We start from the raw sequence: 71,661 nt of genomic DNA, 5'->3' as shown, positions 1-71,661 counted from the left end.
AAGAGTAAAGAACGAAAGAAGAGGAAAAAGGGAGAAGTAAAGACTGCCTCTTGGCTCTAATGAATTCTTTTTAGCTGATGAGATGGACTCTGATCTCAATTCACACCGGCCGCCTGATCGATTGAACGCACATGTCCTAGCGTAATCGCTTTAGGGGAACCACTGTTGTTGTAGTACCGGGCTACTCACTGTTGTGGATTAGAACTCCTGTTGAAAGGGCGGGTCACTCCTTTTTTTTGAGGAGCCCACTGGTTTGGTTATTCATTCCCTATATCAAAGAAAGCAAAGTGAGAGTACGAATAAGACGGCTTTAAAGCATTTTCTTTTGGTAAAGGGTGTTTAAGTTTAAAGGAAAGAGTTTGAAATAGTTAAGCGTAGTGATCGGGAGTGAGATCAACAAACAGATTCCCATAGGTTTGAAAAGGGAATCAGTGTTACCCCGGGAAAAAGGGAGTTTCTAAGTGAACCCAAAAAGAGTGAAACCAAAAACGGATTCTGGATGGTTTCGGAAATGAAAGAAGTGCGTCCATTGGAAATGTGAGTGTCGAAGGTAAGTGCAATAGTAGTGGCTATAGTGCCTAAAGGGTTAATAAGCCAGCAGGAAGTGCAGCCAAAGTAGTGTAAACGAGAGGGAAAGTGTTCCAAAAGGCTTCCAAGGGATAGGTTTTATCGAGAGTTGAATTGATTCACGATCTTTCTTCACTCCCTAAACTACTTGAAAAGAGCAAGCCTATGTATATGCATTTTGAGACCTAACGAGGGCTTTTTTCAGCATTCCTTTAGCAAGGCTAGCGCTATAGGGCTGTGAACGTGAACCATTTGCAGTCGTAAGCAGGGCTACTTACTAAGGCATTTCATCAGCAAAGGAAGTAGTTGCGAGAAAAAATTTAAGCAAAGGCAAACCCCTTATTAAAATTTAATTAAAATTAAAGGCATCAATGCACTCACTCCTGGACAAAAGAGACAAAGAAGGAATGGCTTTCAGAAGAGTAACTTGGGGATGTCACGTGAAATAAAAACCTAAATCCATTTGCATTGTAGTAAGTGCCGGGATCAAAACGACTTAAAAAAGGATACCACCAAACTGAATCAACCTCAACTGATTGAACTCAAGCAATCGCAGCCTACTTTCTAGCCGCAAGTCTTCTTTCTCGCTTCTTTGGCGAGATAATACCCCGAGCCCTCACCGAGCTCGATTATTATAATTGCTTTCCCAAGAGAATAGAGGTTAAAGAGCGGCGGAGTGACTAGGAACGTCTCTCTCGATAGATCAAGTAGCCATTACGAGTACGAGAGAAGCAGAGGGATCCGAGGTACGATTGAGTTTCATCGTAGGAAGTACTACTTCTTTGTAAGAATCGCTAGATCCGGTTGCGGTGCGACTAACTCACATCATCCTCTTGATACCTTACTATTAAGCTATTTCGATGTGCTCAATTCGTATAAGGGGAAGGAAGAACTTTTGGGATAGAGTTTCTTGTTCAAGTAATCCCTATTCAAATTACTTGCTTGACTCTCATTTTCCTTTCTAGCGCGCTAAGTAAAGAGGCAGATCGAAACCAACCAAAAGGGTACCAGAAAGACATCCATGAGTGCTTTCACGAGATAAAGAAAGAAAATGTATGGGCTTTGATGAAAGAGCGAGAAGAGAAGGCTTCAAGCCTAGAAGTCAAAGTCGGCGAATCCGCTTTTAAAGTAAATAGAGCACGCAAGAAGCTGTCCAGAGTAGAGTTATGGGAAGGCGAGGTTAGTCCACTTACAGGTTACAGGTAAGCTCATGAATGCCTTATTAGAATTAGAGGGAATACCTCTTTCAAGTGAGTGAAGTTAGCTGAGGGGAATGCTCTAAGTAAGCAGTCCTGCCATTCAACAAGCCCATGCAAGACAAGAAGGATCTCATTGTCATGGAAGCCCTTTCTTTACCCCTTCATATAGTCTATGATAATGTTTTTCTGCCTAACTCTCATGGCTTTAGGAGGGGCCCATAAGCTAGCTCTCGCCTTCTTTCTTTCTCAATTTGAAATGAAATACAGGCTCATCAAACGGTGTCTTCATTCTTTTCTTATTCTCATGAATCACTTTTTTCAATCAAACTCTCGTTCTCTGCCCTCGGATCGGTCTATGCGAGAGAGCCTCATGGACTGACTCAACCTACCTGCCTAATGGCTGGCCCTGGGAATACCAACTTGAATTCTCCTTCAAAAAGCGAAAGAAGAGATTAAGAAATGAGAAAAGCAACTATTCTTTCTTACGAGAAGACTTAAGGTAGTTGATGTGTTAAGCATATAGCCAGCATTCTGTTTGAATATGAATTCTCATTGGGCTAATAGTTTTGTTAATTGAATACATTTGTTTAATTTAATATAAAAATTTTTTAGTTGATTGAATATACATTTATAATTATAACCTTTATTTTAAATTTAATCTTAAATTAACTTTCTATTATATAAGAGAATACTTTACTTATTCGGTGAGGAGGAATGAACTTTCTTGTCTGATGAAAGTCGCTTTCTTCGCTAGAGCATTAAGAATAAGACTTTGCTGCCTCGAGCCCAGGGACAAGCCTTTGTTTTCTTTTCCACACGGGATAATGGGAAAGGGACAATGCCATGAACATCCAACTCGCGAACCTGCTCTACCTCTCGCTACATATCATTCATTCCGCTCTAAACAGGGAAAATCTTCCTTTTCTCGTGTTTTTGGTTACTAAAGCAGTTTTACTTGTGAAATTTAAAAATGAAATGTCACTTTTTATGTCAACCCGGGAAAAAAGGGGGTGAAAAGGCCAATCAAGGTCAATTCCGGGCTCGGCTCCCGGGAAAAGCGACACAAACAGAAAGAATGAATGCTCGCGTAATTCCAATTGATGATTCGGAAATTGAATAGTCATTTTTGGCAAGAATGGGAGTTTGAAGTTGAGATTCCCGCCGTTGTCCACCCGTTCCCGTCGCTTTGGTCTTTTCATTCGTGTCCGGGAGATAGAGGTGGTTTTGCATAAACCCGACCAACATTGGCCCCATCGCTTTAGTCCTGGACAATCATTCGAAAAAGCGCGTTTTCTTTGGTTGCGATCCCGTTTCTCTTAATAAATGGACTTTTCACATTCATTTGAAAAGTCAAATTATTAAGGGGAATCCCTTTCACAAGCAAAATAGCCGGTTTATGCAAAACCAGTGTCTATCCCTCAGGGTTTAGTTGAAGCGTCTATTCCAGAGGAAGAAGCGGGGGCAGGAGCAAGTGGAGGCCTTAACATTAGAAAAGCAAGGAAACCGTGAACGAATGCCAATTCATGTGCTTCTCTTTCGGGGCTGGGGCTTGGGCCTCTTGACTTTACCTTTTGAATTTGAAGTGGACCAACCTCGTGACTGATTTTACCTAAGCGAATCAAACGAACCGTACTCCCCCTATCTTATAACAACTAACAACCGGCTCGTCCTTATTTAAGGAAAGCGACTTCGGAAGAAGGAAGAAGGAAGATTAGCGGCTACATTGGAAAAGAAAGCAAGCAAGAAAGTCAACAAGGGAAGCCAAGTAGCCTATGGCTGGCCTTACCACCTATTCTCAAGTATCAAGCTCGGGCCAAGAGCGGCGGGCGATGTTGGAGCATGTGTCTTTTTCTTCCTTTGGAGCGAGGTAGAAGATACGTTATGACATAGCTCACATTTCAGTTATAACAAGTAGAGGATAGGTACGAGGAAGCTCACTCGCATATTTAAGTAACAAGTAAAGGAGAGGAACGAGCGGAGGGCTTTCTAATAATAAGGCGAGTGTGTTGACGAGTGTACGTTAAGGAAACGAGTAGGATGTTGGCAAAAGGGCTAGCGCAGGAAAATCCTAGACTAGAATAGGGGAGCACGTCCCTTTATTTATTATAAAGTCAACTATTAACGTGAGTAAGATTAAGTGAATTTTTTATGTCAAAAGCAGAGCTTAGGGTGAAAAGCCAAAACAAAAGAGGACAACCCACAGAAAAGAAGTTAAGCTGCAATTGAAGCTGAAGCGAAATAAGTCCTGTTCCTGATGATGCGGTGGAAAGTAAGGGCCTTTACTTTATTAGCTACTCGCATAGCAAGCATATAAGTCGACAAGACAAGTAAGGAGCGAGCGAAAGCCCCTAAAAGAAGAATGCGAGTTGCCCCTATTCTTTAAGGAGCGAGCGGAATCCCCTTATGTATTACAAACGCGAGTTAGATGTGAGCGAAAGGACGGCATGCTAATCATTAAGATGGTTGGCTTCCTCTATAATGTGGAGCGAGAGAGAGAGAGTTGGATACGAAGCGCCCGTTCTTATAAAGGGCGTGTGGAGAGCATGTTAGCTGACGTAGAAATAGATAGAAGCTCTGCCCTAATAAAGACAGTTGCAGTTGAAGAAAGTTAAGCGCTAGAAAGGGCCTCTCCTTTAATATTAAGATGGGTGCGGGGCTTTGCAAGTCCAGTCTTCGACGAGGAAGTTGTCTAGCCCTCTTCACTAAATGTTCAAGTCTATTCCACACAATCTACCAATATATTCCCCCAATCCTGATATGCGCCAACACACTACCTCCAATAAGTACTATACTATCATATTATAAGAATAAAATAACATATAAATTTAATATCATATATCTCTATTTCGATAGTCACTGCTGTATTTAATGAAAATAAGAATATATATTTATCGTTGGTAACATATCTCAATTCTAAGTACTTGAAGTTGTCTTTTTAATCTCTGATGTTTATATTTTTATTCTAATTATTCTATATTTTTATTTTTAATATTAAATTAAGTTCATTTTGTATTTCTTTGATTGCACTTTTTTCTTAATAAAAAAAGAATTCAAAAGAGAAAGACTTTCAAATACACATTAATTTACCTGTTTTTCTTTTCTTTGCTGATTCCTCTCAATGAAATTTTCCATGTTGCACTAAGTTACTTACGGATGTATGCATGCGGTCCGGGAACACTTTGGGGTGAACACCCATCCGAACAAGTAGAGTCAATAGTTCAGGATTTAGGCCATAACATCTAGAAAAAAAAATCTTTAATCCAACAAGTGCTCTCCGAACCAAGCAAGATAGTTTCCTATCACTAGGCTCACCAACCAACCTGGACTTTGATTCTTATTATTCCTACTGGATACCAAAACCATAAGGATTGTTTCCAGCCATGAGTTCCCATATGACATAAGCGCTCTTGGGTGGGGTGGCCCATTCCATCCCCCTTTTTTTTATTTTGTTTGAAGCGGGCCAAATAAAGAATGAAATGCAGAAAAAGGGGAAGGTATTTAAAATATCTTTGGTTTGGTTTGGTTTAAGGGCTGCTCGCTCTACCGAAGTACCAAAGGCTTTCGAGGCTTACACCTCTTACACGACCTAAAAAAAGCTTTCAGTAGCGCCCTTACTCTAACAAGTAAGCAAGTAGAAATGACCTTAAAATCTAAGCCTTTTGAAGTGCCGTAGTTGTAGTGTGGCCACACCAACCCTTTCGTTCTTATCGCTCCGGGTTCCGATCTATATGACCTCCGGACGGTACAAAGTACACTTCTTCCGTAGAGGCATAACCTAACTCGTTCAACGGGGAGCCCTCTAATCTATGAATGGAAAGCTCTCCGCGCGTGGCGTGAAAAGGTTATAAGAGAATTTTAACCCCCCCTTAGGTTACCATGCCCACGAGGATCCCTACGTACTTGTCCATCCAGACAACCGAGATCTTCCGTATTATTTAAACTTAGGTGCGTGGGAACAGCTCAAACAAAGAAAAGTCTGGTCTGAATTCAGGCACGGCCCGCCCGTCTCGTCGCTAGGTCGGGGAATGGCGCCAGCGAGGGCGCCGCTATGCCCCTTAATCAATCGAATGGTCCTTCGACCGCTATTAGATAGTAGATAGATTCCGGCGGCCGGCATAGATCTCATGAGACCCGCCCACTATTACTACGAAAAAGAGCCCCGCCCTTTTCCTTCGCTACTAGGAGAGTAAGCAACTTCTATTAGCGCCGGACCTTGAGTCGAATTGATCGTGTCATGTGCAACGTCCATCAATGATGGTTCATTAATGTCCATTGATTTAGACTCCTTCCCTCTTCCCAACTACGAAAAAGATCGAGAGGCGCGAAGAGCAAACCAAGAACGGAAACGGAAGTCTTTTTACTCCCCAGTCTCTCTTAAATAAAGCTCGCCAAGGCGACAGGGGCAGGTCGGCCGGGTCTTTCCCTGTTGTTCTGTTTCCGCCACGATAAAGACGCACGGAAGAAGTATGCCCAGCGCGCAGAAGATCCGTTGAGAGTTTCTGTTGTCTCGGTAGTGGCATTGAGCTAGTAAGCGATCTTTTCCCCTATTGTATTGAATCAATAAAAAAAGAGGTCAGCGCTACGGCCTCCTATTGTTTTATCCAATATTGCACATAGACAATGGACGAGCCCCGACTTCCATAGGTCCTTGGTTTGACCTCACCTCCTTAACAGGGGTAGGGGTCACCTTGCTTTCGAAAGCGGAGCGGGGCCAATTTCTCGTACTTGCTTAGTCTGTCCTCCTTTCGTCGAGTGCTCTTCCCGGTTCACTGGGCTGTTAGCCTACCAAGCACTTACTGCTGCTCCCGGCGCCCGCTCCTATATTAAAAGCACGGGGCGGAGCGCTCGTTATCCTTCATCGTTCTCTCTGCAGGGGCCCCCTCCCATTGCTCTAGCCATAAGCAATGGCAGCTCCAGCTCGCAACCACAGGGGCTTGCTTATAGAAAGAAGATAGGCCAGAGTGGGTTCATTTGTTTTGGGCAGCCTCTATTCAAATTACGTTAGGGGATCTCTCGCTTTTGCCAGATCTAGAGAGATACTACGAGTCCTCCGTCCCAGATTCTATCGCCGCGGCCATCTGGTTCACCGGTACTACCAAAAAGTCTCATGCTTACGTTACTCTTATTGATGGTTTTATTATCTTGGACCACGAAGACTCCGGTCGTGCTTCTGGTTTATATTCTCATCATCATATTGATGATAAATCTCCTCGTGCTCTGCCATAAGAACTTGGAGTCTGTATCATGGTGAAGGTAAGGTAACGCTGTGATTCTTGCTCAAAAAACAGACCGAAGGCGTTCGAGTTATTGGCTCGTTCGATCCGGGCAAGCATTCATGAGTCGCTCGTTCAACTGTCCCTCGGAGACACGGTCGAGAAATGCCATTACCAGGGTAACCTCCGTCCTTTCTTTATCTCGGTCTCACCCAACAAGATATGGCTCAGCCAAAAAATGTGAGCGCCCTGTTCTAATTTAAAGGCGAGCCTTACTTTAAAAGTCAAGCTTTGGCTCCCTAAAGACTAAAGGATCAAAAAAGGGGGGGACTTCCGCAACGGGCTATGCCACCCAAACCAAGCGAGGGAAGTCGCATCCGTCCCATCGCAAGCACCTACAATGTCATGATTACATTGGTTTACCCTTTTTTCTTTGGTAGTTTAACGGACGGTCGCCCCTCCAACAAGAAAGGGTATAAATATGAAAATTTCTCTGCCATTTGGATCGGAGAATTTATGGAGGAAGTCGGGTTTTAAATTTCCAGAAACCACACGATTATATAGCCAAAGGGAATAGGCCGCGCCTAAAATCATCCCAAGCGCTGCTAATGTGGCTACTAAGCTATTTCTTTGGAAAGCTCCTACTAAGATGAGAAATTCCCGATAAAGCCGCTAGTACCAGGTAAACTCATATTGGCTAAAGTGAAAAAGAAGAAAATGGTAGAGAAATTCGGCATGGTGCTCACTAAACCCCCATAATATCTAACAAGTCGAGTCTTATGTCGGTCATATAGAACACCAACACATAGAAAAAGGGCTGAAGAAACCAGTCCATGACTTAACATCGGTAGAATGCTACCTCCAATTCCCGTATGTTCGGACTAAACATACCAATAGTCACAAAATTCATATGGGCTCGAGGAGTAAGCAATGATCTTCTTAAGATCGATCTGTCTTAAAGTGGTCAAGGAAGTATATATTATAGCAATCGCGCTTAGAGTATAAATGAAGGGAGTGAAACAAAGTGTCGCCGGGAAACATGGGTATTGAAAATCTTAAAAACCCGTAAGTTCCCAATTTTAAAAGAATTCCTGCCAAGATAACGGATCCTGCCGTGGGTGCCTCTACATGAGCTTCGGGTAACCAAATATGAACTGGTACCATAGGAACTTTGACAGCGAAAGAGGCGAAAAAAGCAATCCATAAAAAGATTTGGCGCCGCTCACTAAATTCTGTGGTTAATAAGATTTGTAAATCGGTGGTTCCTGTTTGGAGAAGAATCAAGAGAATAGCTAATAGCATAAAAACAGATCCAAGTAAAGTATAAAGGAAAAACGATATCTTTGCCTTGATCTTTCTTTGTCTCGAACCCCGAGACCCTATAATAATGGTAGAGTAAGGGGTGGCCCCAAAGCGGAATTGACCGGCCTAAGAGTTTCCATCTGTGGTTGGTCGAAGCTCCGAGGTAGCCACTCCCTTCTCGGGGAACCGTACGTGAGACTTCCGCATCATACGGCTCCGTCCCGAGCTTTCGTCGTCGGCCCTTGTCATTAGACCACTCTCTATGCATGTATTTTCAGCCTGGACTCTCGAATCTTTTGCTTTTCGGGTAGTGGGCGAACAATCTTGCTTGCGTTGCGGGGATGCCCGCTCGTATGGCCGACCCTTGATCCTAACCCGCCCGAAAGAACCGCTCACTAGCTAGCCGGACTAGTGAGGGGCCCCATTTTTAGACATACTAAAAACCATGCCTTTCGAACCGTGCTTTTAGAGATGAGGCCCGTCTTCAAAATAAAAAAAGAAAGAGACTCGTTGGGAAGAAAGATGGAGTGCGGCCTGTAGAGCACATGTAACGCCCCTTTTCTTAGTAAGGCGGGTTGCTCACGCAGGCGGATCTCTCTCTCTAGATATCTATGGATCTCTAGAGAGGAGAGAGATGTAAAAGTAATAGCCTTATGTTATGGCCGCTCCCCGACTTACGGCCTTTACGCTACTACTACTCTTTGTCTTTGTGATGTGAGCGGTTCAAATTGGTTTGATCTTTCTCAATCATCCTGGCCGGAACTTGTACGCAGCACTTGTTAAAGGTTTAGAACTCTTTTTTTTTTTCTGAATCTTAAGGACAGGACCTTACCCTATTCTCGAACCCTCCGCGGAGCTCTACCCCCGCCCGCATTTCCTTTTTTTTTTTTTTTTTAGGGGGTCGCAGATTGGTGATTGATGAGCTCCACCGCGCCAACAGTCTTTCTTCGAATTTGATCGAACGGGTCGAGCCTCTCCTCCCGTTTGTTTTAGCAACTTATCCTAAGGTCTCCTCGCCAAGAGCTCCCCGGTGACGACAGAGGAACCAACCCGCCTCTTGTGGCGGGGCGGCTTTTTTGTTTCACAATAAGACGGACGATTATCCCTACCCTCGGTAGCTTACGAGTTTACGTCCATCCCTGGTTGGGTACAGTTTCCTTTCGATTTCTTCCTTGTAGCCGTTACCGATTCGCGCAAGTGTGTCCACACCCTCCAAACTTACTTGACGAGGAATCCATTCTCGCGAACAAACACAACTCCTACACACACCTAGGAGCACCCCTTCCTGCATATTCATACAAGACCCGAGTAGGCGAGTCGAGGTCCTACAAGGTACCCACTACTCGCAGTACCCTCCCCTATTTACGAAGGGAAAAAGATGTGTCGTCGGGTTCGGTTCTTCTTAGTTAAGTTGGGCGGGTTCGACCAGAAATGCTATGCTTACGCACAAGACTACCCCTCTTCCCGAAAGCTTCGCGGAGACTACTTTACGACGCCAAGATCTTTACAAAGCGACCGCCCGTAGGGGGTTTATCGCACAAGGCCCCCGCAGAGGAAAAGCTTTATCCTAGCGAATAGAAGATGCTCAACTCCGCACAACATAGGGATTAGCACGCTTTCGGAAAGAACATAGAATAGTAGAAGATCCAAAGCATGCGAGAACACGGCGATCATTAGAAATTCACGAATTAGAGATTGTAATATACTCTTTCCCATAACTTCTCATACCAGACCAACCCACTAAAATGCAAATAGGGATCAAAAATGTGGTCAATATCACGAAGAATAAAGAGATACCGTCTATACCCAAATAAAAATTTATGTTTTCATAAGGAAGCCATCGAAGGCTTTCGACAAATTGAGATTTGGCCGTAGAAGGATCAAATTGTATCCGAAGAACAGGAGAATACAAAAAAGTAATAAGAGAAGCGCACAGACCAATCAATCGTATCGATCGTATTCTTGAATTTGGAATGAAAAGAAGAGTAATGCTTCCTAGCACGGGACACAGAATAAGACCACTTAGATCAAAATAGCATTCACAGAAATGTTCTAACATAGAGCAAAATCTAACATTGAAAAGATTAGTTGACAACAGTAAAAAGATGAGCGCCTAATTCCAATACAATAAAGGTCTATCGGTTCAAGTCGGTGAACGCCGTGATTGATGAGTAGGTAGGTAAGTTAGGTGTACCTCTCGCCCAGTGGAAAGCTAGTTTCCTTCCCCCTGAATGAAGAAGTAGTGGGGCCTCCTGCGCCCCCTGAGGTGCCTTTTTTTTTTTTTAATTTATACCAATTCTTAAGGGAAGATGCCTCTTTCAGTCAAAGACGGTTTAGAAACTTAGCATGTCAACGGGACGTATCTAGCTATGGTTCTTTGTCCAATATTACCTAAATCTCGTCGTTAGTACTATGAGCGTTAGCGGAGGTAGTTAAAAAAAAGTTAATTTACATAATTAAAATTTTTTTATTATTTAGTTATTATAATATTAAGATAATTAATTTCATTTCATTATATTAATTGTAATCGGTAAGAATGCCATTTGACTAGTAAATGCACACTTTCTAACACAAGCTGTAGTCTGTCTGCTTGCCTCAACTTTCTAACACAAAATGCAGCTTGTCTTCTTGACTTGACTTTTGTCCTTCTCTTCTCTGTCTTACGCCCATCATTCTCAATCGAAAGCCCAGACATGCAATAGCATAGAACCTCAGAGCGGCTTATGCCTACCACCAACGATTTAGGAGGCCTTCAGTTGCTTGCTATCGATGTTAGTTTCCTATCGAGAAATCAAAGGCAAGAAGTCTACTTTCATATGACAACAGTCAAGGTAGTTCAGTCGACGTCTTAAGCATATTCACTCAATCTCTATCTATTGCGATGAGCATGTCTCTATTATATATGTAATTCTTTGTTGGTGATCACATTCTTAAAATGGGGAGTTTTCAAATGAAAAGGAAGTGAACCCGGCAAAATAAAACTAAAATTGCCCAAAAGCGCTTTTTTACTTTGGAAACGGTGACGGTGATTGCTGGATGCGGGGAATCCCCTTTCTCTGGGGAAGGGCTTCACCATAAACAACAGCTTGATTGGCTTAATTTGCTTGATTTGCCTCAACCCCTTTCTCTTCTGTTGCAACCTCAACTGCCCTGCCGACTATGTCTTCTTCTTCATCAGCTAATGCCTCTGATTGAGTTCTTTCGGAATAGCCTAAGATAGTCTCTAACTCTTTTATTGTTTACCCAATTAGTGCTTATGAACTTAACCCAAGGAATCAATCGTTTCACTTCTTTTTCTTTATAGAATGACTTGTGAGCGTCTTTGCCTTAATAAGCGGGCAAAAGAATTTTGCTTTTTATGCCAACCCCAAGCTTTTTGGGGATGAACCCCATCTCCACTCATAATCCCAATTCGAAAGTGAACTTTCTCACTAAACCTGTGCTGTGATTTTTCGACTAAAAACGCTAATCAGCTAAAAAGGGCATTATTGGCCCAAATAATAGCATTCACCATAAACAACAACAAGAACTTCATTGGCATGATTGTCCTCAACCGCAACCGCATAGGTTGGTTCAATTACAATTCCTTCTTTCTTACCACAACACTGATTCTAAAAAGATATTCATGTCATTGCACTTTAAAAAAAAAATCCAACTTTATTCTTTCTTGCCCCTGGCTACGTGTCCAAAGGTCACCCGCCGCCCGCCACCAGTGGAAAGAAGCTAGCCTCCTATGTTGCTGCTTGCTTACTTACTTAGCCCTTGTTCTCTAAGAAGGAGGGCCTGTCTATCTTAGTGAACTTCCCCCAGCATACTTATCCGCATTCAGTGCTCAAGGCCCAAGAAATTTCCTATATTCTAAAATCGAGAGCCATCATATATAGCAATTGAGCATCCATTTTCTTCTTAGTATGACCCTGGCATCTGATTAAAGTATATTCATAAATGCTCTTTTTTAAAATTGAGGGAAGAAACTTCTTTCCCTAATTTTAATAGGAAATATCTTATGAAAGAATCTCCGGATAAGGGACTGGGCTGGGCCCTTTTCCTCTCTTCTTTTCTGGGCTAATGACCCTATCAAGAAAATAGGTCATATCGTGAGAATCTTTCCAAGTATGGTCGGCTAATTAGACTGATGGCTAATATGAGATAAAGAAGCAAGCCCCTCAGATCAAGCATTGGCTTTCTTGTCTGAGCCAGTAGAATGAATCTTCGTCAACTTTAGAATGAATCCTCTGCCTTAAACTTAAAGAAAAATCTCGTGTGATTGATGCTCGCTCGTTCGTACAATATTAGGGAATTTTATTCAAGGGTCGATTGACTCGGTAAAATTAAAAAGTGTGTGCAGCTTTTGCCCTATTCTAATTGTAAAATCGTAAAATTACCGATATTGACACCGATATCGTTAGCTTTAATTGGCCAGAATGGATCCTTTCACCATAAAGCACGTGATACGATTTCATGGCTTGCTTGGAAAAGATAGGTAGAACGTACTTGCACACTTCTTGAGTAAACTGCTTCAACAGACAAGGGAAAGCTAAAGTCAAGTAAAGAAAAAGAAGCTGCTTACTGACATACTCCCCCTTTTTGCTTGCTTATCACTTAATAGCTTAATAGAATAGAAAGAATTTATTAGTTATCTAGTTCCCCAGGGCCTTAGGTAGGGACTGAACTTCCTTCTAACTCTCCCCCTTCCTTTTTTTATTTTTCTCAGCAACGCCTAAAGTCTTTTGCTTTGTGATGAAAGGCCCGCGATGTAACGAATTACACCACGCAGGGGGTTGGTTGTTCAAGATTCTGGGGATAAGGACAGGGCGCAGCCACAAGAAAGGATGAACCTTGTAGGCCACCAAACATCATTACTGAAGAGGGAGTAGGCGAGCAAGCCTAAGAGTCAGAGTAGGGAGAATCTTAGTCGAAACATGCCTATCCATCTGGCCAGCCATATCATCAGACTTCCAGACACGCCCTAACCGTACGAGTTCCTCATTCACGGGCCGAAGATTCCAAAAGGTAGTCACAAGAGGCGCCTTCTCCTATAATCTTTCAAGAGTGAGACCAGGATCGATCACAAGAGACTTCGCACGCAATACCATTGAAGGTCTTTGAGCCAGCTCATTGAAGGTCCACCGTTGGACTAAGCAAGCCCCATTCCTATAGAGTATGCTCAGCCATACCCAGATGCTCATAGAATTCACTAGGAGCAAGTTTAAGATCAGTAGGGCGCAATTCAGATAAGAGAGAGTGGACCAACCAACCAGGGATATAAGGATTTTGAGGAAGGCCACGTCCAAGCCACCAACCACTCATCAAATGACAACTTAGACAGACATCTTAAGAAAAAAAGATTGCAAGCTTTCGTCGAATCGCATATAGCGTCTTGTCTTCAGTATATAGCTCGCCTTCTTTCTTGCTTGTCAATGTTTGAGAGAGAATAAAGAGCAGAAGACCAACTCGCTTAGGGAAAGAGAGACTTAGCTTTCCTTATAGCTATACATAAAAGCAAAAGACGAGGAGCATGTCCTTATGTTATGACCCTATGATTTTCTGTATACTAATACATATAGGCTATTTATAGATCGAAGATGAATGAACTTAGAGATTAGAGCTGTGTCTGTGTATTCCACATGCACGACATGATGCCACCTATTAAGATGGAGTTTTAAAGATAGACTTGGGAGATGAGGGGCTATCCATAACATAAGAAAGATGTGCTTTCGTTCCTATCTTCTTATAAGGGATAATAAACCTCACTTAATAGTCTTTAGGGATCCCTGCTAACAGTTAAAAGAGGCATAGGGTGGAAGCTGTTTAAACGGGCTTTGCAAAGAAGTTAATTCTTCTATTCTGACTTGACCGAATTCCCAAAGTAAAAGACTTAATTTCATATGCAAGCACTCGGCAAATGCACGAATTGTTGTGGAATAGAAGGTAGGTTGTTCACCTACTGGTACTGGCTGGAGGATAAGTTTCCCCTTTCTCCAGTTGGTTTGTTTACAGATCGAACTTTGCTGAACATTTATCTTTCCTGTGCCTGTCTTCTTTCCCTAACACCAGACCAATTTAAAACGAAACGCAGTTTGTCTTTGTATTTTATTTTTCCCTTTCTTTTCTTCCGAGGTTGCAGTCCAGACTATACTATTTCAGATTCAAGCATGCTTCCGGACCTGGCTTGGCTCACCATCAAACACAAAGGCGTCATCAACCTACTGGAACTTCAATCCCATCAGGGTGAGCCCGTGGTTCTGAGAATTCAACAGGAACTCTGTCTTCGTCTGGTGCTTCCGATCTTTCTTAGTCCGGTCCAGCGGTAGTTGAATGAAGTCAGTCCTTTTCCGGATCCGCTCCCGCGCCCCGCTTCTTCCTCTGTTACGAAGTGGAATGCCCTCATAATTATAATGCGACTTGGCTGGTCAGGACTACGAAACAAACGGCGTTAGCGAGCATTTGTTAAAGAAGCGAGTGAGCTAAAGGAAAATGGGCAGATTAGGCCACTCATTCAGTAACATAAGTAAAGGCATTAAATCCCTATAGGTGCCCCACCTCTTAAAATGACTAAAATACCCCAAAATATGGAGAGAGTGTAGGAGCTTTCTTTTATTATAATAGGGCGAGTTTGTTAGTAGATAGAAAGAATGCAAATGAAAATCGAGATTATGGCTGGAAAGCCCGTTTTAATCAAAAAACACGGTAAAATGAAACAAAAAGAATTCATATTTCAGGAAAGAAGTGAACTGGCTTAGTCCACTTTGTCTTATGGAAATGCTTCATCTTGTTCTGGTTCATCAGGAAATGGTTCGACTGCTTCTGGTCAGGATGTAGCAATTTCTGCTTGGGACGAACCCCGCGACTCATACTAATACGATATCGATTTAGATCGGTACAATCGGCATTTATGCTACTGAAATGGTAACATATTGATCGTTTTGGTGAACGTGTTAATATGTAAAATGTTCCCATCATGCTACTATTTGTGAATGAAGTTAACTGAAGTAGACTGTAAACAGCGGAAGCACGTGTGGAAAATATGACCGGGAAGGTTCGTAATAAGAAGAAGGTGACATTTGTTGAACCAACGCCAACGAAGGCACATAGTAAGAAGAAGGTGACATTTGTTGAACCAACGAAGGCAGATAGTAAGAAGAAGGTGACATCAGTTACCTTCCCACTCCCGGAGGACTTATTAAGTGATGATGAACTCAAGCAAAAATACCCTGATGTAAGTTTCTCCGTTTTATGGTAACATATGATCAGATCAGGCTTATGGTAACATGTCATCGGAATGGTAACATATTTTAGTGCGATAGTAACATATGATCAGTTAAATGGTGGTGGCATTGTGACACTAAAATGGTAACATATTTCTAGGTAGCACCGACACGGACACTGACACGACACGGACACGCGATACGGCATCTCATGAAATTTAGAACACGGGACACGTCATTTAAATTTAATAAAATATATATTTTATATTTATTTATGTGCAATTTTATTTTTGAAAAAGTATTTGAATATTAAAACTTGACGCTAATTATAACTCATTCTCATTTCCAAAACCAAAAACTAACTCATAATCAACTATTTCGACATCTCATTACTAGTCTAAAGAACATCATTTACTGCTAATTCAACTTATTTCCCCACCAAATTCAATCATATAACAATTCACGCCATTTACCTTAAATTCAACTTGATTCCGTTTGAAGGTGTGTCCAAATACCATGGACACGGCTCAAAATACCATGGACACGTGTCGGACACCTAGGTAGCACCAAAACGGACACGGACACGGACACGACACGGACACGTGATACGGCATCCCGTGAAATTTAGGACACGGGACACGCTAATTAAATTTAATAAAATATATATTTTATGGTTATAAATAACGTATGATTTTAGTTTTGTAATGTATTTGATATTAAATTTAAATATTTGAGGGTTTAATTTGACCTTGACTATAACTATTTATCATTTTCCACCCAAACTCATCTTCTAATCAATCTCTTTTGACATTTTATTCCTTGTTCTAAACTATAACATGTTTAGGCGTGTGTCCGACGAGTGTCGGGTGTCCAGGTGTCCGACACGGTGTCGGACACGGGACGACTAGTTAGGAGGAGTGTCCGTGCTACCTAGTCGGACACGTGCCCAAATAAAAGATGAAAGTTAGACACGGCTTTACAAGTGTCCGACACGTTTTGACGTGTGTCCGACGAGTGTCGTGTCCGACACGGGAACGCCGATTAGGAGGAGTGTCCGTGCAACCTAGACATATTTAAGTGAAATGTAATATGTGATTAGTACTTGCATCTTTTTCGCCACTTTGGTGTAGGTCCGCCTTCAAAAATGGATGACAACAAAAAGGAACTTGGAGTTGGTTTCAAGATTGCATGCCAATATGGCACAAGAGTTGGAAGTCCTTGGGGAGGGGACTCAAGACTCTATTTTCGTGACCGACTTCAATGCCCTTGGTAAGAGTCTTGAGGAGCTCATCGCAATTCACATGGTTGTGCCACCCTCTCTGGATGACATCCTTTGTGAGAAGGATGTAGGGGGATCCAAGGCTGCTGTCGCTGATAAACAAAGGATAGCCGCGACAATCACCAAGCGTTACACCCGTGCTGCTTTCAAAAAAGGTGTTGCAGTGGATGGTGCTGGTACAGCAACAGTGGATGGTGGTGCTGCGAAACCGACAGTGAAGAAATAATGCTGAGGCAGTTAGATGATGGTAGTTTGTCTGGACATTTTAGGTTTTGTTGGAATTGGACTATTGGTTGTTGTGTAACAGTGTAAGGCGTTTGGTGTACTTGGTTTGTTGGGTAAGATACCTGCAGCTGCAAGCCTGCAAGTGCCTGCTAATGACTAATGAATATTTTGTTCCCTTATAAAATCAAATTTAAAATAAATTTGCTTTAAGAAAAATAACAGGCACAAATAAATTAACAATTATAGTAAAATATAACCATAAATGCTAAAATAAAATTTCATTAAGGACAAAAATATTTGCAAAATACTAAAATTGAACAATAAAAAGAATTAAACGAGCCTGAATGAGCTTCCGATCAGAGCTCTATTAAGCTCGAATTTGGTCATGCTCGGCTCGAAATCGGCTCGGGATCAATTTTGACCGATTTCGAGCTGAGCTTTGACAGAGTTGATTCCAAGGGCTCTACGGGCCAGCTCAGATCATTTACAGCCCTAGATACGGTGTTTGAATTCAATATATCTTGCCACATTTTCAGAGAATTGATCAATATGTTAGAGCATTCCTAAATGGTAACATATTGAGGAAGGATGTGAACATTATTAGAAAAATAGAGCTATAGGTAATGAACTTTGTTTAACATGTTCACATCCTTGCTTCAATATTGAAAATGCAAGCGTAATGTTAACAGAGGAAAGACAGTTACCCTTTGTTGATTGATCAGACGTTTTCCAAGCTGTAACAAATCAATTCACAGTCGGAGAAGATGATCAAATCATATTATGGAGTTACAGTTACAAAGCAAAACTCAAGTGTGCAGTGTGCTCAACATTAAACAATGCAAAAGATGACCGGAATAGAATGACCAAACAGCAGTGCAGCACGCACATAGAGAGAGGTATTGTAACAAAACAAGTGCTGGTCAGTCAAAATACAGCTATCTGCGAATCAATTCACAGTCGGAGGTTAAGATGATCAAATCATGTTACAAATCACAAAGCAAAACTGAAGTCTGCTCAAACATTAAACAATGCAAACGATAACGGGAATATAATGTCCAAACAGCAGTGCAGCACATAGGTTTTGTAACAAAATAAGTTAAGGTCCATCAAAGGCAAGCTGCATCTGAATTCTGAAGAGGTTAACGTTTAGTCGTTTACCAATACAGTCTGAATCGAACTTCAAGGTCCCATGACAATAATAAGGAGGAGCAATCAGTGCCTTCAATTTCCATGCGTTTTAAGGGATGCTTCCAATATTTTACCTTCTTCTGCAGTACTTCCAAGAAAGTCTGCAAAAACAGCACCATTTAAATAAATAAATAATAGTACGATATTAGTCGTGTAGCTAGAAAATTTCGGCGTGTGTGACTTAGATGATATCCGACAAAATATTCCGGATACTAATGGTGTAAACTCCAAAATAGTAATCTTTCACCACAACGCTGCCAAAAAAATAAATAAAAGAAACTGGACAAAATCATATAAACTTTACGGAGTATAAAAATAAGATTTAAGTTCTAATGAAGAGCAGCATACCTTGATGACAGAGTTTTCAAATGAAAAAGTAACCGATAAAGATAAAATATCAGGGCGGCAACACCATAGAAGGCCATCTATGAGAGCTCTACATGAAAACTCACTGGGAATGGAATTGTCACATGATACACACAGCTTCAGCTCTTGGACATCAATCGCATCAGAAGGGGGACGACCACTGAAATACCTAAGTTGGTCCTTGTCTAATTCAATCTTTACATTAAACATAAGGATAAATCAGCGAAAAGATATTTACTTATAGTCCAGACTCCAGCATAGCAAGTAGATGAGTGCTAAAACTTTGAAACAATGCTTATATTTTATAAACCACATCAGACTCTGAAGCGTAAACAGGGAATCATGGCAAATACGAGTCAGTTTTGTTTTTTGTTTTTATCATTTCTGAAGCTAATTGTCAGCAATCAACCACATCAGACTCTGAAGCATAAAAAGGGAATCATGGCAAATACGAGTCAGTTTTGTTTTTTGTTTTTATCACTGTTTTCTGAAGCTAATTGTTAGCAATCAATGTACCCCATTTCCCTCTCACTAAAATTTAATCGGAATTCTGCAAGGGTTGCTATGCTGGACTATATGGCATTCAAGGTTGTGTCGAAATCATGGGCATTTCCCTCCAATTGGGTTGTTAGAATTGATACATTTGTGTTACTACATGACGAATAAAATAGGATAGCATTTGCGCCATTTGATCGTTCCCGAAAAATTACAACAAAAAAAAAAAAAAAAAAAAAGCAATAATACCTCAGGCATCCCAATTTCATCACTGACAGAGATGGATAAAACCTTGCAGCATTTTGATTTGCCGAGGAGCTGTTTGATGGAATAAAATGCTCGAGTATCAAGATCAGTGACGGTTAGATAAAAATAGGCATTGTAACTGTTATGGCTGTTGATCACAGATGAAAGTCGCCAGCCACCATTAAAGCAAAAAGTGTCCAGCTTCGGAGCTTCCATCGTAACCCTAGACAAGTTAACACAATCATGTATGCTCAAATCTTTAAGCGTTTGACTTGCAATTCTAATACACTTCTGCATACTACAGCTGAAAAATGCTATGTTTACTATTGATGGGAGTTCAGACACTAATTTGTCAAAAATGTCATTCTTGATAAAGGTGTTATAAATGCGTAACTCCCTCAAATTTTTCTTTGAAGAAGGCGTAAGAATAACCGGCCAAGGAAAATAGCAACCAATGTAGGTACATCGCTGTAAGCTTGATGTATCCACCGAGATTGTCCCACCTATAGGTACAGTTTCAGCTACATGGAAGGACTCCAGCCTACTGCAACAAGGAATAGAAATATTTGAAAGGCCAGAGCACCTCTCAAGCTTCAAAATTTTCAAGGGACACGACATAATAATATCTCGTAGCATTTGTTGGTCTACATCGACTCTTGACAAATTCAAAGATTGAAGTGAGACAAGCTTGGCATCTTCAATATATGGCAATCTAACTCCAAACAATTTCATACTCATCAATGATTTTGCGGAGAACAAAATCGCAGGCAGTGTATACAAGGGAGGATCCTCCCATTTATCTGGATCTGGAATAACAGAGAGCGACAATTCCTCAACTTGGTTTCGCAAAGCGATTCCAACCCATCTATCAATCCTCCCGGTCATCTCTGGGTCAATTTTTGGATATTTAAGCTTAAACTTCCTAATAGAAAGATTCTTCTCGGAATATCGTCGCATTGTGGATTCAATGAAATTCATAAATCTCTTAACAGTTTCGTCACTGTAAGGATCGTTAATAGTGCCCACAAAATCCCCATCAATCTTAGGAACAAAATATTGAGGTTTAAACTCAAGAATTAAGCCAGTAGACCAAACATGAGCCCATCTTTTCGACAAAATGGTCGTTCGACACGCTTCTTCGGTACCCAGAAAAGAAATGATATGGTGGATGATAGAATCAGGCAAATATGACAATCTATCCATGTGGTTTAACTGCCCATATGCTGCTTTCTTTCCATGGACCACCATTTTCACTGAGGAATTTCGTCGAACAGGTGGTGTGCAACTCCCAAACCCTAATTGATTTGATATTTGATTGCCTTCCTATTTGAAAACTGGCGTTTTGCGAGAAAAATGTTAGTAAAAATTACAGGCAATGGGCGAATAATCAGGATTTCCCGCCAAAACTGAGAAGATGATCAGATGACATTTCCCGCCAAAAATGTGTGTGGAGTGTTTTGTTTTTTCTTGTTCATAGAAGTGATAGAACCAACATTTTGTAAGTTGTGCTAGAAGTGAGAGGACTAGTAAGGCTCCGTTTGACAAAGCGATTTCAGTCATTGATTTGGCCAAAAGAAATTTTATTTGACCAAAATTTAGTCTTATTTCTTTGTAAGCGTTTGTGCAAAGTATTTATTTAACCAAATGTTTATCGAAATGAAATGCTACCTAGAGTAGCATTTGAGATTTCAGGTACCTGATTTGGTTTAATTTTCCGTTTTTACCCTTTAAATCTATAATGTTAAATAATTATCATATCCTTTTACGTCATTTCATCAGAATCAGTTACCTTTGTAGTTAGTTTGTCAAACATCTTTTTATATAATCAGTTACCTTATCAGTTTCTAATTTTCAGCTACCTTATCAGTTATCTTTTCAGGTTTTAGGTACCTTTTCAGTTTTCACCTACCTTTTCAGGTTTCAGCTACATTTTCAGTTAGTTTTACCAAACAGAGCCTAATATTGGGTCATTCGGTGTCACTTAATAATACAATATACTCGTCTTAATTATTTGTTTACATTTGATTAAAACCGTCAATACGAAAATTAAGAAAAGTAAAGAAATAAATTGGTAGGAGTGATATATAAAAACTAGGTCATCACAAATTCTCAATTAAGACGGTGCTATTTGTATTAAGCTTAAGACGAATCATATATCGTAACACTTGTGTATATAATACAAATATACTATTGTTTTTCCTTATACATTTCTTATATACGGAGTACATAATTTGTGTGTATTTAACTCGTCTAAAGACTAAAATGAATAATATCATTTTAAGGGAGACTTACTCTAATGTAATGTTGTTCTTGCATGCAATAGTGTGACTCATTTCGCTCTTTTATTTATGTTCACGATTAATTCAATCACATACGAAGTAATGTAATTGTTTCCCCTTTCAATTTCTCCCAATTTTCTTCGTAACATTGGCTTTCAATGTTTCATCGATTAGCTGCCAAAAAAAAAATGTTTCATCGATTAATTAATTTACTTTTTACTAATTTGAAGAAAATTATTTTGATTTGTTTGGTTTTTTTTTTTGAAAAAAACTACCTTAACCCTTTCATTTTTTTTTTTTTTGCATGAGAGACGTAAGACCTTCCTGTGCACAGCAATCTTAAGCTCCATCCAACCTTCCGGTGGTTATAACGACGATCGGACAAAGATCTCCTTAGTCCGACTGTCTAATTATTCCCCCAAAAGCCCTTCCTGTGCATATCAATCTCAACATCATCAATCTGGTTAGCTAAAAAGAAGGGATGAGACGGTAACTCCTGACTTCTATTAAAGACTCGACTATTCCGTCATCTCCAAAGCCACCAAATTGTGACAGTAGAAACAGAGGGCCACATCTCAATCTCCAAACTTGGTTTTCCTGATAAATTATATTCAAACCCAATCTTTCACATTCATTTCACCTACACTCGCAATTCTCTTAGAAAATGGAAAGTAGTCTCTTCAGCATTATCACATACATTACATCTTGGATCGTCTGTGAAGCCCCGCTTTGCCCTATTGGAGTTGGACATGATACGGACCATATGGTCATGCATTACTAACCAGAGGAATAATCTCATTTTTTGGGGTGCCCAAGTCTTCCAAGGTAGTTTCCAAGTACTATCATTTGATGATTCCACTATTCCCCAATTCCCTATCTAGCAGAATTGCAGAGTTCACCGGAAAAAAAAGCCGGAAGAAGTAGGACCCCGGAAAAAGGCGTCACATTTATCTTCATCAGGGCCTGTAAGACATCAGTAGGCAGATAATCCGCAAAAACATGTCAATCTCACATCTCCCGTTGCAATAGCTGAACCTGAGAACCCTAGCCCAAACCGAATTTGGTTCCGTCAAAAGGCGCCATCCTAATTTAGCCATGAAAGCTGCATTAGCTTGCCTCATTGAACCTTAAGCCTAGACCTCCCAGCCTCTTCTCCTTTGTAACATTCTCCCATGAGATGAGGCTGACCCCAACAGCACGTGCTTCCCGATTTCTGCTCCATAAGATTTTTCGAGATTTCCTGTCTAGGTCTTCAGAATGTCCTTGGTAATCCGGCAGTGCATTGCAAAGGCCATAATTAAGCTTGCGTCACATGGGCTGGTATTTCTTGAGAAAAAACAACCCTAGACTTAGCTGCACCCACCTTCCAACCAGAAGCTTTGCAGAAAGCTTCTATACATTCTTTGATCAACATGATCAACATAAATTTGAAATTGGTCTGACAAGTAACAACAAATTCATTCATTGCTTACAGTCGATTTAATAGCATCAGACTCTAGTAAGATCGTTGAAAAGCTTATCATCTCCCTGTCGAATATTATATATTTCAATTAGTTTGTGACCATTTTATGATAAAATGTAACCATTATCTCATAAATAAGAATTTGTGGATGGTAACTTTTTATCATAAAATGTTTACATTTCCTCCGTCACAAGGGAACAAGGGAGACCAAATGTTTGTCATTTTAGCGGAGAGATACTTAAACATTTCTCAAGCCATCACAAACCATACAGTAGGATGTAAGATGATCACGTCATATTACTCAGCAAAACTCGATTTTGTTCAATAAGAAAATACAGCAAAATATAGCTGAAATAATGACCAAGAACTATTTTTAACACAAAATAAGAGTTGTCATTCAAATACGGAGTAAAAAAGATATCAAATGTTTTTAACTGCCACCCTTTTTCTAGTCCATAAAGTTCAAGCTAGATTTGAATTCAGTAGTAGTTAGTACAGTTTACCAATAGAGTCGTAGACGAAGATCAAGGTCATAATTAGAAAATAAGAGGGAGCAATTAGTGCCTTCAATTTCCATGCGTTTCAAGGGATGCTTCCAATATTTTACCTGGTTCTCAAGTATTTCGAGCAAAGTCTGCAAAAACAGAACCATTCAAATAATGCGACATTAGTAGATTGGTGGTGTAGCAGAATATGTAATGGTAAAAGTTTACATGAATTGACAATCAATTTAAACGGAGACAATGTAATGGGACGATGGGCTACAAAAGTATCTCATGTAGACCAAGAAGCTATTAGCAAATGTAGAGCATGATGTGCAAATATGCAGAAAACTGACGAAGTATGTCGTATCATGGAAACTGTGACAGAATGTATAATGTACTTAGCACTAATGAAAGTCAGCATACCCTGATAATATTGTTATCATATGGTATGGTAACGGATAAAGATAGAATATCAGGGCGGCAACACCATAGCAGGCCGTCTATGAGAGCTTTACATGTTGACTCTCCAAGGACGGAAGTGGGAGTGGAGCAAGATACAGACAGCTTCAGCTCTTGGACATAACAAGGTTCATCACGATATTGACGAATCTTGCTAAGTCGGTCCATGTCAACTTCAATCTTTACATTCAACACAAGGATCAATTAGTAACAATATATTCACTTTACTGTCAAAAAAAAAATACACACACTTATAGTACAGTACCGAAAGGAGAAGCGTGCCAAAACTATCGAGTTTACACCACAGTACGACACTAAACCCTTGAACTTAATCAGATTTTAAAGTTTAGGATACACCAGTTTCATGTTTAGAATTATAAACCTCAAACCTGTCTCCGTAACTCCCACTGTCAAAAAATAATTTTTTTTTCCCGTCTCCTCCTTGATCTCAACCCAAAATGGAAAAACTGACTTGACACAGTTTGACCCCAACCTGAACCTTTCTTGGTCAGCAATTTAGCTTGATCAGCAATTTTCCAACCTAACTTTACCGCATTCTAAATGACTCGAAAACACCTCAAACAACTTATTTGTAACAAGAACATTAATATTCGCATTAAAGCAACACGAAAGATCCAACCGAACTCACTTCAATCCTAATAACCTGAACCTGAGCTGGCCCTGAGACGAAATGAGCCAAGCCAATTGGCACATAAACTCTCCAGTCTCCACTCTATGTACTTACAGGGGAAAAAACACCCGCAGCATAAAATGCTCGAAACAATAATCATAAACCACACCAAACTCCGAACCTTAGACAAGTAACAATGGCAATTAAGACCTCTTGTTTATCACTGTTTTCTAAAGCTAACCATTTACAATAAAAGTACCCCATTGTTCCTCTAATTAAAATGATAACTGAACTCTGCTGGTGAATATCCATGGCATTCATGGCTGTGTATAGAACTCAAAAGATTTATGATTTTCGTGTTAGTACATGACAAATAAAACAGGATAACATGTGATCATTCTCAAACAAAAATCACAATTGATTAGCTATTGATTAGAAATACCTCAGGTACGTCATGTGCTTCATTGAGAATGATGGACAAAACCTTGCAGCACTTCGATTTTCTGAGGAGGTTCTTGATTCTGACCAACGCTCGATTATCAAGTTTAGCTATATTTAGATGAAGATAAGCATTGTATTTGCTTTGACTGTTGATTACAGATGAAAGCTGCAAGTCACCATTATAGCAAAAAATGTCCAGCTCTGGAGCATCAACCACAACATTAATCAAGTCATAACAATCATGTACTCCCAACTCTTTTAGTGTTTGACTTGCAATTCTAATATTCATTGGCATGGTACATCCGTAAAATGCCATGTTTTCCATTGACGGAAGTTCAGACACTAATTTCTCAAAAATATCATCCATGATCACGACACCAGAAATGTGTAAATTCCTCAAATTTTTCTTTGAAGCAGGCGTAAGAAGAAGTGGCCAAGGATCATCTTCATTGTAACCAAAATAGGTACAACGCTGAATACTCGATGTATCCACCAAGACTTTCCCACCTATAGGTATACTTCGAGTTACATTAAGCGATTCCAGTCTACTGCAACAAGGAATTGAAATATTTTGAGGGCCAGAACAACTCTCAAGCCTCAAAATTTTCAAGGGACATGACATAATAATGTCTTGTAGCATGTTTTCGTCTATATTGACCTCGGTCATATCTAAAGATTGCAGAGAACTAAGCTTCAAATTTTCAAAATGTGGCACTCTAACCCTACAAAATGTCAAATTTATCAATGATTTTGCTAAGAATAAAATCGCGGGCAGTCCATAAGATGGAGAGCCTTCGGGAATAACAGAGAGTGACAAAACCTCAACTTGGTTTTGCAAAGCGATTCCAAGCCATCCATCAATCCTCCCAGACATCTCCTGATCAACAGTGGGATATTCAAGTCTAAGCTTCCTTATAGATAGATTTTTCTCGGAATATCGTCTCATTGTGATTTCTATGAAATTCACAAGCCTCCCAATAGTTTCCGTATCGTATGGACCTTTTACACCACTCACATACCCATCCACAAAAACTCCATTTTTCTTAGCAGCAAAAAACTGAGGCCTAAAATCAAGAATTAAGCCAGTAGACCAAATATGAACCCATCTTTTCGACAAAATGGTCGTTCGACACGCCTCTTCGGTACCCAGAAAAGAAATGATATGATGGATGATAGAATCCGGCAAATCTGATAATCTATCCTTAGTATCTAACTGCCCAAATGTTGCTTTCTTTCTATCGACCACCATTTTCACAGAGAAATTTCGTCGAACAGGTGGTGGGCAATGCACAGAACCTAATTATGATATCTCTAATATGAAAATTAGGGTTTTTGTGAGAAAAATGAGGATGAAATTGCTGCCCATCTAAGAGTTATGAGAATCGCCAAAATTCTGGGAGAAATTCAGAGAAAAATTCCCGCCAAAAGCATGACTGTTGTGGCACGGTCGTCGGTCGGGTTTGTGTTTTGTGGCATAAAGTCAAATGAAATCGTAGTCAATTTATCGTCGTATATCCCGTCTTAAATGTGATGGATAAGACCACATAAATTCATAAAACAAAAAGTGAATCCATTTTTGAAATGGGTGGTGCTAATTCATGTACGGATTTTACTTATTCATGGACGTAAATGACCATAATACCCCTTTTATTTTAATGATATTATTTTCATACCCTCAAACTCTCTCTCATCTCCATTCTTCTGTCAATACAAAACAAAGGAACATGAACAAGTGAAACATGAAGCAGTAAACACGCAAGATTTGTTTTCATGAAATTGATCTACAACCCTTTCACACCCTAGCCACCATCAGCAGGCAGCAACCACCACGCCACTGCCGGCATCCACACACCACCCCTCACCGACGGCCACCGTTCTTTAACCCAACGCCGGCCACCAGCGTTGCTACAAACCAACGACGGACGCGACGCCAATGATCTATCCCATAACCTGCCACCAGCGTCACCGCTACAAGCCTACAACAGCCAATGGACGCCGTGACGTGGCGACGACCGCCATCCCTCCCCCAACGCCGGCGACGTTTTAAACAAACCCTAATTTAATTATTGTAAATCAATTCGTTAATTTGATGATATAATTAATACAATTACGAATTAGAATTATACTTAATCGATACGAGAATTAACATCCATAATTGTGTAATTTGACGGATTTGATAAATTTGATTAATTTTGTGAGGGGGAATTAGAGAGAATTTTTTTTTTTTTTTTTCGTTTCTAGGCAAAGGGCATGCGATGGAAAAATAATGAAAAAAAGTCCATGAATGAGTAAAACTCGTACATGAATGAGCAACTACGTTTTGAAATAATGGTCAAAAATAAAATATTTGTTATTTTGGGTTGGTTTTGAAAATACTCCCTCCTATTCATTCATTTTGTCCCTCTTTCCTTATCGAAGTTAGTCGGATTTTTGTCCCTCTTTCCTTTTTTGGTAACTTTTGTGTGGTCCAAATTTAATTACAAGGGGTAGAGTGGAATAGAGTGTTTTGTGTGGTCCAAAATCATTTTCTTAATTTTTGTGCAAAATAGAAGGGGGATGTTGGAGTATAAATCTACTTGTGAGTCCCACATCGGTGAAAAAGAGAGAGATTGTCTATCTTATAAGGTTTAGGGGTGTTTTTCCCATCGCCAATTGGTTTTGGGAGATAAGAGCATTCTTGGGCTTGTGAGTTAGACTTCTCTCCTCCACCGCGGGTAAGGCCAGGCCCATCTCGTGTTTATTATGGTATCAGAGCCCAAGGCAAAAAAAAAGACCTGGGTCTCGTGTTTAAAAAATGAGCCTTTATGTGCACCGACCCGCCGTGAGGATGTCCAGTCCCTCCGGTTTAAGCCAAAGATGAGGAAGTCCGGTCCCTCGGGTCGAGTGAGCACTGTGACGGCTGTGAGGATGTCCAGTCCCTCCAGACCGATCTTTAAGTGGGCTCACAAGTGAAGGGGTGTGTTGGAGTATAAATCCACTTGTGAGTCCCACATCGGTGAAAAAAAGAGAGATTGTCTATCTTATAAGGTTTAGGGGTGTTTCTCCCATCGCCAATTGGTTTTGGGAGATAAGAGCATTCTTGGGCTTGTGAGTTAGACTTCTCTCCTCCACCGCGGGTAAGGCCAGGCCCATCTCGTGTTTATTAGGAGACAAAATGAATGAATAAGAGGGAGTATTTGTCAAAATGTTGTCCACGTAGGCTCGAGATTTCTGGACCTAAAACACGCCACTACCAATGGCGTGTTTATAATGAGTAGGGAAAGAAATTTCATTAAAAAATGGACTAAAACAAACACGCCATTGGGAATGGCGGGTTTGGGAGGGGAAACACGCCACCCCCTATGGCGTGTCTTATGTAAATTTTTTTTTTTTTTTTAAGTTCAATCAGTTGAGGAAAAAAAATTGTTGTAAAGACACGCCACTGCTAGTGGCGTGTTTCCTTCACAAAACACGCCATTAGTAGTGGCGTGTTTCAGGTCTAGAAATCCCGAGCCTACGTGGACACCATTTTGTCAAATATTTTCAAAACCGACCCAAAACGACAAATATTTTATTTTTGACCATTATTTCAAAAATGGACTCACAAAAAGTATGTTATTTTTTTTTTTTTGTGACGAGCGAAGCTGCAGCCGTTATCTTTGGTGCACACTGGATAAACTCTCGGGTGTACGTGATACTAGATTACCGGGTAAGTCACCGGAGAGTGACAGACTCGAAATCTATTAGGCATGAACTCATGCCAAGTATGCTAGTCCACAAGATTCTACAAGATAGTGTCCTATATATTCTAATCTGGTAAACTACTTCTCTCTCCCTTACTTCCGTCTTATTGTCGCCTCTTATAATATTAGTTCTTCACAAACTGGTTTGACTCGGTTTCTATGGCGCTAAAATACGAGGATTGATTTTTATCGACGACGTTTTTCAAAAAAAAAATGATAACTACATTTGCACTCACACGTCACTTTCTCTCTCTAAAAAATTTCCTCTCAAATTCTACTAAAAATCAACTAAATTAAAAAAAAACCAAGAGCAATAATTAACAAGATTAATTAACATGACGGATCCTGATCACCGGTACTTAAACAACTTAATCGATTCATTATTTGGTTAATTTTTATTTATTTTTTGCGCACAGTTAAATCTATTCGATAATTGATTTACGTCACGTATTGACTTAGTAATTGCAAACATTGCGATTTTTCTGCGTAAATCTGAAATTTGTACCCCAAGGTTGATCCATGGACCAAACTTTGAGATCTAACGTTCAGCCATGGACCAAATTTTGGAAACCAACGTTTTTAAAAATTCTCCATGGCCAAACGTGGGATTCCAACGTTTGGACCAGTAAGTGGATTATACATCTGATGTAGTACATCAGATGATATAATTTTTGAGCATTAAGATAAAGTTTTTGAGTTTTAATCTAAAATTTTTGAGTTTTATTATAAAGTTTTTGAGTTTTTTACTTAAACTTCAATCTCAAAAAGTTACATTAGAACTCAAAAAAATTACATATAAGCTCAAAAAAAATTGATTTTTGAAATCATAAAACTAAAATGTAATTTATAAACTCTATAGTACTCGGAAAAAATACACAAAAACTCAAAAAATCATTAAATATGATGTAGTACATCTGATGTACAATCCTTTTTCTCCGTTTGGACCATGGCTAACGTTGATTTCCCACGTTTGGACCATGGCAAACTTTGGTTTCCAACGTTTGGTTCATGTATGGTCGATTGTTGAATCTCAAGATTTAGTCCATGAGCTAGTTCATTTTTTTTTAAAACCGCGTTTAATACGTTTACTAGTTTAGATCCCACGTAATGAACACGCAGTATTTATAGACTTATTAATATAAACCTAGTGCAACATATGCACGGTACTTATAGAGTTTTACTTTTTAGTATATTATTTATAAAATTTAAATTGACAATTCTTATTTTTCATGTTTCTCCTTAATCTATTTTGAATAGAGAAATAAATAAAAAATTTAAATCGTAAGAAGTAATAAAATGAGAGTTTTTTTTTATTTTTTTACCGAGAAATTAATGATGTTAATTTACAAATATTTACTAATAATATATTTTTTAGCCGCAACTTCTTATCATAAAAAGTCAATAAATTTTTATCAATAAGTTTTTAAAAAAAGAATTTTCTTATCCTAAAAAGATCGGAGATAAATTTGTGCAAAATATGAAATATTAGATGTTATAAATATTTAAACACAAAAGATTATATCCATTTATAACTTATCATGCTTATACATATATTATATGCTAAAAATACCAAGCACTATTCTAGAACATATGTTTTAGGCGGGAAAAATTGGAGTTTTGTCTATTCATTTAGTAAATAGGGGATTTGCCGAATTTTTAAAATTATTTAAGTTTTCTAGTCGATGTGCGTTAATTTCTATTATTTTTTAATTGGTTTAATGTAGATGAGAGATCGAAATGTAGTTGGTTTTTTGTAGAATTTGAGAGAAAATTGTTTAGAGAGAGAAAAGAATGTAAATATGCAAAGGTATTATCGTCTTTTGGAATAAAAACGTCAACAATATTTACTAAAACATCGACGATGTTTACAAATCAAGTAAAATACTTATTTGAAGCTGCTGGGAAGGCCTTTATCAAAGCTTCTGCTCCTCGCCAGTATTTTATTGTTGGTGTAGCTGGAATAATGGTCGGCAAAACTCTAATGTAAGTAAAATATTTCTCCCTGTCTTATGTTTTACCGTCTAAAAGACATGATAATTTTATTTTCCGAGCTCAAATTTTTACAAAAATTTATGAGAGACGGTTTCTTTTTAAATTCTGGAAAACCGAATATTTATCGTACTTATTTGCGTGCTTTTGGCTGTGACTCAAGATGATATATTTATCGTACTTCTTTTATCTTATCGTAAATAGTTATTTGTCACCCTTTTTATTATTACTTTTGGTACCATATTTATACCAAATTATAAACGGTCTTCTAATAAATTTATTGAAAGACCGTATACTTTGTGTATGACCCGTATTTAAGAAACCGCGAAAATTGTAGTAGAAGTATTCGACTAATAGCAGACGAACGAACTGAATTTTGAATAGCACAGTTAGATGAACGGATTAATTCAGCACAGGAAAGATGGTTCATATTTACCCTTTGATCCGACATTTTTCAAGCTATCACAAATCAATTCAGCATTACGTTAAGCCGTTTAGATGATCAGATCATATTACATAACAAAACCCAAGTCTGTTTAATAAAGCAAAATATAGCTCAAGTAATAGTTAAAAGGAACATAGGCTATCTATCTTATATAACTCGGTGGCACCCTTTTCTGGTCCATCAAAGTGCAAGCTGCATTTGAAGTCGAAGTAGTTACCATTTACCAATACAGTTTTAGTCGAAGATCAAAGTGCCCTGAAGAAGGAGAGCCATTAGCGGTAGCTCCTTCAATTTCCATACGTTTCAACGGATGCTTCCAATATTTCACCTTCTGCTGCAGTATTTCCAGCACAGTCTGCAATACCCATCAACATTCAAATTGTGCGACATTAGCCAGTAGGAGATAATATATCCAAATCATGATAATCCGGGCAAGAACCTTTAGAATGAGATAATATATCCAAATCAGTAATATTCCAGCATAGCCGTATTTGGTCTTGTCATACGTTTCCATACGTTCAAGAACCTCTAATCCACCTAAACCCATGTGGCTCCAATCAAACTTTCCTACTTTAAGAGCGGCTTATGCAGAACTACAGAAGGACCTAAGTTGGCATGAGCCAAATGCCTTTGTGATCCTTTCACTCAAGCTTGTTTCTAATAAAACATAATCGTAAGAATATGGAGTAATTCTAGTAGACGGAGAACCTATTAGAAAATGCTCAGCATGATGTCGATGATATGAGTAACCTAAACCCATGTGGCCTCAATCAAACGTCATATAAAGAAAGTAGGCATACCTGGTTGACATTATTATTAAATATGAAAGTAGCCCGTAAAGATAGAATATCAGGGCGGCAACACCATAGCAGTCCGTCTATGAGAGCTCTACATGTTGACTCTCCAAGCATGGTAGTGGAGGTTGAGCACGATAGAGACAGCTTCAGCTCTTCGACATAACAAGGTAATCCATTACCAATCTTGCTAAGTTGGTCCATGTCAACATCAATCTTTACATTCAACACAAGGATCAATTAGTAACAATATGTTTCACTTATATATAGTACTCTCTCTGTCCCGATCATTTGTTATCCTTTTCCATTTTGGGTGTCTCAGTCATTTGTTGTCTTTCTATTTTAGGATTGCATTTCATGAGTAATTTGATCTTATAATTGGCCCTCTTCCCATTCCTTGGTCTTTGTGTCAAAAGCAAATGACAACAATTGACCGGGACGGAGTGAGTAGTATAGTACAGTACAGAAAGGAGAAGAGTGGTACTGAAATAAAGTTTAAACAAAAAAATGACAATTAATTAGCAATACCTGAGGTATATGATGTGCATCATCATTGAGAATGATGGACAAAATCTTGCAGCAATTAAATTTCTTGAGGAGTTTCTTGATTCTGACCAAATCTCGATTATTAACATTAGCGGTATAGCCGATATTTAGATGAAGATAAGCATTGTAATTGCTTTGACTGTTGATCACGGACGAAAGTCGTAAGCCACCATCATAGCAAAAAGTTTCCAGCTCCGGAGCATCAATCACAACATTAATCAACCCAAAACAATCATATACTCCTAACTGCTTAAGCGTTTGACTTACAATTTTAATTTTCATTGGCATGGTACAACAATAAAATGACAGGTCCTCTATTGACGGAATTTCAGACACTAATTTGCTAAAAATATCGTCCTTGATAACGACACCAAAAATGCGTAAATCCCTCAAATTTTTCTTTGAAGCAGGTGTAAGAATAATTGACCAAGGATTCTCTTCATGATAACCAAAATAGGTACAACGCTGCAAACTCGATGTATTCACCAAGAGTTCCCCACCTATAGGTATACTTTGAATTACATCGAGCGATTCTAGTCTACTGCAACAAGGAATTGAAATATTTTCAAGGCCGGAGCACCTGTCAAGCCTCAAATTTTTCAAGGGACATGACATGATAATATTTTGTAGCATCTTTTCGTCTACATCTACCTTTTTCATATCCAAACATTGTAGCGAAATAAGCTTCATATTTTCAAAATAAGGCACTCTAACCCTAGAAAGTCTCACACTTATCAATGATTTTGCCAAGAAAAAAAACGCGGGCAATAGATAAGACGGAGAAGCCTTGGGAATAACAGAGAGCAACAATTTCTCAACTTGGTTTTGCAAAGCGATTCCGACCCATCTATCAATCGTCTCAGTCATGTTTGGATCAATAGTTGGATAATCAAGTCTAAACATCCTTATAGAAAGATTCTTCTCGGAATATCGTCTCATTGTCGATTCAATGAAATTAATAAGTCTCCCAACAGTTTCCTCACTGTAAGGACGGTTACTACCTCCATCTTTCTTAGGAACAAAAAATCGGGGCCTAAATTCCAGAATTAAGCCAGTGGACCAAATATGAGACCATCTTTTCGACAAAATGGTCGTTCGACACGCCCCTTTGGTACCCAGAAAAGAAATTATATGATGGAGGATTGAATCAGGCAAATCTGATAATCTATCCATGTAATTCAACTGCCCATATGCTGCTTTCTTTCCATCAACCACCATTTTCACTGAGGAATTTCGTCGAACAGGTGGCGTGCAACCCCTAAAACCTAATTGTTACCACGTATAACTGTACTCAGAAAAAGCCAAAAAGGGGTTATTATTCTGACTGATGAATGACTAATGAAATAAGGGGATGAAATTGTTGCCTACTGAATAGTTATGAGATGTTCCCGCCAAATTTTGGTAGGAGTTTAGCGAAAAGTTCCCGCCAAATTTCTTCTTAGTTGACATTTTTTACTCGAAGCTAAAATGAACTAAAATGGAATTGAGATGACACTTATTTAAAGGGTCGCGCTAAAGATTGTCGACAATTAACATATCTTTACAATATTGCCCCATTAATCCCCCTTTGTCTCCCTCTCTAATCTTTCTAAAACAAAAAAGATGGTTTTTTGGAAAAAAATCGTAATTTAATTTACGAACTTTTCGATTAAAACGGTTTTAAACATATTGACTAATGACGGTAATAATGATCAAGATAGTAACGATGTTCAAGAGATATGTTTACGTTTCAAATTTATGATTTGACGAACGGATTATCGATTATCGGTCCACCCACCCAAAACTAATTTAAGACGGAAATTAATAAAAAAAAATTGATGAAGAATTTTTTTGTCCAGACGTAGGTCTATAAAATATGAGCAATATCTTATATAATCACACAAATTCGAGCCGCTCACGAGCTTTTCGAGCCGAGCCAGCGTTTGCTCGGCTTGACTCGTTAAGCTCTCAAGCCGAGTCCGAGCTCAAGCCGATCTCACACGAGCCGAGTTTTGACCAAGCTTTTGCCGAGCCGATCTCGAGTTGCTCGCGAGTTGTCTCGTCTCATTAACAACTAACCCGACCCAATTGCCCAACCTGATTCAAACTTTTCCAACCTGAAATTGGTCAGCCCGAACTAACCTAACCCAATTGACCTGTTTACTAGGTCTAACGATAACCAACTAACCCGACCCAATTGACCCCTCTCTAAATTGTAGGGGAAAATGAATCACGTTTAATTTCCTACTTGTCAAACTTAATTTCTCATCTCTCAAAATGAAAACGTGTGTGTTTCCAAAATTGGTTAATTTCATCTTCATACATTACTCGCCTCATTTTGTGGAGTATTAATCAGCAGTCGCTGATCGGCATTACGCGTTTCGCCTTCAGGTAAAACTCCGTTCTGCTACGTAACTCAGTTGAAATTCCACATTTGAGCTATTGCACACCACCTGTTCGACGAAATTCCTCACTGAAAATGAAACCCGATTGCAAGAAAACGAAAACTGGGCAGTTGAATAATGTGGACAGGTTCTCGTACATCATATCATTTCTTTTCTGGGTACGAGGGAGGCGTATAGAACTTGTATCTTGTCAAAAAGATGGGCTCATATTTCGGCTACAAACCCAATTCTTGAGTTTCATTATTATTGTAAGGCGAAGAATTCACCCGCAAGGTATTGGCCCTCTAAGGAAGTATCTGCAAAATTATTAGGATATATGGATACAAGATTGCAAAGATACTCTATAAAAAACCTGCGTGTAAGGACGCTCATACTTAGATTTCCGGATTCTGATCAAGTGTTGGGTTGCGATGTTAAAGAAACAGACTTATCTAGCAAAGTTGATGAGTGGCTTCGGATAGCTGTGCGCAATCAGGTTGAAATACTTGATCTTGATGGTCCTAGTAACTATCAATTGCCTGACATTTTACTCTCTGCAAAATCTCTAAGACGACTTGATTGTTCTGATGTCGAAATACCATACTACAACAAAGCCGTAAATCTTGAATCTCTTCAGACTTTGGTGTTGTTTAATGTCGTTGTAGAGGAACGTATGCTAAATCATATCATTAGTTCGTCCCGATTGTTGAAATGTTTGTCGGTGGAGGATTGCTTCGGCTTCGACACTATGGTCATTCCCTCTTCTAGTCAACTGAAGAAGCTTACTTTAGCTGAAACTTCTTTACCTGAAAATAGGACATTCATTATTGAGACTTCGAGTATTACGGATTTTCAGTTCACAGAGTTCGAGTTTAATGATCAATGGCCGGTTATGTCAAAGCTTGGTTCATTGAAAAATTTGAGGGAACTGACTCTCTTCTTCTGGTATTACAGACGAGGATCTTGGCAAACTACTACCTGAATTAGCCTCATTAAAGATTTTGCGGTTATCCGAGTGTTATACGCTGAAAACTTTCAAGATTTCAAATACTCGGCTAAAGGAGATCTACTTTACTGATTGCCGTGCTTTGTTAGATGTTATTATTGATGCTCCACGTTTGACGAACTTCGAATGTGTAGGGGAATTTGACCCTCATCGTGCTATCACCATCAGTAGTCGAGCTCGTTGTGATATCTCTATTGACACTAGACCTGATTGCCTTGATACTGGAGGATTTTTCAAATTGAAAACGCTAATGACAGGACTAGGCCGCTGCAACTCTCTGAAAATTTCGCTAATTGACTGTTCTGATGAGGTATATTATAATTTCTTAGAGTATGGATGAATTTCTATACTAATTAAACTAACAAATTTATTATTGCTGTATACTATGAAGTCTGTAAGTGATGATATCAAATTTGATGAAGAAGAGCTCAGAGATGTTAATCCTGGACCCCCACGCAATATCAGCGCGCTGAAGCTAATCCTCTGTAAAGGGATACTCTCAAGATCATCTATTTCAGCTTTTTTGAATGGTTTATTCTGGACATGCCACCCTCGTATTATTTCTTTTCGAATTCAGTTAGACGACCCTAATTTGATGATCGAGGTATGTTCATGTCTTTGCTTTCTTATCTTTTTGAATAGAATTAGGGGTTAGTTATTCTCTATACTATTTAGTTGAACGTTTATCTTATCCTGCTTCTGAGATAGCATACCATTCAAATATATCTTCTAAAATAAATGATACTCCGTATTTACCAAAGCGGCAAAGCTCTAAGCAGGAATTAGTTCATGTTACTTATTCCAACTTGGACATTTGCGATTTGCATGCTTCGACTTTGAGCTATGTGTCGCGGTCAGTGACTTTGAACCGGAACATTAAGTTTACCATATATGTGTGTTGTATCTATATTGATTTGCTGACAGCTCTTTCTGCTACAAAGTATAAGCATTTTTATTTAAGGTTTCGAAGTTTTTAGTTAAAACTTCCGATTTTTTTTCGAGATTACCCTATACAGCTATACTATTACCCCCCCACACACCCCACCACCATGCTGCCTTTAATTTACGGCTCTGCCACTACACCTAAGTTTAATAAACAGGAGCCACCTCAGTGAATGACTCCACCAGTGATACTGGTAAATATTCAGTAGTGACCTGATAATACACCTAAAACAAACCGAAACCTAAAATAACCTAACCCAACTATTCCTTTCCCAAAGTGCATAACTACCCTGACACAAATGTGCCTATGTACTTGCTCTAATCCCAATGACAAAATAAAAACACAGTTTCTGGTTTAACTAGTTTTTATCGCAAGATTAAGAAGGGAAGATTAAACCACGGCATTTAAATGTTGTATCGGTCTTTTTTCCAATAATGTTGAAGAAGTATCTCAAGATTCAAATTCGTATAAATTTTATCAAAACGTTGCAAGGTCTGTCACCGCGTCTCATGATTCAAGATTTGCCATAAACAATGTTTTTATTTTTTTTAAATTTTTATGTATCTATCTAATTACGTATTTTTGAACCCAGTTTGGTGGTTTAGCAGATGTTTTTTCAAAGTGTTTCTCTCATTTATTTAACTCATTGAATTGGTTGTGTGTGTTTGCAGCATTTGAAGAGTGAACTAGAAAATATGGCAAATTGTCAGAGTCATCCTTTAAAACGGGTTGAAGGTGCTAATTGCTCGAATTTACTTAAATCAAAGGATGTCGATGTTCAGTTGAAATTGCATTGGTGAACAGGTGGTGTGCTGATTTCGAAGCAGGATATTACAGCTTCATCATAAATACTAAGTAGTATATTTGAAATTAGGATCAAACTCTTTTTTCACTGTGTTAGTTTTAGTTTTATTTCATTAACTCTGTTACTCCATACTACGAATAAGTTTGAAGTATTGTAACTTCAAACTTATATATGCATGGTAATAAATATCTTGACCGCGCGTGTATTGTAACTTGTTTGTTTGTAGATATTATTATTTCCAATTCACTTTCCTATTTTAATTGTAATTTGTACACTTTCCTTCTTCTAGAGTTTTTGTATCCTTAGGTTATTGTATTGTCTCTACTGTATAACAAAACCGTATTTTATATTTGTGCTCAGCCCTAATTGGCTTTACTATATATGTACGGATGTACCTCCTTATTCATTAATCTCGAGTTTTAGATCGAAGTTTTACACTCAGAGAATATGATGACCGATTGCAATAACCCAAAACATGGGGATAGGCTCTCAGATTTACCAGATTTTATCATACATCATATAATTTCTTATTTGGATACGGAAGAGGTGTATAGAACTAGCGTCTTGTCTAAAAGATGGAATAAAGTCTTCACTAGGTGCCCAATTCTTGATTTTTATCATTGTCAATTTTCTAATGAAACTGCTTCAAGACTTTTGGAATATATAGATACTAGAATGCAAAGATTTTCGAAAGAAAAACTGCGTATAACGAAGTTCAGACTTCCATATGAAGCTACTGAATTACCACTGTTGGGTTGCAAAGTTGACGAGTGGCTTGAAATAGCCCTGCGTAACCGAGTTGCGGAAATTGTACTTCAAGGTCCTGCTGATTACAAATTACCCCGTACTCTGTTTTGTGCTAAGTCGTTAAGAGATCTTGATATTGCTAATTTAAAGATACCCTACTATGAATCTCTGGATCTCGTGTCTCTCGAGTCTTTGAGTTTAAGTAATGTCGTTTTAGAGGAGCGTATGCTATTTCATATTGTTAGTTCCCGTCTGAACCTGAAAGACTTGCGTCTCTCAAATTGCTCTGGCATAAAAAATATAGTGATTCCACGTCATAGTAAACTGGAGGATCTCTATATTGATGGAGACGTACCTGAAGACGGGAAAGTCATTCTCGAGACTTCTAGTCTTAGGTCTTTTGATTACAATACCAAGGGCGTGAACCCTTGGCCGATTATCTCAAATCATGGTTTATTGAGAAATTTGAGGCATCTAAGTGTAACTGATGTTTCTATTACAAGTGAGGATCTTGCTAAACTACTACCAGAACTCATCTCGCTAGAGAAATTGAAGTTTATTGGCTATCCCAATCTGACGAGTATCAAAATATCGCATACCCAACTAAAACAAATTTGCTTATATGAATGCGACGATTTGTTAAATGTTGTGATTGATGCTCCAAGCTTGAAGAAGTTCATATTTGATGGCGAACTAGACCCGCGCTTATCTATCACCATTCATAGTCAAGCTAATTGTACCATCCATGTTGATACAATGGCTTGGTATTTTGATTCAGACGGATTTTTCATATTAAAGAAGCTCTTGAAAGGACTAAACAGCTGCAATGTTTTGAAAATCATGTCGCACAACGAACCAATTGAGGTATGGGAAATTCCGTATAATTAATTGTTGAGTAGGTCTTCGGTCTTTTAATAAGCTTTATTGAGAGATCATTGTACAATTTTAAGAAAAAGTGGTACTAAAGGTAATAAAATAGGTACAAATCATGAATTCATGATTAATGATAAAATGGGTACATTTATTATGTAAATAGGTACGAAATTACTATCTTACGATCAACAACAAAAAAGGTACGAAATACAAATAAAAGGGTACGAAAGATTGGTCTCTCAATAACTAAGCGAGAGAGCGTCTCTCCCAAGTTTTAGTGTTAATTGTTTATATTAGACTATGAGTTGATGTTTTCATTAACTTTGCTTACAAACTCTTATGATTGTGTTCTTCAAGTTTGATGATGATATTGAATTTGATGAAGAAGAAGAAGAAGGCGGAAATGCTGAACTTGGACCCCCTTGTGATATCGGAGAGCTAAAGCTAGACCTCTACTCATATACGAAACTTTCAAGCTCCTCGCTTTCAACTTTTTTAAATGGTTTATTCTGGACTTGCCATCCTCCTATAATTTCTTTGCGAGTTCATTCTTGTTGTCATAAATTGACACTTGAGGTAGGTTCATGTTTTTGCTATGCCTCCTGTTATTTTCAATCGAATTATAATTGATTTTTCTTTAGAAAATGCAAATGTGTATCCATTTGTAAGTTCACAGAGTAACCATGGTAAGATCTCACCTTCAGAATGGTAACAAATTAACTTCTAATCCGAGTTTATTAGACATTGATCAATGAAGGAAACTTGGGTCAATATATATGCTTGGTAACAGGTTTTATATTCAGCTCTGTATTCGGCTGTATTTCTTTTATTGGTATCACAATTTGTTGTTGTTTTGCAGACTTTGTTGAATAACCTGGTTAATATGGTCAACTGTTTGAGAAATCCTTTGAAACGGATTGAAGTTGGAGAGACTAATAATCACTCTCGGTACCTCGAAGTACAGTTGAGACTATGTTGGTGAAGAATTACAATCTCGAGTTGATGGCGCTGCAAGTTTTGTTTATAGAACCAAAATTTGATCACCAAACTGTCTAAAAGACCTGTTGAGAGGACTACAAATAATTTTATTTTTTGAGCTCAAATTTTTACAAAAATTTGTGAGAGACGGCTTCTTATTAAACTAGTTTTCTTGCCCGTGCGTTGCACGGATATTAAAATAATATGTGATAAATTTCACAATAAAATGGAATATAGACATATAGTACATCGTTCATGTCTAAGATTTTATGTATGCCGCATGACCAATAAATAATTCCCGTTAACATAATATTTACATAAGAATAAAAGAGTGTTTGATTAATAAAATACTTTTTTTAGGAAAATAAAACCAATATGAAGTTTATATATATGATACTTGAACTGATAGTTTTTAGAATTTATTCATCAGTAGCTGTTTATTTTTCAATTGGTCAAGAAAAACAATAATATTCTACTCTGCATAATTAACTCAACGATGCAAAAAATCTCCTTCTTTCGACTAACAACCATAATTTAATCATTGCTGGATCAAATTGTAATTATGTAAAAACATTTAGAGGCCGTTTGCGGTAAAACTATAGAAGTACGTTTGAATGTGAAGTTGTGAACCAAATTCCGACGCAATACTACATGGCTAGGGCTGCTTATGAACACACACACCTCTTCTCTATAACAATAGTCTTGGCCTCCATCTTCTCATTTGAAACAAAATCATTCACGCAAACCTCTATTTTTCTTCCCTATTCACACACATGATCTAAAACAATCTCATCCCTTGAAAGATCGATCCTTGTCTCCGAAACTTATCTCAAATTTATCCAACCAAGTGAAAAACTAAACCCCTACTTCTAGAAAAATCCACCATCCAATGTAAACTAACCCTTGCTCTCGACAATGTTGTTTTTTTAAGAAAATAAAACCAATATGGAGTTTATATATATGATACTTGGACTGAGAGTTTTTAAAATTTGTTCATTAATACCTGTTTGTTTTTCAATTGGTCAATGAAAACAATAATTATTGTTGGGTCAAATGGTAGTTATGTAAAAACATATACAGGTAGTTAAATGTTATATATCCCGGTCAAACTATAGACGTACCTTTGAATGTGAACCAAATTCCAACGCAATACTACATGGTTAGGGCTACTTATGACACCCCCTATAACAATAGTCTTGCCCCCCATCTTCTCTTTTGAAGCAAAATCCTTCACGCAGACCCCTATTTTTCTTCCCTATTCACATACATGATTTAAAACAATCTCATCCCTTGAAAGATCGATCCTTGTCTTCGAAACTGCTCTCAAATTTATCCAACCAAATGAAAAACTAAACCCCTACTTCTAGAAAAATCTACAATTAAATGGAAACTAACCCTTGCTCTCGACAATGTTGTTAGAATTAAGATTTAATTTAATTTGGATTGATGGGGTCAAGATTAAGTTTATCAATATGATCTTTTGAGGTTTCTTGTTATCATTCATGTTACCTATATGTTTTAATGCAAACGATATTTTGCAGATAAATAACCTTATTTATTATCACTATCCTCGTTAAACTCATCACCCTTCCACAAATGCACTCTCCCTCCACCCCACTAATTTACTCGCAAAATAAAACACCAGCCACTGTGGTTAGTTCTTACTACTTGAAACAACCAACAATCCACTACCACTATCACTACCTTTCTGTTACGTTTTACATTTAAGAAGTCATAAATCACATTCACCTCCATAAAACACCAATTTACTCCGGATGATATATATGGATCCTCGTCTCCCTTATCGAAGACAATTTATTTCTCCTTCAACTAAGATCAAAAGTTTAAGAAGTAATCTTCCCTCTTATCTCTCTCCATTTCCCTTCCTAGTCTTTTTCTCATCCCCTCCCCTACCTTCATTCCAAATACTCAAACAAAGTGTTTGGGTACTATGTTTGTAAATTGAATAAGTTTGAATATTAAATATATACACGAACTTTGCTATTTATTTCATTTTGCATATATAAATCTTAGTACCTTCATCTCATTTTTATTGTCACTTTTTTCTTCAAATTTTATTATCTCATAATTATTATCCCCTTTCTAGATCTAGTAAGGAAAAACTTTAGTCAACCAACTCGTCGCAATCAACCTCATTCCCACTCGAAATAACCTTTAGCCCACTACTTAATCCCTTCGGTTCACACATAAAACGGTCTAAAATGCAAAGCTTTTATCTCTCTCTTGAAAAGTCCATCTAACTAACAGAAAACTATTTGCTACTTTCTGAACTTCATCATTTTTACATCCCGTAAAGATTAAGTTGAACATGACAAAAAAATGCATAAACTTAGGTTTTGTTTGATAACGACAGATTGAACAATTTTTTTTTAGCATTTTGAGAGTTTTTACACTATTTAAATAACAAATGTGTTATTTTGAGTGTTGATCATCGACATATTGAAATAGTAGATTGTGTTGTAATTTTCTGTTTTACATTATGACCTTTAATTAGTATATTATAAGAAAATAAAAATTGAGTTTTTTTTTTATATCTGAGAAAATAAAAGATCAAACTTTATCTTTAGCATATTTATAATTAATATTCTTCACTTAAAATATATAAATTTAAGCAAGTTCAAATAAGTTAGCTAAAAGTTATAAATCACAAATTGTACGAAACAGTATAATCATTTTTTTATTAATATGAAATAAATGTCTTAAACTTCATGAGAATATTAATGCGGTAAGGAACTATAGAAGATTTGGCAAGTATGTGACCCCCTTTTAGGTTTAATTTTTTTTATTTTTTTTTTATATTTTTGCCTAAAGGTGGTTAAAGTATCGTATTATGCATGACGAATATGTCTTACCCTTCCCCAATTCGTATCTCTCTCTAAATTATAGTGATGATGTGCTCAATTTACATAAAAATGAAAAAAATATATAGCATTAACAATAATTAGTTTGCTCCATATAATTGAATAGTACCGTTTTTTATGCTTGTAAATTTATCAGAAGAAAAGCTTGAGAGAGACGGTCTTCACTATGTTAGGGAAAGACTACTCTTACCCTTTTATTTGGTTTTCATGACTTTTTTTTTTTTTTTTAATAATGTTGATCGTTGCTTGAATTGAATCTTAACCTTATACATATTTCTATAATAAGTGTATCTAATATACCTTCAAGCCTCATTCAAATCTATTTTATTACTCGTGGTACCATTTTTACTTTAAATTGTAAAACAATCGCACAATAAAGTTTTTCAAAACATTTACTCATTTGTCATAATATTATATTTCGATTCGCAAATTAGCAGCAACTTTCTTTATCTTTTAATACTCCTTGAAAAATAGATATCAAACTTTGTACTTATCAATAATTTGTGAATATCTTATTTAAATTTTGATTAATATACTTTTATATAATGACAAATGAATGTAAATAATATAATAATAAATTATCAATAGAAGTTGAAGTGTATTGTGAGGGAAGTAACTTTAAAATTAGTAGGAGAAATACATACTCCCTCCAATTCTATGTATTCTTCCCTTTGTTTGTGGGCACGAGAATTAAGGAGAAAAATAAAATAAGAGTAAAAAGTTAGGTGGGGTTTGGTAGTAGGAGAGAGGGATGAATAATTATGAGTTAAATAAGAAATGGTGGGGCCAAAATATTAAGGAAAGTAATAAGATATGAGTAAAAGAGTTGGGTGGGGTTTGGTGATAGGAGAGAGAAATGAATAAAATAAGAGTAAAAGTTTCCAAAATAAGAAAGGGGAAGAAAACCTGAATAATCCGTTTTAGGAAATAGGGAAGAATATATAGAATAGGAGGGAGTATGATATTTGAAAAATAAACTTCGTATTATGTATAATTAAATATGACATTAGCAATAACAAAAGACGTAGGGGCATATTTCAGCGTTCATTTTACTTTTTACATGAGTAAATTCCATGTAGTACGTATTAGGAGAAATACATATGATATTTGAAAAATAAACTTCGTATTATGTATAATTAAATATGACATTAGCAATAACAAAAGACGTAGGGGCATATTTCAGCGTTCATTTTACTTTTTACATGAGTAAATTCCATGTAGTACGTATTATGCATGCACATTTGTCACAACCCAGTTCGCTCTAGGGCCTTTTAGCCTAATAATACCTCATTTTTTTTAATCGAAAGTTGTTATAAAATTGGATATTATAAATAAATCAAAGGTTTTTTTTCCTTCTAATTTAATAAAAAGTGAACAAATACTAATAAATATTTTTTTAATATTAATAAATTGCAGATAATTAATTTATTTCCCGTTTCTAATAATAAAATTGTAAAATAATTAATTACTTCTCCTTTCTAATAGGAAAATCATATTCCTAATTATAATAGAAAAAATTTAAATGATTATTATCTCCTAATTCTAATAGTATAATTAGAAAAAAAAAAGGCTTAATAAATTGTTAATTTATTTCCTATTTCTAATAGGAAAATTGTAAAATAATTAATTAATTCTCATTTCTAATAGGAAAATTATATTCCTAATTATAATAGAAAAATTATAAATAATTAATTATCTCCTAATTCTAATGCTAATAGTATAATTAGGAAAAAAAAGCCTCCTTTAGTTATATATATTGATATTGATTGATTGATTGATTCTGGAAAACTGAATATTTATCGTACTTATTTGCGTGCTTTTGGTATCCCTTTTATTGGCTGTGAGCCTGTGACTCATGACACTTATATTTATGGTACTTCTTTTATCTTATTGTAAATAGTTATTTGTCACCATTTTTGTTAGGATTAATTGATAAAAATACTCTGAACTATTCGGATACTGCTCAAAATACTCTAAATTCTGTTTTAACTCCTAATAAAACCAACAATTATACCCATTTGCTCATACTATAATAGGTCGACCGTCGACCTAATAAACAGGTCACCATTCTTTTTAAACCATTTTCACCTATCTTTTCTTTTTCCTGTAAATTTTTTTACCTTTTTTTTCTTACTTTTTCACCTAATCTCCATTAATACCTCAGTTGTTCTTCAAGATGCCATTGATGAACCTCACCATTATTCTTCATTGATCACTTCTTTCACCTTATATTGCTCGCGAACAATCTTGTGGTTGATCTTTTTCTTTTTTCGCACAAGATTAATCTCATTAAAACACACAAATTGCATAAAACTCACAAATTAGGGTACGCAGCTTCATCATCCGCAGCAGTCCGATTCAAAAACTTATTATTACTCGATCCTGCTGTGTAACGATATCGTTTCGGTTGGTAATTAAGAATATGAGAGCGAAGATCAATAAATTCCTCTTAATCGCCAAGAATGTCACGTGATTCGATTTTGCGGAATTTGAGCTCCAGATTTTTGCAGATTGAGGATGAGATTCTGGAGTCAATATGAAATTAACTATGTATATCTGCATTAAATTTTAATTGAGAGATGAAATTGGGGATTTTGTATACCTTAATTGGTGAAGTAAAGAGGTTGCAGGTTTGGATTCTTCGAAAAGGTGTGTAATTGTTAGGTTTATTGGTAGTTAAAACATAGTTTAGAGTATTTTGAGCAGTTAGAGTATTTCTATCAATTAATCCTTTTTATTACTAATACACTCTTTTATATTACTCCATAATATACCCATTTTATTATGGGTAATGCTAAATACAACTCAGTTATATTTAAGCATTAAATACCTTCTAATTTGGGTATTGATTTAGGAATTAAGAACTAAATTACACATTAACCAATACAATTAATGCATATACTAGTTTTTGAACCCGTGCACTGCACGGGTTAATGCATATACTAGTTTTTGAACCCGTGCACTGCACGGGTGATAAAGAAAAGTTTTATTGAAGGTTAAAACTTGCGTAATTTTTAGATTTAGTAAATAACTAAATTTTAGAAATACTTTGTCTAGCCATACATCTTTGATGGGTTTATGTTGGATTAGTTTTATTCGAAGTATTCTGCTTTTTTTTCTCGACTTATTTTACTTATGAGAGGTGAAATCGAAAAAGTGAATATAAAATTATTTAGATTTCATAACATGTTTATTTACGCAATAAACAGTGAAATTTACTCATTGTTTTACATTTTTTTTTATCATATTACCTCTCTTATTTTCACCTCTTAATTTCTTACCTTCTCTCTTATTTCCTCTCCCACCCATCATCGCCCGAATATCACTAACCGACTAACTCGAGATCTACCAGCAGACCCTCCACTACAGTGGTGACCACATCTAAGAGCTCGGACCACGACGTCTCACTCAACCCCTATCACAGATGCCCCCTACACCCAATCCGCCAACCTTTAAACCATATCATACATCCTCCAATTATTATACCCCCTCTTGCCCCCCTTCCCCATCTCGTACGTCCTGTATCTCCATCATAACCATCATCCCAGCTCCACCTCATGTATGACCCCAAGCCCTTCTTGTAACCTTATGTGACTCCGCACCACATCATTATCCATCCATCGCGATCCCTCCTATATCACGACCTCCCACCACCAACACCGCCTATTCATTCTTCAAGTCGCCAAATACTAAACTTTTTATTTCTTTTATTTTGTTTATTGAGTCATGTTGACACATACCTTTCAATATTGTAAATCATTTTGACATGCAACGCAGTTACTGTGAGATATTTAAAATGGAAGATTAAACAATGTGAGAATGTAAATCGCCTTTTTCACCAACAATAATTTTGAAGAAAGTAACACAATTAGCAAATCAATCCACATATTCGAACCCATCTCAATATAGTACCTGCGAGGTTACTGTTAAGCTCTCGAAATTATCTCCACGTACATCGTATGCTGAGCTCAACCCGACATCCCCATTTGTCTTACCATGGCGAATCCCACCGCTTTCGACTTAGCATTAGCCTCGGAGTCATCTTTTCACTGTGTTAGTTTTAGTCTTATTTCATTAACTCTGCTACTCCATATACTACGAATAAGTTTGAAGTATTGTAACTTCAAACTTATATATGCATGGTAATAAATATCTTGACCGCGCGTGTATTGTAACTTGTTTGTGTGTAGATATTATTTCCAATTCACTTTCCTATTTTAATTGTAATTTGTACACTTTCCTTATTCTAGAGTTTTTTTATCCTTAGGTTATTGTATTGTCTCTACTGTATAACAAAACCGTATTGTATATTTATGCTCGGCCGTAATTGGATTTACTATATATGTACCTCCTTATTCATTCACACATTCAACCAAGTTCTTCAACTCTTAGTCTCGAGTTTTAGATCGAAGTTTTACACTCAGAGAATATGATGACCGATTGCAATAACCCAAAACATGGGGATAGGCTCTCTGATTTACCGGATTTTATCATACATCATATAATTTCTTATTTAAATACAGAAGAGGCGTATAGAACTAGCGTCTTGTCTAAAAGATGGAATCAAGTCTTCACTACGAACCCAATTCTTGATTTTTATTATTATAAATTTTCTGATGAAACTGCTTCAAGACTTTTGGAATATATAGACACTAGAATGCAAAGATTTTCGAAAGAAAAACTGCGTATAACGAAGTTCAGACTTCCATATAAAGCTACTGAATTACTGTTGGGTTGCAAAGTTGACGAGTGGCTTGAAATAGCCTTGCGTAACCGAGTTGCGGAAATTGTACTTGAAGGTACTGCTGATTACAAATTACCCCGTACTCTGTTTTGTGCTAAGTCGTTAAGACACCTTCATTGTTCTAATGTCGAGATACCCTACTATGAAGTCGTGGATCTTGTCTCTCTCGAGTATTTGAGTTTAAGTCATGTCGTCATAGAGGAGCGTATGCTATTTCATATTGTTAGTTTCTGTCTGTTACTGAAAGACTTGTGTATATCATTTTGCCCCGGCTTCAAAAATATAGTGATTCCACGTCATAGTAAACTGGAGGATCTCTATTTTGATGGAGACGTACCTGAAGACGGGAGAGTCATTCTCGAGACTTCTAGTCTTAAGTCTTTTAAGTACAATGCCGACGACGAGAGCCCTTGGCCGATTATCTCAAATCCTTGTTTATTGAGAAATTTGAGGCATCTGCTTGTAAATAATGTATCTATTACAGGCGAGGATCTTGCTAAACTACTTCAGGAGGAACTCATCTCGCTAGAGAAATTGGAGTTTATTGGGTGTGATATGCTGACGAATATCAAAATATCGCATACCCAACTAAAAGAAATTGGCTTTTATGAATGCTACAGTTTGTTAAATATTGTGATTGATGCTCCAAATTTGAACAAGTTCAAATTTCATGGCTATATAGAACCGCCTTTATCTATCACCATTCATAGTCATGCCAATTATTGTAACATCCATGTCCTTACAAAGGGTGGCTATCTTGATACTGACGGATTTTTCATATTAAAGAAGCTCTTGAAAGGACTAAACAGCTGCAATGTTTTGAAAATCATATCGCGCGAAGAACCATTTAAGGTATGGGAAATGAGCTGCGTATAATTAATTGTTTAGATTTAGATGTTTTCATTAGCTTTGCTTACAAACTCTTATGACTGTGTTCTTCAAGTCTAATGAAGAAGAAGAAGAAGAAGAAGGCGGAAATGTTGATCTTGGACCACCTTGTGATATCAGAATGCTGAAGTTAAACCTGTTCGCATATTCGGAAGTTTCAAGCTCCTCGCTTTCAGCTTTTTTAAATGGTTTATTCTGGACTTGCCATCCTCCTATAATTTCTTTGCGAGTTCATTCTAGTTGTCATAAATTGACACTTGAGGTAGGTTCATGTTTTTGCTACGCCTTGTGTTATTTTCAATCGAATTAGGGGTTGATTTTTATTTATGCAAATGTGTATCCTTTCTTAACAAGGTTAATAAACGAAAGTCGAACATTTGTTAGTTCACAAAGTAACCATTGTAAGATCTCACCCTCAGAATGGTAACAAATTAACTTCTAATCCGAGTTTATTCGACATTGATCTACGAAGGAAACTTGGGTCAATATATATGCTTGGTAACGGGTTTTATATTCAGCTCTGTATTCAGTTGTATCTCTTTTATTGGTATCACAATTTGTTGTTGTTTTGCAGACTTTGCTGAATAACCTGGTGGATATGGTCAAATGTTTGGAACATCCTCTCAAACGGATTGAAGTTGAAGAGACTAATAATGACTCTAAGTACCTCAAAGTACAGTTGAGACTATGTTGGTGAAGAATTACAGTCTCTCAGTCTCGAGTTGATGGCGCTGCAAGTTTCGTATAGTATAGTAGGACGTTAACAGGTTGACAAAACGTTGTGTCAAGCAAGATATCACAATTTCAATAAGCGTTATTATCAGTTTGTTTTTTCTTGATTTCTTGTGATACCCAAGATACTATTACTCGTAAATATTCAACAATTTTGTACCGAGGCTAAATTAAGAAAAACGTTAATTTAGAAATTCTATACTTTACTCGTCGATCATCAATATTAATATCTTTCAGTTGGCATTGATAAAAATTACTATGAATTTTGATATTCTTAATATAGTCCAAAGACGAATTAATCAAGATCTCAGATATTCTCTTATTATCGAGAATATTAAAGATTCTATTGAGTTGTGGTCTTGTGGATAGTGTCCGACCCACAGTCCAGAACTTCATTAAAACAAATACAATCTCCTTCACCTTTCCTACGTTACTGTACCACTAGTGCATACCATCTGTTCGACGAAATTACTCAGTGAAAATGAATCCCAATTGCAAGAAACCGAGATATGGGCAGTTGAACAATGTTGACAGGCTCTCAAATTTACCGGATTTTATCATATATCGTATCCTTTCTTTACTGGATTCAAGACAGAGGTATAGAACTAGCATCTTGTCGAAAAGATGGGCTCGTCTTGCAGCTACGACTCCATTTCTTGAGTTTCATTATGACAGGACTTGGCAGCTGCAATATTCTGAAAATTGCGCTAAACGATGATTCTGATCCGGTATTTTATACTCGTAAATTTTTTAGAGTTGGAATAAATGTCTATACTAATTGAACTAACAGATTTTTATGGCTGTATACTATGAAGGATCTATGTGATGCTATCAAATTTAATGAAGAAGAACTCGGAGATAATAATCTTCTACCTCCACGCGATAATAATCTTACCCTCCGTGATTGGGAACTCTTAAGATCAACTGTTTCAGGACTTTCAGCATTTCTGAATGGTTTATTGTGGACGTGCCACCCTGATTTTTTTTCTTTTCGAGTTCACTTGAATGACCCGAATTTAACGATCCAGGTATGTTCATTTTCAATACAATAGCTGAACATGTATTGTTGTCTTATCCAGCATTCTTTTTGGTTTTTGGAATAGCCAACTTTTCTTTTTGCGTAATCTGTAGCTTTTTAAGGCAACGGAACTACCTGCGGCTGCGCCCCTAGACGTGAATCACATACCCATGATTGATTGATTAATTTGGCATTAGGCCTGAGTTCATCTGCATTATATATACCTTGTTGAATTGTATTTCTCGACTTTTAAAATAGGTATTTATAAATATATCTTGTGCGGAGATGATGAGAATCCTACCTAGCTTCCATATTCTGTTTGTAAATATTATTACCAAATTCTATTCACTTTCCTTGTTATAGAGTTCTTGTATCTATAGGTTATTCTATTGACTTTACTATTAACAAAATCGTATATTTTTAGGCAACCCTAATTGATTCTACTTTATAACTACCATCTTCATTCATTACAAATAGATACGGGGTGCACTCTACCTGTTTCGACGGAATTCCTCGGAGAATATGATGACCGATTGCAATAACTCAAAACATGGGCAGTTTAATTGTATGGATAGGCTCTCAGATTTACCGGATTTTATCATACATCGGATAATTTCTTATTTGTATACGAAAGAGGCGTATAGAACTAGCGTCTTGTCGAAAAGATGGAATCAAGTCTTCATTACGAACCCAATTCTGGATTTTTTTCATTATGATTTTCCAAAGGACATGATTCCAAGATACTTGGAATATATAGATGCTAGAATGCAAAAAATTTCAAAAGAAAATCTGCGTATAGAAACGTTTGAACTTGCACTTCGCGATACTGATTTACTGTTGGGTTGCAAAGTTGACGAGTGGCTTGAAATAGCCGTGCGTAACCAAGTTGCGGGAATTCTACTTGAAGGCCCTGATAACTACAAATTACCCCGTTTTCTATTTTGTGCTAAGTCGTTAACACATCTTGATTGTCATAAGGTCGAGATACCCTACTATGAAGATGTGGATCTTGTGTCTCTCGAGTTTTTGCGTTTAGGTGGTGTCGTAGTAGAGGAGCGTATGCTATTTCATATTGTTAGTTCATGTCTGAACCTGAAAGACTTGCATCTCTCATTTTGCTCTGGCATAAAAAATTTAGTGATTCCGCGACATAGTAAATTGGAGTATCTCTATATTGATGGAGATGTACCTGAAGACGGGAGAGTCATTCTCGAGACTTCTAGTCTTAGGTCTTTTGAGTACAATATCAACGGCATGAACCCTTGGCCGATTATCTCAAATCGTGGTTTATTGAGAAATTTGAGGCATCTTTTTGTAAGTGGTCTTTCTATTATAAGTGAGGATCTTGCTAAACTACTGCAGGAGGAACTCACCTCGCTAGAGAAATTGGAGTTTATTGGCTGTCATATACCGACGAGTATCAAAATATCGCATACCCAACTAAAACAAATTTGCTTTTATGAATGCAACAATTTGTTAAATGTTGTGATTGATGCTCCAAATTTGAAGAAGTTCAAATTTCATGGCAAAATACGCCCGCCCTTGTCTATCACTATTCATAGTCAAGCCAGCTGTACCATCCATGTCCGTACAAAGGCTCGCTATCTTGATACTGATGGATTTTTCATATTGAAGAAGCTCTTGAAAGGACTAAACAGCTGCAATGTTCTGAAAATATTCTTGTATGACGATTCATCTGAGGTATCGCAAATGAGCTGCATATAATTGTTTAGATTAGACTATGAGTTGATGTTTTCATTAGATTTGCTAACGAATTGTTTTGGTTGTGTTCTTCAAGTCTGATGGAGATGGAGATGGAGATGGAGATGGAGATGGAGATGGAGATGGTGATGGTGATGGTGATAGTGATGGAGATGGAGATGGAGATGGAGATGGTGATGGTGAAGAAGAAGAAGAAGAAGAAGAAGAAGAAGAAGAAGAAGAAGAAGAAGAAGAAGAAGAAGAAGAAGAAGAAGGAGAAGGAGAAGAAGGAAATGCTGAACTTGGACCCCCTTGTGATATCGGAGAGCTGAAGCTGTTAAATTGCAAACTCTCAAGCTCCTCGCTTTCAGCATTTTTAAATGATTTATTCTGGACATGTCACCCTACTGTAATTTCTTTGCGAGTTGAGTCTGGCTGTCGTAAATTGACAGTTGAGGTATGTTCTTGTTTTGTTTATTCAAATTGCTCCAGTGATGGTTAAAGGCTAACGAGTGAGTCTCGATGACTCACCAAACACAGTTTCTTTGTTTGAATGAAGAGATTTGGTGAAATCCCACCTTAATGTGTATCCTTGCGTTACAAGGTTAATAAACGAACGTCAAAAATTTCTAAGTTCACACCGTACCATTGTAAAGAAATTTGGGTCAATATATATGTTTGGTAATGGGTTTTACAACGAGTTGTGTATTCGACTCTATCTCTGTTACTGAACTCACATTTGTTGTTTTGCAGCCTTTGCTGAATGAGCCGGTGGAGATGGTCAAATGTTTGACACATCCTTTGAAACGGATTGAAGTTGAAGAAACTAATAGTGGCTCTGATTCCCTCGAAGTACAGTTGAGATTGTGTTGGTGAAGAATTAAAGTCTCTCGGTCTCGAGTTGATGGCGCTGCAAGTTTCGTGTAGTACGATATGAACTATATCAGTTTTTCTAACCGTTTGGGCATAGCATGCTGTTTGGTTTGTTACAATTTTTTGGTTATCAAGGTTATTAATCAAACTATTTATCATTTTAGCACTCGTTTGAAACTAATTATCGTCAATAAATCCACGTTTATCATTTTTTTGGGTAATAAAGATTATTTCGATGCGACATATTCCGTGATTTGACAGTTGACACACCCCCCAAAAAAAAAACCATATACACACAGAAACAGTTACTTATAAAAATAATTTTTCCAAATAATATCTTCCATACAAAAGTTAGGCGGCTTGGTTAATTGGTTTTCTCATTACAATCAGTCAAGTATTCTAATGTCTAACCGTTAATTTCACATTTAGTGTGTGCACATCACCTGTTCCACGAAATTCCTGACTGAAAATGATACCTGTTTCCAAGAAATCAAAAACTGGGCAGTTCAATTCTAAGGATAGGTTCTCAGATTTACCGGATTTTATCATACATCACATCATTTCTTATCTGGGTACCAAAGAGGCGTATAGAACTAGCGTCTTGTCGAAAAGATGGACTCAAATTTCCGCTACTAACCCAGTTCTAGAGTTTCATCATTACAGGTTTTCTCGCGGAACTACTGCAGCATTATTGGAATATATCGATATCAGAATGCAAAAATATTCGAAAGAAAACTTTCGTATAAAGACGCTCACACTTGCATTCCCGAATAGTTGCATCGAATTTGCTTGCAAAGTCGATGAATGGCTTGGAATAGCCGCAAGAAACCGTGTTGAGAAATTTGTTCTTACAAGTGTTGCTGATTACAAATTACCCCAAATTTTGTTTTCTGCTAGGTCGTTAAGGATTCTTGAATGTACAAAGGTCGAGATACCTTACTATGAATCCATTGATCTTGCGTCTCTCGAGTCTTTGGAATTATGTGATGTGGTTATCGAGGAGCGTATGTTGTGTCACATTGTTAAGTCTTGCCTGTTACTGAAAGATTTGCGGCTGTCAGATTGCTCTGGCTTCAAAAGTATCGTGATTCCTCAGTGTAGTAAGCTGGAGTTGCTCGATATATCTGAAACTTTACCTACAGATGGGAGAGTCATTCTCGAAACTTCTAGTCTTAAGGTGTTTTGTTACATACCCAAGCATTCTAATCGCGCTAACCCTTGGCCGATTACATCAAAGGGTGGTTTGTTGAGAAATTTGAGGTTTATAAACATCGCTACTGTTGATATCACAGACGAGGTTTTTGCTAAACTACTACCTGAACTCACCTCGCTAGAGAATTTGGTGTTTTGGGGCTGTCACAAGCTGACGAGTATCATAATATCAAGTACTCAGATAAAGGATATTCGCTTCAATGATTGCTGCAGTTTGTGCGATGTTTTGATTGATGCTCCAAGTTTGATAAATTTCAAATTTAATGGCGAACTAGACTCGTCCTTATGTATCACCATTCGCAGTGAAGCCAGTTGCAACGTCTCTTTCCACACACTACCCGTTTATCTTGATACTGACGGGTTTTTCAAACTGAAGAAGGTTTTGGCAGGAATAAACAACTGCAATGTTTTGAAACTCCTACTGCTCAAAGAGTCAATTAAGGTATTGCATTCTGCAAATGAACTGCTTATAATTGTTTAGACTATAAGCGAATATTTTTGATTTGTTCTAATAAAACTTTATGGCTATGTACTATGAAGAACAATTGTGATGACGTCGAATTTGATGAAGAAGCAGTCAGGAATGCTGATCTTGGACCCCCATGTGTTATCAGAAAGTTGAAGTTAACCCTCTCATCTTGGATACTCTCAAAATCCTCGCTTTCAGCTTTACTAGATGGTTTATTCTGGACCTGCCATCTCGATATAATTTCTTTACGAGTTCATTTAAGATCTTATAGCTTGACAATCCCGGTATGGTCATGTTTTCAATTTCTTTCATTTTCGGTCGACCTGGCGGTTGATCATTGTTTATTTCTAGTAGTACCAAAACTCGCTAATTTTTGGCTTTGGGGTGTTGATAGGGTCAAGCAAAGTTACTCATTCTGTTATTTTGCGCCTCCTATGTTATGAGTCGAAGTACCAGTCAGTTGCCAGTTGGTTCAGTAACTCAGTAACTGACACAGTTTCCGTTATGAAGCCTCCTATGTTGATAGGGTCAAGCAAAGTTACTCATTCTGTTATTTTGCCGAAAACACATCTTACTGCTACAAACTAGGCTACCCTCGAAAGAGAAATATTCCGCTGTTTGGCTCTCAATTCAAATTTATGTTGGTATAAGAGGAGTCGTCTCATTGAACTCATATCGGTTGTTTTGCAGGATTTGATCAGTAAACTGGAGGATATGACCAAATGTTGGAGGCATCCATTGAAACGCGTTGAAGTTGAAGGTGCTAATTGCTCAAATTTACTCGTGTTAAGGAAGCTCGATGTACAGTTGAGACTGTATTGGTGAATAGGGTTTGAGTCTCTCAGCCTCGACAGTTGACATTGACAGGCCAGCAGAGCGTTCAAGGTAGATATCATAGTTTCAGTAGACAATTACATTTGCTACTTTTTGTATGAGCCACAATTGCTTACATTTGATCTTGCAATTGGAGTTTTTTTTTCAATATAGGCGATTTTCACTAATTAAACAACGAAATGGGTCGAATCTCAAATTAATTACCCAAAATGGGTCCACGTCATACCCGAAGCTAGGTTCGTATCTAAGTCGCCATCTCGGTCAGCGACCTCGCCAAGGAGCATGGCGACTTGAATTCAGTATATGACTCAATTTTTGCCAAATTTTATGGAAGTCGGGGCGATTTGGTCTGATGGTCGTCATCTCCCTTGGCGACTTCCTTCTTTGTATGACTTGAATGGCGACTTGAATTCAGTATATGACTTCGACACAAGTCGCCACCCGCCCTGGCGACTTGACCCCTCACACTAGCTTCGTCAATACCAAGCCTACGTGGACCCATTTTCGACAATTAATTGAGACTCGACCCATCTCCCTTAAACTAAAAGAATAAGAAAACTGAAAATTTTCCCGCCTAAATGCTTTTACTAAGAAATTGGGCCTAACTTTATCTAGATATGTATTGGACCTAATATATGGTCTTTATGTGTCAAAGTATCTTATCAAACAACGCAGCTTTTATAGTTGGGCCAAATTTATTTTATTCATTATTATCTCATCAGTCAAATATATGTATTTTAAATGTCGTAAATTTTCTATTTAAAACATATGCAGATTTTACTCATATTGTTAAAATCAGTGTGTCCTTTTCACTTTTTTATTCTTTAAATTTTTTACTCCGTTTAAATTATTACTCTGTATATTGTAACAAAAATTACAAAAATAGTTATATGCTTCAAATGCGTAAAAATAAGCATAAGTTTTTGTAATTAAACTAACAATCTTCTTTTTTTAATCATAAATTTATTCTGAGTAAAAATGTAAAATTCGTTCTATTTTAATTCTTAGTATTTTTACACATTAACAATTGTAGATAATTACAAATAAAATTCAAAGTTCATTTATATATTACAAGTATTATTATTAGCTCTAATTGTTAAATTCTCTACACATGACATTCTAAAATACCGTGCATTCGCACGGGCTCTATACTAGTTTTGATAATTAATTGGGGAAAATCGCCTATTTTGGAAAAAAATTCTCGCAATTATGTAAGAAGAATTTCAATCCCGTTCAGATTTGTTATGAATTTAGTTGGCAGTAAAGATGCTTTAAAAGACTCCTTATTCTCGTAAGACGCCGAGTTTCTTCCGCACTTAGTTTTCAGCTAGAAGATCAAGAACAAAAGATTGTGAATGCAGTGTTGAAGGAGACGAGCGATGAATCAATAATCGTTGACCATAAAACAGAGAATCCTACCTAGCTTCCATATCTTGTTTGTAAATATTATTACCAAATTCACTTTCCTTGTTATAGAGTTCTTGCGTCTATATGTTATTCTATTGACTTTCCTATTAATAAAACCGTATCGTATATTTTTACGCAACCCTAATTGATTCTACTTTATATCTACCCTCTTCATTCATTAGTGAAATACACACTTTCAATCAATTTCTTCAACTCTTAAAAGTTTAGTTAGAAGTTTTACATATAGAGAATATATCATCTGCCTAATTCTCGTCTATGTAATATATTTAGTTATCGTATATATTTCCTATATCTCGCCTTGTATCTTTCCGTATCTTGTGTATATCTCGTATTCCTTATTTTGTAATTATGTAACCCTAGCATCCTAGTCTTGTAACCTACTATAAATATTGTATTCATGTTTCGTAAATAATACAAGTCATTCATCCTTCACATGGTATCAAGCCTTAACGATCCTCTACAAAAATTTTCCGACCTCACGTCATCTCAGGACCTCACGTCCAAACCTCCGACGGACACCAACCATGTCTCCCACCCCGTTTCACATTCCCAACGCCGCCGAACCCAAGAACCCGCTCACCCTTGTCACGTTCAATAACTGCACCCAACTCAAGGACACCATCACCTTTCGCCAATGGCGCTTTCAAGTCCGTGCTATCATGAACGGCCTTGAGCTATTTGGTTTCCTTGACGGCACCACTACACCCCCCGCTGAAACACTAACCACCGAACCCACCCCACCCGACACCAAAACCGCTATCATTCCCAATCCGGCCTACTCCACTTGGTATCGCCAAGATCAACTCATTCTTGGTGCCCTTGCTAGAACCCTAGCCCCACCCGTTGCTGCCCTTATCGTAAACGACTCTACCTCTCACGCTGCCTGGACTACCCTCACCAAAACCTTCGCTAACTCATCCCGCGGCCACCGCCTCCAAATCAAAGACCGTCTTGAAAACATATCCCACACCAATATGACCATAACCGAGTACATGACCGCAATCAAAGCATGCACCGATGACCTTGCCCAATTAGAACGACCCATGGATGAGGACGATGTTACCAACAAAGTCCTCACCGGCCTAAACCAAAACACGTATCGATCCGTCATAGAAGCCATCCGAGCCCGCGACACACCCATATCCTTTGAAGCCCTACATGAAAAGCTTATCCAACAGGAATTACGCATCAAAAACTCGACCCCCAATCCGGAATTTACCCCCGCTGCCCCCGCTGCCAATTACCGTTCCCAAAACCGAACCCCGTATACTCCTCGCTATACACCCAACACGAACCAGAATACCACTCAAGCTAACCCGAACCCCGAATACAAAAACCCGTATAAAGGTCGTTGTCACTTTTGCGATGTTGTTGGTCACGTTGCCTCCAACTGTCGCCTTCTTCAAGAACGATATCCTATGGTAGTTTTCCTCACACGACAACCTCGTCAATCCCGTCCCAAAGCACACTCTGCCTCTCACGCACCCATCCCACCACCCCACGCCCGGACTGTTGACAGTGGCGCTTCTCATCACGTCACCGATGACCTAAACACACTCTCACTTCATTCCGTCTATGACGGACCCGATGATCTCACGATTGGGGACGGCAGTCCTCTCCAAATCACACACACAGGTTCCTTTAAATTTCACTCTTCTGCTTTAACTCTTTTCTTTAATAACGTCTTAGTTGTTCCACAAATTTCCCGTAAATTATTTTCTGTCTCGCAATTTTGTTTAGACAATAACGCCACCGCTATTTTCTTACCCGATTCTTTTCTTATTAAGGAAACTCTGACGGGCAAAACTCTCATTCAAGGCCGTCGCACTAATGGCATGTATGTCTGGGAACCGTCCTCGCCTCACGCTCACGCTGCAATTCTACCCGCTCAAGACTCTTGGCACCATCGCCTTGGTCATCCGTCTATCAATACTTTAAAATTTCTAAGTTCGAAATTTAATTTACGTATTTCCAATTTTAATGAATGTATTTCTTGCCATATCAATAAAAGTCACAAACTCGTTTTTGGTATTTCTTCGCTTAAATCGTCTGCCCCTCTTGATATTATTTTTTCAGATGTTTGGACATCTCCTGTTTTGTCGAAACAATCGTTCAAATACAACATTATTTTTGTCGATCATTTCACTCATTATATTTGGCTATATCCCCTCAAACGCAAATCCGATTCACATTCCACATTTACAAAATTCCGAGCTATAGTCGAAAATTATTTCCAACGAAAAATTAAACAATTCTATTCGGATAATGGCGGTGAATACACCACCATCACGCCTCATCTACACGACACAGGTATCACCCATTTAACGTCACCACCCCATACCCCCGAACACAATGGATTTTCTGAAAGACGTCACAGACACATCGTCGAAACCGGACTATCACTTCTAACCCACGCACAACTCCCTCTTGACCTTTGGCCTTATGCATTCACCACCGCTGTTCACCTCATTAATCGACTTCCTACCGCCACTCTATCCAATAATTCTCCATATTTTCTTCTCTTTAATCAAGAACCCAATATTCGAAAACTACACAACTTTGGTTGCTTATGCCTCCCATGGCTTCGTCCGTATACTAATCACAAGCTCGATCCTCGCTCCTCACAATGTGTTTTTATTGGATATTCACCCACACAGAGTGCTTATCTCTGTCTCGAACCCGTCACTTCTCGAATTTATACCTCACGACATGTCCGTTTTCTTGACAACGAATTTCCATACAACCGTCTCCTCAAACAACAACCCATTCCCCCCTCCACCACGGCCGAGCACTCCTTCACCGTCCCTATCCCTGCCTCCCCTACATCCGCACCAACCACACCAGCTGTCACCCCTGACCTCCCACCCGACACACCAGCCTCCCCCGCATCTCCTGCCTCTCCCACGTCCCCTGCAACACCCCTGCCCTCCCCTGCCTCGCCAGCTTCAACACCTCCCCCACCACCACCCCCTCCTCCACCACGGCCTCCCCATGTAACCCGTCTGTCCAACAACATCCGCAAACCCAATCCTCGCTATGCCAAATTCTCCCACTCCACTGCCACTCCCGTTTATACCACCCCCACCACTGTAAAACAAGCGCTCCTCGACCCACTTTGGCGCGCAACTATGCAATCCGAATATGACGCCCTCATACGCAATGATACCTGGTCCCTTACACCACCTGACCCGTCACAAAATGTTATTGGATGTAAGTGGGTATTCCGTTTAAAATATAACCCCGATGGCTCCCTTAAACAACAGAAGGCTCGCCTTGTTGCAAAAGGGTTTCATCAACGCCCCGGTATAGACTATTGTGAAACTTTCAGTCCCGTAATCAAGCCAACCACCATCCGTCTCATTTTATCCCTCGCCATTACACATGGTTGGTCCCTCCGTCAACTGGATATCAATAATGCATTCTTGCAAGGTACGCTTACTGACAATGTTTATATGATGCAGCCTCCTGGTTTTCCGAGTTCTACTAATCCGTCCTATGTGTGCAAATTGCGTAAAGCGATTTATGGTCTTAAACAGGCCCCTCGTGCCTGGTACAATGAGCTCCGTAATTATCTCTTGCAATTTGGTTTTAGTAATTCGCTATCCGACTCATCGCTATTTATTTATGTTCGTAAAAATGTCCGAATATACACTTTAGTTTATGTTGATGATATTGTTGTAACTGGTCCTAATCCGTCTGACATTACTTCGTTCATCACGGCTCTGTCAACCCGCTTCTCCCTAAAGGATTTAGGACCCTTGTCCTATTTCCTCGGGGTCGAAGTCACGCACTCCCCTTTGGGACTTCACCTAAATCAGACTAAATACTTGGCTGACCTTCTACTCCGTCATGATATGCTTGATAGTCGCCCTATGCTCTCCCCGATGGTTGCTCACCCTCCGTTGGTAAAGCAACCAAATGCTCCAATACACGATGAGTCGACTTATCGAGCTATAATAGGTAGTCTCCAGTATCTTAGTCTGACCCGCCCCGACATCGCATTTCCGGTTAATAAACTTGCCCAGTTTCTAGCTCATCCGACCTCTGATCATTGGACTGCTCTTAAGCGTTTGTTAAGATATCTAAGTGGCACTCTTGACCGTGGCATCACTCTTCATCGTCACTCTCCTCTTACATTACATGCCTTTTGTGATGCTGACTTGGGTGGCGATCAAGCTGATTATGTTTCGACGACTGGTTATATCGTGTTTATGGGTAAGAATCCGGTTTCTTGGTCATCTAAGAAACAACGTGCTTTATCTCGTTCATCTACCGAAGCTGAATATCGAGCTATTGCTGACACCACTGCTGAAGTCTTATGGCTTAAATCTCTATTGTCTGAGCTCGACATTTCCACGCCTAATGTCCCTGTTGTTTTTTTGTGACAATCTGGGCGCCACGAACTACTCTGCAAATCCGATTTTCCATTCCCGAATGAAGCATCTTGCTCTTGCCTTTCACTTCGTCCGTGAGCAGGTACAACTCGGTGCTCTCCGTGTTCAACATATCAACGGTGACGATCAACTCGCTGATACGTTGACTAAACCGCTCCCCAAGGATCGATTTCTCCTTCTTACTTCCAAGATTGGCCTTGTCTCACGACCGTCCATCTTGAGGGGGCGTATAGAGAATATATCATCTGCCTAATTCTCGTCTATGTAATATATTTAGTTATCGTATATGATGGGGCATATTCTGCACCGCTGACCAAGTCAACATATTGAGCAAGGTCAAGGGTATCCATAGCAAAGTCAACGACTTAGACAGCCTAGCCGATACAATCCATCGGCCTGTCACCTGGGTCTCGGCCAGACAACTAGCCAGCCGGGACACACATGCGCGTACTCATATCCAAGACCCTCGGCGAGCCTACCACAGGTCCATCGGCCAAGGGTACAACGGTCTTTCCACCTAATGAGCCACTTGGCCACTTGGCCACTACGTGACAAAAGGTGAATGCCTATAAATACTCCTCAACCTTCATTGAGGAAAGGATCCACAAATTGACCTAATAACCACTATTCATCTGGTAATATCTTCCTTATCTCTCTACAATACACTCTTAGCCAAGTAACAACAACTTACCTCTCTAAGTTTACTGACTTGAGCGTCGGAGTGAGTACGCTCGGCCAAAGCCGAGCCCTCAGTTTGTTCATCGTTTCAGGAGACCGCAGGAAGGATTCCAGCAAGGACATCATTCTACTAGCTACAAGTGGTATCAAATATCTGCTCTGGAATTATACCCGGAACAATTGGCGCCGTCTGTGGGAAAGACACTAGAAGCTAGTCACATTCATTCCCAAAACAACAAAAACAAAAACACAAGAAAAAACCCACCCCAAAAGCTAAGAAGATGTCAAAACAACAAGAGATAGTCGCAACTGACGAAGCCACTTTCTACCAAGATGATACATTTCACCATTCTGGAGTAGTACAACCCTCCACCGGCGGAGTAGTCCAGCCGGAATTCGGAATGCCGATAATACCGGACACACCGCCGCCCGCCAACCAGGTCACCATCATGGGGCAGTTGGTTGACGTAGCAAAACTGAAGACACTCCTGGACCTAATTGGGAGTGCACCAGCTCACACAGGAGAACTGGGAGAAGCAGACCCTATCAAGACGCCGGAGGAGCCCAAGGTAGTCGTGGTAAACATAAGTCCTTCTCGCACTCGGGAGAGGACACCGCCGCCGCAACATCGACGAGGCACACCCCGGGAGAACCAGCGAAGCCCGACTCAGGAGAGTCGGAGAAGAAGCCCAAGTCGGGGAAGGAATCCTTCCCACTACGAGGAGAGAAGCCGGACTAGGAATGTGAGGAGTCAGTCGCCGCGTGTCATTCGACACGTGATCAAACAGCCCCTCAGTGACTATGTCCTAGACACCGCCGTGCCACCCAAGCTGAAGTTGCCGGCGCTCACATACAAAGGAGATAGTGACCCAACCGACCACGCCGAGGCCTTTGAGTCTCACATGTCGGTATGGGAGCAGCCCGATGAAGTCTGGTGCCGGGTCTTCCCAACGACCCTGCATGGGATGGCTCAGAGTTGGTACAAGGGGCTTCCCGACGGCTCGATATATTGTTTCGCCGACCTAAAGGACGCCTTCTTAGCCCAGTATTCTTGCAACAAAAGGACGGTCGTGGAGACGTCGGACCTCCTAACTATCAAACAGGAGGAGGGCGAGTCTCTACGAAGCTACGTGAAGAGGTTCGACGGCAAGGTTCAACAGATTCGGGAGATCAACCCCGAACCGGCGGCTTCAGACCGATGAAAGGCCTCCCAAAGGGAAACTTAAAAGACGAGCTCATCAAACACGGGGGTTTGGGCCTGAATGCCGTCAGGAAAATGACCGATCAGGCCATCAAAGTAGAAGACTACCACAAAACCTGGGTAGGCCCCAGCGAGACTGAGCCCTCAGAAAAGAAAAGCCGCCGGGAGGACAGCCCGGAAGAAAGGCGCCGTGGCGACAATAGGTCACGGTCCGATAAACCCACCAGGAAACAGAACTCGACGGGCGCCGGGGGGAGTTCAGCACCATACTACCGAAAGCAGTACAATGATCACACCCCCCTGGTTGTATCCGCCGCAGAAGTCTTCACCCTGAGCAGGAGCGAAGGTCAGAAATGGGAAAGGCCCCCTAAGCCGAGGGGCGACGGTGACACGAGCCAGTACTGCGAATACCACGGCAACACCGGCCACTTAACAAACGATTGCCGGCATCTGAAAAATGCCATCGAGGAACTAATCCGGACGGGAAAACTAGGCAAATATATTGCCAGGGGCCGAAGAGAAGATGCCGGCGGACCGAATAAGAAGCCCGTCTCAGAACGGAAAGGAGTAATTAATGTCGTCATCAGGGGCAACGAGAACGACGAGTCCACTCGTAGGCACAAACGGCACCTGAATGAGCTATATCAAGCCATCAACTTTGTGCCCAACTTAGTAACCCCCGCTTCCCACATCCCCGATATGATCATCGGGAAGAAGGATTACGAAGGAGTCGTCGCTCCTCACAGCGATCCACTTGCAGTCCACCTGGACATAGCCAACCACTTGGTGAAGAGGTGCCTAATTGACACAGGTGCCTACACAAATATTATGTACGGAGAATGCTTTCTTAGCCTCGGTCTGAAGGTTGAAGATTTGACCCCCTGCACCAGCCCGTTGTACAGCTTCTCTGGGGCCGGCATGATACCCCTGGGGTCAATCAGGCTGCCAGTAATGTTCGGGGAGCGAGGTACCGCCAGGAACGTTATGTCAGAATTCGTGGTCATTGACGGTTCATCCGCCTACAACGTCCTCATAGGCCGAAACACCCTGAGTGAGGCTGACGCGGTGATATCCATCCGGGCTCAGACACTGATGTATGTCTCGGACCGGGGGGAAGCACATAAACTCGTCTCGAAGAACGAGAACGATGAGGTGGTAAATATCCAAGAATCCGCCAGAGGGTGCAACCTGCAATCCTTCAAAACGGCGAAGAAATCAGAAAAGGGGAAAAGCCCATCCTTACGACAGGATGGCAAACCCATTGATACCACCGTCGGCATGGTAGAGGGAGCGGAGACCGAGGAGGTAGAGATTGATCCAGGCCGCACCGTGACTATCGGCGTCGACCTGGAACCAAAATTCAGAGCCGCTCTCCTAGATCTGCTGAGGGAAAACAAAGACGTCTTCGCCTACTCAGCGGCCGAGATGCCAGGCGTGAGCCGGGAGGTAATCATTCACAAGCTAAACGTACTCCCCACCGCTCGCCCTGTCAAGCAAAGGATGAGAAACTCCTCAGCCGAGAAAGATGACGCCATCAAGGCCGAGGTAGATAAATTACTAGAAGCGGGCTTCATCATGCCTTGTACTTATCCTGAGTGGTTAGCCAACGTCGTGATGGTAAAGAAGTCATCGGGGGCATGGAGAATGTGCGTAGATTTTACCAACCTTAATAAAGCATGCCCCAAGGATTGTTACCCTTTGCCTCGGATAGATAGCTTAATCGACGCCACGGCAGGCTACACCATGCTCAGCCTGCTAGACGCCTTCTCGGGATATCACCAGGTATTCATGGATGAGGAGGACATGCCTAAATGCGCATTCATCACCGCGAACGGCACATACATGTACAAAATGATGCCGTTTGGTTTGAAAAACGCCGGTGCAACATACACCAGACTAGTGGACAAAGTATTCCAAGGTCAAAAAGGGCGAAACATCGAGGCTTACGTCGACGACGCTATTGTGAAAAGCAAGTCTGACAGCGAGCACCTGGCCGATTTACGGGAAACATTTTGTTCATTAAGGAAATACAAGATGAAGCTCAACCCAATGAAGTGCAATTTCGGTGTCCGGGCAGGTAAATTCCTCGGTGTACTCGTCAGTGCCAGAGGCATTGATGCCAATCCAGATAAAGTCCAAGCAATCCTAAATCTGCCGGAACCGAGGAATCGGAAAGAGGTTATGATACTGACCGGGAGAATGGCGGCTCTCGCCCGTTTCATCTCTCGTTCAGCCGACAAAAGCACCCCATTCTTCAAAGTGTTAAAGGGGAATAAAGACTTCAGCTGGGGGGAGGAACAGAGCACAGCTTTCAAACAACTAAAAGCTCATCTTCAGACTCTCCCGACTCTGTCCAGGCCGTTGCTAGGGGAGACGCTATACCTATACATAGCAGTTACCTCGGCCACGGTCAGCGCCGTGATCATCAGGGAAGAAGACAAACAGCAACACCCAATCTACTTTGTCAGCCATACACTGTTGCCGGCCGAGAGGAATTATCCGCTGATTGAAAAAGCAGCTTTCGCCGTCGTCATTGCCGCAAGGAAGCTAAAACCCTACTTCGACGCTCATCCCGTGACAGTCCTAACCGACCAGCCTTTGGAAAAAGCTTTGGAAAAATTCGAACAATCCGGTAGGCTTATCAAATGGGCGGTGGAACTCTCTGGCTTCGGCATTCAATACAAACCAAGGCCTTCGATAAAAGGGCAAGCACTTGCAGATTTCCTGGCCGAATGCACATATCAAGAAGAACCAAACCCAGGTGTATGGGAGGTCTACACCGACGGCTCCTCCACGACGAACAGCTCGGGAGCCGGCATCCTTATCATCAGCCCAAACGGAGACGAATTTGAGTACGCCTTGAAATTTACCTTCTCGGCCTCGAACAACGAGTCCGAATACGAAGCAGTGATAACCGGAGTCGAGATGGCCAGAGCCGCCGGAGCAGAACACATTGTGTTAAAGACAGACTCACTTTTGGTTACTAACCAAATCAGAGGAGAGTTTGAGGCTCGGGATGACGGGATGGTAAGATACCTGGAAAGAGTAAAAGCTGACATAGCAAAATTGAAATCTTTCCAAATCCAGTGTGTCCCCAGGTCCGAAAACAACCGAGCCGACGCTCTCTCAAAGCTTGCCAGCTCAACTGTCAAGAACGTCAGCCGAACCGTGCTGGTAGACATCAGAAATACAAAAAGCATCGCTGAAACCATCGGCATGGTGGGAAACGTGGAGGCCGAGACGACCTGGATGACTCCAATAATGAAATACAAACTCACAAATGAGTTGCCGGATAACCGCAATCTCTCGGCTAAGCTCAAAAGGATCGCCGCCAGGTACTTGGTATTCGAAGGGGAACTGTACAGAAGGTCCGTAATAAGACCACTCTTGAAATGTGTCGGTCCAACCGACGCAGAGCTAATACTGACAGAGATTCACGAGGGCATATGCGGACACCACATGGGGGCAAGAACACTAGCCCACAAAGCTCTCCGAGCCGGCTACTTCTGGCCCACCATGCTTCAAGACTCCAGAACGAAGACCAAGAGGTGCACGAATTGCCAGATGCACGCCCCGGTGATACACGCTCCTTCCCGAGACCTGCAACCGGTGCTTAGCCCCCTCCCTTTCGCACAGTGGGGGATGGACATGCTAGGGCCATTTCCAACGGCCTCCGGAGGAAGGAAGTTCTTGATCGTCGCCGTTGATTACTTCACCAAATGGGTGAAAGCTGTAGCAGTACCGGCGAAGACCACAGCGGCCGTCAGAAAGGTAATCTGGGAAAATGTTATAACCCGTTTCGGATTGCCCCAAGTCATGGTATTCGACCACGGCCGAGAATTTTGGAGTGACCTGATAATGAACTGGTTAGAAGAGCTTGGCATCAAGTACGCATACTCCTCCGTCTGCCACCCACAGAGCAACGGACAGGCGGAGGCAGCCAATAAAACAATCCTCAACGGTTTGAAGAAGACAGTGGAAGACCTTAAAGGAAGATGGGCCGATGAGCTACCCGGCGTTCTGTGGTCCCTACGGACAACCGAGAAAGAAGCAACGGGGTACACCCCCTTCCACTTAGTCTACGGATCCGAAGCAGTCCTACCAATTGAAGCGACAGTGCCAACATTCAGGACGGCTACCTTTAAACCGGACGAAAATGAGGAAGGCCTCAAAGCCTCCCTAGATCTGGTCGAAGAAAGCCGAGATACAGCACGCCTCAACTTGGCAGTATACCAAAACCGTATGAGAAGAGCCTACAACCGAAGAGTCCACAAAAGGGACTTAAAAGTAGGAGATCTAGTCCTAAGAAAGTCGGCCGCCACCAACAAAGGAAATATTCACGGTGGCGACGGCCAATCGGGAGGGTCCCTACAAAGTGGTTGAAGAAATGAGGCCGGGTACATACCGGCTGACAGACATGGAGGGTGTGCCTTTGATGAGCCATTGGAACACCGACAACTTGAGAAAGTACTTTGTGTAGCGGCGGAGGTGTCAAAACCCAATGTGGACACCCCAACGCGTGATCTTAAATAAAGAAACAAACAAGTTTTTCATCCAAGTGCTTGTCCCCTCCATAGTTGCCACCCAAAGAGAAGAATTGCTGCCGAGCCATAACCCCGTTACCTTGGCAATTGGCCGAGAGCGACGGGGACACAATGACCGTACGCGGAAGAATTGCCGAGCCATAACCCCGTTACCTTGGCAATTGGCGAGAGCGACGGGGACACAATGACCGGTGACGCGGAAGAATTCTTGCCGAGCCATAACCCCGTTACCTTGGCAATTGGCCGAGAGCGACGGGGACACAATGACCGTACGCGGAAGAATTCTTTGCCGAGCCATAACCCCGTTACCTTGGCAATTGGCCGAGAGCGACGGGGACACAATGACCGTTACGCTAGAAGAATTGCTATCGAGCCATAACCCCGTTACCTTGGCAATTGGCCGAGAGCGACGGGGACACAATGACCGTGACGCGGAAGAATTCTTCTGCGCGAGCCATAACCCCGTTACCTTGGCAATTGGCCGAGAGCGACGGGGACACAATGACCGTACGCGGAAGAATTGCTGCCGAGCCATAACCCGTTACCTTGGCAATTGGCCGAGAGCGACGGGGACACAATGACCGTACGCGAGAAGAATTCTTTGCTGAGCCATAACCCCGTTACCTTGGCAATTGGCCGAGAGCGACGGGGACACAATGACCGGTGACGCGGAAGAATTGCTTTGCCGAGCCATAACCCCGTTACCTTGGCAATTGGCCGAGAGCGACGGGGACACAATGACCGTACGCGGAAGAATTCTTTTGCGAGCCATAACCCGTTACCTTGGCAATTGGCCGAGAGCGACGGGGACACAATGACCGGTACGCCAGAAGAATTGCTGCCGAGCCATAACCCCGTTACCTTGGCAATTGGCCGAGAGCGACGGGGACACAATGACCGGTACGCCAGAAGAATTGCTGCCGAGCCATAACCCCGTTACCTTGGCAATTGGCCGAGAGCGACGGGGACAAAATGACCGGTACGCTAGAAGAATCGCTGTCGAGCCATAACCCCAGTCACCTCGGCAATTGGCCAAAGGCGACAGGGACGCATCGGTCAGTACATAAAAGACGTTACTCAGTTGAGATGTGCATTCAAACAAAGGTAAAAACGAAGGCACTCAATTAATAACGCAAAAGGACAAACAAAGGTGGTTGATCAATGCCTCGGCCAAGCCAAAGGCCAAAAGGATAACTTTGTTAAAAGAGTTAAAAGAAGAATACAGACGACGGCCGTCCCCATAGGGGCAAGCCTAAACACAACCTACCAAGAAAGTTTTTTTACAAACAAGGAAAAAGAAAAGCAAAAGATTACAAGCATATCAATTGAAGCGCCAAAAGATGGCAGGGAGGAAAGGCTCAATAGTTGGCCCCCGAACAGCTAAGGCTATCCGAGACGCCGGGTGAGTCTGGTGACGACCGCCCGTCTCCCTATGCCTGATGCTGCCCTCCATCAGAGGCAGCAGCGTCTACGGTGGCCGGCTCAAAAGAAGGCCCGACATTCTCAGCCTCCTTTTCGGCCCCCTTTGCCTCATAAGCCGCCTTGGCCGACGCTATCTGAGCCGCCTTCGCCGCCTCCTCCTTCTCAGCAGCCGCTGCTTCCGCAGCCTCAGCCATCTCATCAAGGAGCTGGTCATACTTATCCCACGGGAAGCCATCGGGGACAGAGCCTGCCTCCACGAGCTTTCTGATTGCCTCCTTACCCGCCTCCTCGGCCTGGTCCCGGAATTGAACGCACATTTTAGGGAGGAGATCATCTTGAAGCATGACAATATCCTTCTCCTTTTGAACAAGGATAGCCTGAGTGTCCTTGAGCACCTCCGCCTGCTTCCGGAACAGATCCTCCCACTCATCCCTCTTGGCAACCACAGCGTCGTAGGTCTCCTTGTACCTGTCCCGCTCCGCCATCATCTTGGCCGTGGCACCATCAGCCTCCTCAACTTTGGCCCTCTCGGCCTTCAGCAGCTTCTCAACCTCCTCCACACGCTTCTCGGCAGCAACGAGATCGCGCTTAGCCTTCCCGGCTTCCCCTTTCGCAGCAGAGATATCAAGCTTGAGCTTTGCAATCAGTGGCCCAGATTGGGCCGCGGCTTTTTCCTGCTCCATGATGAGGGAGGCGGCTAGACGGCTCCATTTCCCCAACCTCTTGTATATTCTCTCACCCTCCGCCACGAGCTCGGAAGGAGTAGCCTTCTGGGGTGTGGAGTCAACGGTGACATTCGTGTCACCCGCCTTCTCAGTCGCCTCCTCAGGCTGCTTCCCTGCTTGCCGTTCAGTGAGAACGCCGGCTGCCGATGATGGATCTACAAAAAATTTACACAGAGCATCCATGTCACCATGCATTGATACATCGGAAAGTCTGTCATCAGGAACGCCCAACGAACCGGCTAAATCCGAACCACAAGTTAGATCCGTACCAGTTCGAACCCTCTTATTTTGAGGGCTGGTAGAGGCAGGTTCCTCCCCAGCAACGGTGGAAGCAGGCGGTGGATCTTTCCTCTTCTTCGGAGAGTGGACCTTCGCAACCGCCACCTCCTCCTCAGTAATGTTGATCACCTCCACATGATCAACCTGGACCACCGGGGTCGAAGAAGGAGCTGGCGTTGACACCGCCGCCGACTTGGACGCTGCCTTCTTCGATCTTTTCGGCACGCCTCCAAGAACCCGTGTCTTGGCCGTCTCCCGATCTAACCCCCTCGTCTGTTTCTCCATGATTTCGTTGGGGGCTAGCCTGCGATCTTTCGGATCAGCCGTAGGATGCCGAGAAACAACCTTCTCGTCTTTATCAAGCCCTAGCCTCTTCAAGTCCTTCTCAGACAGATCCCGCCCAAACCGATCTGCAAGAAATCAAACAAGGGTTACATAAAGGAAGGAAAACAAGGCTCTGAAAAAGGAACATAACAAGCAAAGGTGGGCCTCACACCGACCCCACTCACCCCAGCTGAGGGCCGGTATGAGGCCGACGCGGCATAGCAGCTCATCCTGAAGAATAATCTGAGTCGGGGGCAGCCATCCCTCCTCAGCATCAAATAGCCGCATTGCCCGCTCCTCATCCGAGGTAAGAGAGACAAACGAAGCGTCCATCTTAACCTTGCTACCCTGGGAGACGTGTCTCTCATACTCTTCCCGGGTCTCACACCGTAAGTAAACGGGGCTCTGGAAAGACCGAGGCAATGGGTAGTCCTCCGGCACTCGGACGTACACCCATCGCCCCTGCCAGTCCTTGCAAGAGGTAAGCTTGTTCACGGTGACATAGCACGGCTCCGTCTCGTCTGTTGCCGTACCACCCCACTTTGCCAGATTTTGACGGCCGAAGACTATGGAGGCGACGAAACAAGTTAACTGATGGGACCTCCTCCCTAAAGAGACAGATCCATACAAAGCTGACTATCGTCCTCATGGCCAATGGATGCAATTGGGCCACGGCAACGTTCATAGCTTTGATGATGGCCATGACATGTTCATTCAGAGGAAACCGGAGCCCATACTCCAGATGCCTAATATGCACGCCGATATGACCCGGGGGAGGACAGCAGACCGCCTGACCCTCCTTAGGGATAACAATTTCATACCCCTCACCGAAGAAGAAATGATCTCCGAAGAGAGTCTCTCCGGAGCTGCTTGCGAATTTATTTGTAAATGCACGATCGAGGCCAGTCGTGCAAGCCTCACCATGATCCGAGATAGCCGTCCTTCCACCATCAACGGGAGCCCTCTCATCACCACCATCATTAACAACATCAGCATCATCCTCATCCTCCAACCCCTCCACGAGGGGCGAATCAGCTACGGGAGAAGGAGACCTAGG

At 40.2% G+C, this 71,661-nt stretch overlaps 5 protein-coding genes across 5 annotated transcripts; 2 read left to right on the top strand and 3 right to left on the bottom strand.

The window, feature by feature from the left end:
* Positions 1-17,750: 17,750 nt before the first annotated feature.
* On the bottom strand, positions 17,751-20,788 carry LOC141609470 (F-box/LRR-repeat protein At4g14096-like). The gene is made up of 3 exons (XM_074428518.1): positions 19,292-20,788; positions 18,530-18,742; positions 17,751-18,282 (listed from the first exon to the last, which is right to left on the bottom strand). Exons 1-3 carry the CDS (start codon positions 20,534-20,536, stop codon positions 18,148-18,150), a joined length of 1,593 nt encoding a protein of 530 aa, XP_074284619.1. The 5' UTR covers positions 20,537-20,788; the 3' UTR covers positions 17,751-18,147.
* Positions 20,789-23,399: 2,611 nt separating this feature from the next.
* Positions 23,400-26,550, bottom strand: LOC141606663 (F-box/FBD/LRR-repeat protein At2g04230-like). The gene is made up of 3 exons (XM_074425877.1): positions 25,047-26,550; positions 23,938-24,153; positions 23,400-23,663 (listed from the first exon to the last, which is right to left on the bottom strand). Exons 1-3 carry the CDS (start codon positions 26,292-26,294, stop codon positions 23,529-23,531), a joined length of 1,599 nt encoding a protein of 532 aa, XP_074281978.1. The 5' UTR covers positions 26,295-26,550; the 3' UTR covers positions 23,400-23,528.
* A 4,669-nt stretch (positions 26,551-31,219) lies between these two features.
* LOC141609469 (F-box protein At4g09920-like) lies at positions 31,220-34,011 on the bottom strand. Its single transcript, XM_074428517.1, has 3 exons — positions 32,524-34,011; positions 32,002-32,211; positions 31,220-31,556 (listed from the first exon to the last, which is right to left on the bottom strand). Exons 1-3 carry the CDS (start codon positions 33,757-33,759, stop codon positions 31,422-31,424), a joined length of 1,581 nt encoding a protein of 526 aa, XP_074284618.1. The 5' UTR covers positions 33,760-34,011; the 3' UTR covers positions 31,220-31,421.
* A 1,087-nt stretch (positions 34,012-35,098) lies between these two features.
* Positions 35,099-37,871, top strand: LOC141609468 (uncharacterized). Its single transcript, XM_074428516.1, has 3 exons — positions 35,099-36,220; positions 36,302-36,514; positions 37,525-37,871. The coding sequence occupies exons 1-3, from the start codon at positions 36,161-36,163 to the stop codon at positions 37,651-37,653; spliced, it is 402 nt and encodes a 133-aa protein (XP_074284617.1). The 5' UTR covers positions 35,099-36,160; the 3' UTR covers positions 37,654-37,871.
* A 15,663-nt stretch (positions 37,872-53,534) lies between these two features.
* LOC141609466 (F-box protein At4g09920-like) lies at positions 53,535-56,090 on the top strand. The gene is made up of 3 exons (XM_074428515.1): positions 53,535-54,748; positions 54,847-55,059; positions 55,466-56,090. Exons 1-3 carry the CDS (start codon positions 53,564-53,566, stop codon positions 55,598-55,600), a joined length of 1,533 nt encoding a protein of 510 aa, XP_074284616.1. The 5' UTR covers positions 53,535-53,563; the 3' UTR covers positions 55,601-56,090.
* The last annotated feature ends 15,571 nt before the right edge of the window (positions 56,091-71,661 follow it).

Source organism: Silene latifolia, chromosome 10 (genome assembly GCF_048544455.1).
Source record: "Silene latifolia isolate original U9 population chromosome 10, ASM4854445v1, whole genome shotgun sequence".
In the NCBI taxonomy this organism is placed as follows: Eukaryota; Viridiplantae; Streptophyta; class Magnoliopsida; order Caryophyllales; family Caryophyllaceae; genus Silene; species Silene latifolia.
The sequence above is the reverse complement of the archived record's forward strand: the minus strand, read 5'-3'. Positions and strand labels throughout refer to the sequence as shown.

Excerpts from the sequence above, each read along its gene's own strand:
- LOC141609470 (XM_074428518.1), bottom strand. The coding sequence starts at position 20,536 with ATGGTGGTCCATGGAAAGAAAGCAGCATATGGGCAGTTAAACCACATG. Across the intron at positions 18,743-19,291 it reads ATGAAATTGGGATGCCTGAG|ATTGAATTAGACAAGGACCA; the intron begins GTATTATTGCTT and ends TTTAATGTAAAG. Across the intron at positions 18,283-18,529 it reads TTGAAAACTCTGTCATCAAG|ACTTTCTTGGAAGTACTGCA; the intron begins GTATGCTGCTCT and ends CTGTTTTTGCAG.
- LOC141606663 (XM_074425877.1), bottom strand. The coding sequence starts at position 26,294 with ATGGTGGTCGATAGAAAGAAAGCAACATTTGGGCAGTTAGATACTAAG. Across the intron at positions 24,154-25,046 it reads AAGCACATGACGTACCTGAG|ATTGAAGTTGACATGGACCG; the intron begins GTATTTCTAATC and ends TTGAATGTAAAG. Across the intron at positions 23,664-23,937 it reads ATGATAACAATATTATCAGG|ACTTTGCTCGAAATACTTGA; the intron begins GTATGCTGACTT and ends CTGTTTTTGCAG.
- LOC141609469 (XM_074428517.1), bottom strand. The coding sequence starts at position 33,759 with ATGGTGGTTGATGGAAAGAAAGCAGCATATGGGCAGTTGAATTACATG. Across the intron at positions 32,212-32,523 it reads ATGCACATCATATACCTCAG|ATTGATGTTGACATGGACCA; the intron begins GTATTGCTAATT and ends TTGAATGTAAAG. Across the intron at positions 31,557-32,001 it reads TTAATAATAATGTCAACCAG|ACTGTGCTGGAAATACTGCA; the intron begins GTATGCCTACTT and ends TGGGTATTGCAG.
- LOC141609468 (XM_074428516.1), top strand. The coding sequence starts at position 36,161 with ATGACAGGACTAGGCCGCTGCAACTCTCTGAAAATTTCGCTAATTGAC. Across the intron at positions 36,221-36,301 it reads TAATTGACTGTTCTGATGAG|TCTGTAAGTGATGATATCAA; the intron begins GTATATTATAAT and ends TATACTATGAAG. Across the intron at positions 36,515-37,524 it reads ACCCTAATTTGATGATCGAG|CATTTGAAGAGTGAACTAGA; the intron begins GTATGTTCATGT and ends GTGTGTTTGCAG.
- LOC141609466 (XM_074428515.1), top strand. The coding sequence starts at position 53,564 with ATGATACCTGTTTCCAAGAAATCAAAAACTGGGCAGTTCAATTCTAAG. Across the intron at positions 54,749-54,846 it reads TGCTCAAAGAGTCAATTAAG|AACAATTGTGATGACGTCGA; the intron begins GTATTGCATTCT and ends TGTACTATGAAG. Across the intron at positions 55,060-55,465 it reads CTTATAGCTTGACAATCCCG|GATTTGATCAGTAAACTGGA; the intron begins GTATGGTCATGT and ends GTTGTTTTGCAG.